The following is a 60,948-nucleotide window of genomic DNA, read 5'->3' as shown; positions in this document are numbered from 1 at the left end:
TGTCAATCATAAACTAGTTATCTACAGAAAATCAGCTCAATTGGTTGAAGGACAGCCGAGAAACAGTGGTGGGTGGACGGTAACACCCACCGCCTTCATTGAGAGATTACTGTACTCTTGGGAGAAAAGTTGGTTCAAAACAAAACAGTACTCACGAGGCGAGAGCGACGGTCGTACGGCTCCCCATCCCACTCGTCCGCAAGCAGTTTTCCTCAGCAACACGGCACGGCACGCGGTTTTCCTTTCGCACTGTTCGCGAGCAACCCCATCTTCCGCTCCATTCCAAGTTTGAATGCTCTCGCTCTCACGGCGAGCTCCACATTCCATCAAACAACGACGACGGATGGATGACGGAGAGTTCCCCAATCGAATCGAATCGAAACCGTTCTTAGTTGGAGTTGACTCAACGCGGATCGTGGACGTGTTCGTTTCTCGGGCAGTGCAAACTACAAAAGAGTAAGTTGTGTCCGGTTGGAGGCATTTTTTTTTCTTCTGTTGCTCCGTTCCCACAGTCAGCAAGAAGATTACTACAGCTGCTGGCGGGTGGGTTGCATGCGGTGGAAACGTCGTGGTTCACTCTGATTACGCGATTTTTTCTCTATCGACTAGCGAGTTTTGGATCTTGGCCCATATCTCGGCCAAGAAAGGTGATGCTTGCCAATCTGATTGTGCTGCCTGTGGCTCTGCTTTAGTGTGTGCGATAATAAAAAGAAGGTGAAATCCCTCAGCAAGTGCGGTCGGAGGTGCCAAGTGTACTGGCTACAACTGGAATTATTCTTGTTCTTATTGTTCCGACTGCGAAGAAAGGCATTTTGGTGTGTGTTGCGCGCTGGCTGTGCCTGTGCTGCAAAGTGAATGGTGCCCCACTGAAAGGTTGAAAGGTGTTAGGTAGTTCCAACATTGAATTGGCAAAAAGATTAGAAAATGTGGCGAAAATTGGATCCCTGCTTGGGGCATTAGTGCACAGTGAAGAACCCCCCCATTTGCCTCGTCGTTTTGGGGCCACGACCAGAAAGAAAACAAAAAGTTTCACCAATTAGCGGAATTTCGGAAGCGGCGAAACAGCACTGCTGAGAAAGAGCCAAAGAAGAGCACCGAAGCAAGGAACGGAACAGCACCGCAAAAACATGTCATCAACGGAGCTTTACGTGAAGGTAAGTAAATACGTGGAACCTTAGCATTATTTCGTCACTACCACTATGGGCGCGCGCTCTGTAGATACCTTATATCAAGACAGAAGCGAAGATAGGACGGAACGCGCTGCATCTAGCTTTGTAGATATGGCATGGGGCTGTACCACGTTGGAAAGAACAATAGCCCGACGGGCATTGGGGGAATCGGTAGCAGCTACGGCGCTGCATGGCTACTTCTCGCTGTGTGCAGTATTGCATTATTAACTATTAAAATCTATTTACATTCGGTTGTATGGATTCTCTTGCCGGGGGCTCCTTGGGTCACGACGACAATCTTGTCGATATTTCAGGTGTTGCCAGTTTGTCTTCAGTTGGGGACAGGGAAGTATATGACGATACGAACTATTGCATTTAAATTTGATCTGAGATTCTGAAGATTATGTGTGATTTTATTTTAATGGTATATTTCGTGCTGATCGATGATATAATTGTAATCTATTTAGTCAAACGTCCCAGACAACCAGAAGTCCTGTATAACAATGTACAGAAAGTACCGTAAATTGCTACAGTTTAAATCAACATCGCATTAACAAATTAAATACATCGTATTTTGTTTAAGTTAAATCGTTGTTTCTACGAATCTGCTAAAATGAACACTTTATCAATTTTCAATAGGTCACAATTGAATTTTTCACAAATGTCCAACTGTTGCAATAGTGATCAAAATAATCACCGATTGCCGGCAAAAAGCGTTTTCCCTAACACAGATTTCAAAATCGAATTCCATCCGGTCTCGATCGCTAATAAACGGGTACCATACACTAACGATATCATAGATTGTGTGACCATACCACATAAAGTTTGGATGATATCCCGAATTGGTGGTTAGGCGCTTCTTATGGTTATTGTTTATGCGGGCGGTCGGTCGTCATCAGCAGCTGCATCCCACATGAGTGTTCATTAGGATGGGTCATCATGATCATTTTCCAGAACAATGTTTTTTTGGTTCCATTTGGGGTCCCAAACAACTATGCAAAATTTGGGGACGATTGGTTATAATCCGGCTTTCCGCATTGCGTTTGAAACTTGTATGGAAATTAGTATGGGAAAACCTACTTTTTTGCATCTTTTTTTACTAGGGACCACAATTTTGCACAAACCACGCATCCAAAATGAAATAATTTCGAAGTTGATTATTTTATCGGTTTGGTATGTTCAGATGAAATATTCAAAAACAATAGATCTATCTCATACGCAAAATTGGAGGGGGAGGGGGGTGTCACTCATATCAATAGAAGTAAAGTTTCAAACTGAAATAACTTCGGAGTTTCTTATCTTATCTATTTGGTATGTTCAGATGAATTATTCAAAAACAATTTTTCAATCTCATACACGTATTAAGAGATGAGGGGGGCTAACTATACCCCGCCCCCCTCATTCGTATAAATGGAAGTAAAGCTTCAACTGCATTAACTTTGGTATTTCTGATCTTGTCAAGTTGGTATGTTTAGATTTATTCAAAAACATGTGCTACATTTAATAGGCGTAGTAAGATATGGGGGGCTTACTGTATCCTTTGCGCCCCTCACTTATATCAATGAAAGTAAACATAAAGACTAAAATAACTTCGGAGTTTCCCATCTCTCGAGTTGTTTCGATGGGTTATTCAAAAACATTTGCTCAATCTCATAAGAGCAGTTTGAAAGCGAGTACCCCCATTCCCTTCCCTAATCTTTTGATGCAATATACAATGTCAGATATAATCACACAAATTTAATTGTAATTTTTATGTTTCATTTTAATATATTCCACGATTTCTCAAGGTACTCTTTTCGATGCTGTTCTATCCCCTGAAGCAAATATTGCTGTTGAACTAGGTCTCGGGTGCATTTCTTGATAAGTCAGAAATTAGTTTCACACCTCATTCAGCCATATCGTTGACAATCATCAAGGAAGCAGCTCGTTGTATCGCATTGAAATAATCTGTATCATTACTCCACTCGTTTTCCGGTTTTTGCATGAAGCCGGTCGAAATTTCGAAAATGAATCAGCACTGTTAGAAATGAAGTTTGACTTGGGAGCCCAACTGAAACGTAGCCCACTTAAAGTTATCCCAATATGCGAAATCCGACTGTACCTGTGTCTGAGACGAAACTGGTGAAGACAGTTTCCGTTTTCTTCTATTTTTGGTTTTTGGAATACGACTACTTCTGTGTTTTCTATATGCGGGTGGCCCAAATGGCAGTTTAATATTTCAAATTAAAGCTTTATATAGAAATAATATAGCAGTAGATATTAAATATTTACACTACAACAATTTTCGTTTTAAAACTACTTATATACCCCCCTCGCTCTCTAACTACGCTTATGAGATTGAGCAAATGTTTTTGAAAAATTCATCCTGAATATACCAAATCGATAAGATAAGAAACTCCGAAGTTATTTCAGTTTGAGACTTTACTTCTATTGATATGATGGAGGGGGCGGGGTACATTATTACCCCCCCCCCCCCCCCTATTCAACAACACATGAGATAGAGCAAGAATAATTAATTTCAACATACCAAATCGGCAAGATAAGAAACTCCGAAAATATTTCAGTTTGGAATCTGACTCCCATTGGTACACCAGCAGTGTTGGCAGAAAAAGGGAATTTTGGTGTTTAATTCAAACCATAAATATTTGAATAGTTATAACTTTTTTTAGATACATTATAGCTTCGTACTTCCTTTGGCAAAGTTGCTATGCACTTCATGGACTATATTTGTACATACAATTGTGGTCACTAGGGATAAAAATGCAAAAAAGTTGGTTTTCCCTTACTAATTTCCATTCAAATTTTAAACGCAATGCGGAAAACCGAGTTACAACCAATCGTCCCCAAACTTTTTACTGTTGTTTGGGACTCCAAATGAAACCAAAAAGGGGTTGTTCTCGATTGGTGAGGTAAAGTTTGCGTTTTTCCATATAACGATGACCCACTCTAGTGTCCATTCACCGAAGAAGGAGGAAGAAGCCGCACCGCTACTGATCGGATTCAGTAGCTCTTCGTGAGTCGCTGTGAGCCATCTATGCCAAGTGCGTCACCCTTGTTCCAAACAACATGCAGCCGCATCTATGGTAAACACCCTAATAGATCAGCATTACTCAACGATCACGACAAAACGGATTTTTTTTGTCAAGACAGAACGTGACAGTGCTGTGATCATCGAGATTATAAGCTTATGCATTGCTATTAAAGTTACTTGTATCAAATAAATATTAAAAATATATTCACTCTACCGATTACATATGGTTACTTGCTTAAATTCATCTAAATCAGTTAGAAATGTTGATGTCAAAACTGCATAAGAATTATTCTCATGAGTGCTTGATCATTGGAAAATGACAAAAAAGCTAATGATCGCTCGTTTCGTCTCGTGATATTGAGGGGACCTGTTTTCTCATTGTCGCATGACGGCCGTGATATTTACCAGCTCTGGCTGTCGGTTGTTATTTTGATTCTCATCTATTCGCAAGGTCTGGAGAAGGCTACACGCTTATTCTGGTCAACTCAAGAATGTACTCATCTCAGCGGCAAGTAGTGCTACTCAAAATTGAGTAGCCTTATGTTGACCCACTTTTGAGTAAACGACGTTCTCACGTAGACTGATTCAAATCCACTCAGCGATATTTTCAGTTGGAGGGGGGGGGGGGGTTTGTTTTGATTTTATTTAAGGAAATGAAAATTGTCTGCTCCGGATTCATTCTACCTGAGCAGAAAATGGTTCAACACCATTGCCCTAAGCAATGTCTACTTACCTGAAGGAATTTCCGCCAGTTTTGAGTGAAACATTCACCCGTTTCCTAGGACGTTTCCACCAACATGGTTGACATTTTACAGAATTTTACTGACTGAGTGGCTTTTACTCAGTTTGACATTTCTCGTTTACTCAGTTTTTGACAACTCGATACATCGGACGAAAGTGAGTACGATCGACTCACCCGGTGAGTAAGCTGAAGTTAGCGTGTGCTATGTTTTTAAACTTTTGACAATGTTTTATGAATTCGAGGGCCACGCTTACTTTACTCTTCTCCGAGTTCTTCTCCGCCAGATGGTCAGTCGTTGATGGTGTGCTGGTAAATTTTTCTGAAATTAACTTGAGTGTTTCATCCTACTTCGTCTATCCGTCGAGATTTCCTTGTCATAAATTTGGCTTTTATTAACTATGAGGAATCATCTTTTAAGCTCAATTTGTAAACAGAGTAATTGTGGATTTTATGATGCATTTAAGAAAAAACCTAAAAAGCAACAATAACTGCTTTTTGCTCTAATGAAAAACCTAATGGTTTTATGGTTGCTTTTATAACGATAGAACACGTTTATAAAGTATTTTACCAAGACATTAATAAACAATTGCTAAAGACGTTTATGCTTGAATTACAGAACAATTTTAAGGAGGGATTGAGTACTGTTTTAAATTTATTTTTAAAACAAGACAGGTTTTTACTTTCTTGCCAGACTATACAAGGTTTTCAAAACAGTTAAAAGCTGAATTACTAAGCAGGAATGTTTTACACTTCGAATTGCTGTATTGTTCATTGCCGTTATAAAACCATTATAAATCAGAGTGGATGTCAAATTGTTACTTGGGTCGCTAATAAACGGGTACCATACACTAACGATATCATAGACTGTATGACCATACCACATAAAGTTCGGATGATATCCCGAATTGGTCGTTAGGCGCTTCTTATGGCTATTGTTTATGCGGGCGGTCGGTCGTCATCAGCAGCTGCAGCCCACATGAGTGTCCATTCACCGAAGAAGGAGGAAGAAGCCGCACCGCTACTGATCGGATTCAGTAGCTCTTCGTGAGTCGCTGTGAGCCATCTATGCCAAGCGCGTCACCCTTGTTCCAAACAACATGCAGCTCGCCAGCCTCACCTATGTTAAACACCCTAATAGATCAGCATTACTCAACGATCACGACAAAACGGTCCTTTTCAGAACCAGCATAAATTATTGTTCTTTAAGAGTGAATTTTCATTGAACGTTCGCTCGCCACATCACCCCCAAAGCTCTTTGATAATGTACCCAGCAACAAAATGTTTGTGGTCAAATGCGTAACAGTATTGAAGTGGTGCATACAATTAACCAGAAACACTTCGAATTAAGGTAAGGTTTTCTCCAGGACGCTAGGAAAAAGCAAAAAAATATCGATATTTATATGATTGATCGCAAATATCTCGCGATTGGAAAATTTTAGCAAGAAATTTCTCCAATATTTTTTTATTATCTATTGAATAAACCACAAATTCCGTGCGTTTTGTGTACGAAAATGCGTTTGTCATCAGTTAAACGAGGCGTTTCCGTGATGGGAAAAAGTGGTTTCCCTAACACAGTCGCTGAATATTGATACCGAGCACGTAATCCTCAATCCTCTGGCACGGCCATTGGTTCTTGAAGTTGCCGTTAGTAGTAGTGGTGGCGTTGATGTCATCGTGATTTTAAGCTTCGTTCATACGTTACCATCCACGCACGGTCATTGATTCTTGAAGCCACCGTGACGTCGCATTCATGCACTTTAATTTCATCGAGCGATAGAAAAAAAAAAACAATTGAAATACATACACCGAAGCAACCATCGAAAATTCCAAGCACTTTATAAATTTTCACCTACCGCAACGTTACCATGGCCGTTCAAACAAACGCATAAACGAAGCTGAAACTCCTAATGTTTCCATCAGCTGTCAAAAGCTGACGTATAATCGAACCAGAAGAACCAAAAAATCGGCTTCAAGCAAAGTGTTCTTGGATGACTTTTGTGCCACCGGAGTGGTAATCCTACGTCAAATCTACGGTCCTTTCTTGAATAGAACCTCTTACTGTTCGAGAACCTAGTTAAAGAGGGGTCCATCGATTCAACATACTCCAGAAAGATTTTTCTAGGTTCATAACTAGAGCTCGAATAAGCACGTAAGAAATGGTTTTTAGAGAACCTCGAACAAAAAGTTGCCGGTTTCAGCGAGAATTGACCACTTTGTCAAGCAGTTTTTGCGTGACTTTCTACCAGCGATTTCACAAAACTGGACCAAATAATTTATATTTTTTATGAAACACACAAATGTTGGCTACTTTTCTCGAGGTTCTAGAAGAAAAAATCTCAAAATAATGTTTTTTTTTTCAAAGTTCGAGTGGTACTAAACGTCATTTTAAGTGCTCGAATAAAGTGGTTAATTGCTCAATAATATTAAAATTGGCTCTGCTAAAGTCAGGGGAAACATGTCTGAAGGGTATAACTCGAAACGTAAACAATGACTTTGAACGTCGATTTCTCTTGAATGACCACACTCCCATGGAATATGACTACACCAGCTCATAGAACAAACATTTTTCTGTCAGATAATTTAGTTAGTTTGAGTGGGTGTGTTGTCATTCGTAAGAAATCGACGATCCAAGTCATTGTTTATTATCCCTAAGTTGTCGAAGTTTGCATGGTTCAAAGGGTTGGACTTGAGTCGAGACTTCATACGCGTGATGTCTCGTCTCATGTCCAATCACTATTGTCTAAACGCTCACTTGTTCCGTGTGGGGTTGGGAGACAGCAATCTCTGTGAATGTGGACAAGGTTATCAGGACGCTGATCACATCCTTTGGTCTTGTGCGGAGTATCGTGGAGTCAGATCACATTTTTATGATTCCCTTCGGGCTTGAGGTAGACAACCTAATGTTCCAGTTCGGGATATTTTGGCTAGACGCGATCTGGAGTTTATGAAACTCATATATGTTTACTTTAAGGATATTAACCTTAGATTGTAAGTTTGATTAACCTTGTGTTTAGTTAGTATTTTGTACGTGTGGGTTTTTTTTTCAATGTTTGTTTTCAAGATGAATAGAAATAATTTCATGCTTTAGGATTAATTAAATAGTTGTATCGTAAACCACATTTCAAACCTCCTTCTTCCTTTTTCCCATCCAAAAATTTGTAAATCTCCACTAACCTCGAGACGACCGCGAGTACTCGGTTCATTTCCTTTAACTTTAAATATAAGACAGTAATAATGTATAACGCAAAGGATAACTCGGCTCTGTAAAGTTTATTCAATTGAGCCTGTACAAATAAAGTAATTATAAAAAAAGTCATTGTTTACGTTTTGAGTTAGACCCTTCTGACATGTTTCCCCTGAAGTATTGTTCAGCCTTCTACGTTAATTTTCAATCTTTGAACCTAACCTTCAAACTCAAAAGTAATTTTGGTCGAGTTTATCATGTAGGATCCATTTCCTTCTAAATTACTTCTATCATAGTAGACAAACTATATTGTACAAACTAGCGAGGGTCTAGTATAAGAGAGGAGCGGATTCAAAACAAACAGCCTTGGCAACCTATGCCTAGGTGGTTTTTAGCAACACTGCCAATGCAATCAAGATAGGCGCTGCTCGATTGGCTCTGGCTTTGACAGTTCGTTTGGCTCAAAACCAGCCAGTTTGCTCCTCACTTATACTAGACCCTCTCTAGTACAAACTATAGGTATGGTTAGCATTGCTGTTGTCATAGGTATAGTTTGTACAATAATGATTTGATGCAATGTTTGTATTAGTGTCAATAGTCAACACTCCACAATGTCCAATACTAATTTCATACCTAGGTAGATTAATGCAGAAATCGTAAACCAGCAAAATGACTAACAACACTGTCTAGATTTTTCAACGAAAGCCACGAAAGCAGCGTCCACCAGAGTAACCAATTTTTCGCTATTCCTCTGCTCCTGCTGCTTCTCCATCTTACCTTCCCGGGTATTCATCGTAAAGGTGTAGAATGGAACCCGAACAAAGCGAAACGAAGCAAAATAGAAAACGGTGAAAAGGCAAAAGGCAAGAAACGATGAGCGTACCATAGGTATTCGATTACTAATACCTGCTCTCGTCCACCGTTCCGAGCTCGCTCCACCAACCGCCCCATGGGCCGCCCTGGGTTCAACTGAAAAGTTGAGGGGTCGTCGTCGATTTCGATCGGTTGTTGTGTTGTTTACTGACGACTGGTCGCTTATTTTGTTTCTGCAGTTCCTTGGCTCCGCTGTTGAACTGGCTTCTAGCTTTCGTTTGGGCCATCGTCATAGATAGATCAGCAAAGCAGCAATGTGATGCCGATGGCGATAGCATGGCTACGGTAAACGGTATGCCTTCAGTTTCAGTCAGTTTGGTAGCAGTCTTTCCCCATCGGGGTATCGTGACCATTGTTTGTTTACCGTTCTTATCAGGATGGTCCATGAGGGAAAAGTCAAACGATGGATTACTCGGCTTTGTTGAGGCTTCACATTTGAAGAGTTGGATTTTCGATTGAGGGTACATTAACCTAGTGCTATTTAGTTGACTCTGACGATAACCGCAAAATCGGTCACAAAGGACTGATAGTGGATGATTTGTGTCTTCTGTCTTGTAAACAATTAGAAATATGCTGAAAATCTTCCAACGTATGAGTCATATGGCTATCTGAAATTACCCTCGGTTCCAAATCACTCATTAGACCGAAAAGAGTACGGATCTGACACATACACGCCGCGCAGTCATCGCCTTATCACAAAACAGCTCTTCGTGCTCTCCGTTGCATGCTAGAGTCGCTCGTCCAATTGAGCGCGCTGATAAGGAGAGAGCCCACGGGAAAATTCTCAAGGCCAACTGTGTTGTATGTACATCGCTGTTGCTGATGACGTACGTACATACTTTACACTCTCACCGCCTACTTCACCACCATCCTTCGTCGGTCCTCGCGTATGGGTTCGGTAGTGAAAATCGACCGAAATGTGGAAAATCCGCACCAATCCAATTCATTGTATTGCAATTAAGTTTATTGAATCATAATGAAAACGGGTACGAAGCGGAATTCAGTTTTCAAGCGATTTTCGTTTCAGACAGAAAGCGAAAGCATTCACATGATGCCTGTCTTGTCAAACAGAATGACCCATATTTCTTTGAAAATAAGGTGAAAGAAGCTTACTCAGCTTTCTTTCGCTAATTTTCCTCAAAATACGTTGGTGTTGTTGTTCCAATCTTTCATGCTTTAGTGTACCCATATTGTAGCCTTTTCTCGTCTTACGTCTTATGCTGTACGACGCGACGACGTAACATGCTCGTACCATGCATTTCAAAGCTTCAGCGGCGACCTGATGCGAAAATCGTTGCTGCCCCTGTTATTACCATTGCTGTTATTGTGACCTGATGGTGTACGGGGTGCTTAGCTTCACGTCATGCCACCAACGCCAACGCAGACTAGGTCGCGTTCAGCGTTGAACGGGCTCCGCTCTGCACCCGCATAGAAGAAAGGTGAGATTAAGATGATCGAAACACCTAACAGTCATCCAAGCATTTTTTTGTGGATTGCATTGTTACTGCAAAGTGTATCACCTAATTTCAAACTCTTTAACAGATGATTACTGACCTACGTCACGTCTGAGGTGAGGTGGAGCCACCTTGTTGGAATTGTAAATTGGCCGCTAATGAGCGTACTCCGAACTAGGTAGTGATTGCTGGCCTATTGCTACAATCAAAACAAAAGGGGATTGGAGGAGGCACGTTGATTTATTTCGCCCATGCTTTTACCACCAAGACCGGTGAAGAAGGAATGGAATGAACGAAATGTAATAAAAAAAAAGCCGCGTCGCGTTGTTGGCATTATCAGTTGGTAAACATTGAGCAAGCAACCTGTGCAAGTCTACCCCTAATTGGCCACGTTTTATACCCAAATCGAATGATTCGGCGTGTGCATGTGTGGCAGCTTGGGAAAATGCGATAACCGATATCGCTACGTGATGGTATTTTTGAATTTTGCCAATTTCGGCAGTACAGTGATTCATTCATATCTAGAGTAAACTTAGTTCATATTTGGTTAACTTCTTTATTTGGTCCACATTCAAAATTCATGTTTCAAACAAGGTGCTCCAGCTATTATAGTATTGCGCAAACCACACCAAACAGGACAAATAAGCGTGTTTTCACTTATTAAAAAGTGTGATAAAAGTGCGAGTTTCAGTCTAATCACTTATCTCATGATGCAAGGAATAAGTGCTCCGAAGACACCAAAACGATTTGACGGAAATGTGTACTTTTATCACACTTTTTGGCATTTTTGGGACAGTCCAATTTCAGATGCAATCAGCAATAAGTTACCAACCTTATTTGTCTGCTTCTTTTTAACTGCTTATTGGTTAGATATATATACAGTCGGAGAGTTGACTAACTTGATACTAGAGTTATAGAATTATCGACTTATAGAATAAACAAAATATATTTTAATATATTTCTTTTCAAGAATAATACCGAAATACTCAATTTGTTTTTCCTCTGTTCGGGACCTAACACCACCGCGACCAGTAATTTTATCTATTGTAATATATCCCGTGTCCTTAGTTGAGTGCATGTCGTATTACTTCATCACTATTGAGAAATGATGAAGTATTCGATTTTTTACTGTTTTTTACTGTTTTACTCGTTCTTGCACTTATCGCAAGGATTCGACTCTAATTCATAGGTCCCGCTTTTTATACCCTTCGGAGTGTTGAAACACCCTCCAAAGGTGCGCCCCTTTGTCAGTCAAAATTGGATTCCTTAGCAACAAAATTAAACCATGAAACCGATAATGACCATGCATCAGAACCCTAGTCTTAACCACTTCAAACTAGGGAATAACGAATAGAAGATTAGGAATCACATGTCTCATGTTTTCCTTGTTTCAAGATCATCCTCGGTGGACAAAGACGAGTCTTGTCACTATAAACAAGGCACTAAGATGTGATCCTTTGATTACTGATAAATTCTGTTCCCCAAGTTTGAAGTAGTCAGGACTAGGAATCGCTGGTGATCTACCGACGTTACCTTCAAAAATTGCGCTACAATTGCGAGATGCATGGCATGTCTGTATTCGTGCGGCTCTATGGATATTAAAAAGGATATTAAATGGTCCACTCTACAAGCTGATCCTGGAGCTGTGCTAAGATAAAATACCGGAATAAATCGTGGAGATTGCCCAAAATAATAACATTATGGAACATGATTCCGAGAATGATTCTTCGCTGGGGACGGATTTAGGACCAACCGTCATCCGATATCGAAAACAAACTGTCTTGAATTGCCATGGTCATCTGGGAGGAGGTACGCGTCTAGTGCTTTCCCCAGGAACCTTTCGCGGCCACCAGCTACCACCCGTCCAGTCTTGGGCGTATCCAGCGAGGCATCTTTCATATTGCTTACAACCTCCGATACCGACAGCGGAAAACTTGCTGATTCACGTCACGGCAACGTCGGCCACCGAAACTCGCAACGGACACATTATCAGCACGTTCCCGGGCTAATTCACCAACCGGACCGGGTTCAAACTCGCCCACGGTGACGAATCTCTCAATAGAACAGAACTACACGTTAGATTCAAGGTCAACCGAGTCACTCAAGGCAAACACAAGCAAAACATAATGTATCACTAAATGATAACTTTATAAACACTTGAAACTAAACTTCAGCACAAAAATTAACAAATTTAAAGCAAAAAATATTTAATTCGCTGACGAAAAATACGCAGCGAAAGAAAAACAAGTCAGCTTTCAAGCGCGGCCTACTGCGATCTCCTAATGTATACGTTTGTTTGTTAATACTGATGCCAAAAATAATAAAATTTAAATTTAGTTTGTTGTTTGGTAGAGTGGTATCAGCGTCTTCAGTATCTCTGTTCTTGTTCGATTTTGATCTTTGATTGGTCGTGCTTTCCTACAGGAAGAGCAATTTTCTTCGAAACTTTGGATTCGTATTCGGCCACTCTTTTGGATGCTTTCAACTCGTTGAGATTCTTCTCTTCCATCTCGATCACGTTAGTTCCTTAAATCAGTAAACAGGCGTTTCATTCATAAAATTGATATGCGACAAGGACATTGTCGTTAAATACCTGACGAATCGCTCCAGTGTGGCGTCCTAATTGGCAGGCTTTAGTCGCTCAGGGCATAAGTTTGAAATTTCAACATAGTTCCGGGTAGACGGCCACCTAAATACTGGCAATTTTTCAACTTCAGCACAGGTACAGTTCCTCGGTTATGAACAGAACTCAGGCCATAGTTCAAGAAAGTGCAGAGGAGCTTCCTGGTGGAGGCCCTGGATAATGAAAATTGAAAGCTGATATATTATGTATTACCCGTTATATTGTCATGGTACTCAGCTTCCAATTGAAAAAAAAAACACGGTGTAACAGATCCCTGGTTCACGACTGGTAAAGCGACTAACGAGTTTACCCAGAATGTCCAAATGTTGTTTCTCCGGTTTAATTTAGATCAATGCTTTCACACAATTGACAGTTCTAGATTGGACTTTAGTTAGATGCAGTCCTGTTTTCTTAAAATCTTACGATTGCAGATCAAAGAGTGACCTTCTTGGTACGGTACCGATGTAGATATTGCACCAGTAGAACTTGAAGGATACATCGCTCAGATTTCGGCTCAGATAACGATAACCACTGATAGGCAACCGGATATGCAAATTTCGAAGAGTGTTTTTTCGCTATTAATATCTGAAATCACTGTAGAAATTCACACAAAATCTCTGACATCAGCTAAGCAAACATATGAAGTTTAAGTGGCAACCAAACAAACAAACTAATACTTGATATTTATTAAGTACTAGTTGAGTGTGCCCGGTCTTGCTCGGGATTCAATATTAGCTTGAGTTTATGCGCCGATTTAAAAAAAAAGCATGCTATATTGTACGTAGCCCCCCCCCCCCCCTATTATCTAAGGGGCTACCCCCTATGATTATCTCCTTATACCCCCACACTCGCCCCCACATGCCTAATTTGGTTCCATTTGCTTGATTAGTTCTCGAGTTATGCAGAAATTTCTGTTTCATTTGTATGGGAGCCCCCCCTTACAGAAGAGAGAGGGGTCTCGAACCATCATAAGAACCTTCCACGGCCCCAAAAACCCCTGTATACAAATTTTCACGCCAATCGGTTCAGTAGTTTCCGAGTCTATAAGGGTCAGACAGCCAGACATACAGACAAGCTATGTTTTTGCAAAGTTGGTTTATTCAACCTCCTCTCCTAGGCTAAATGCCCGCACCTTGGACTTAATGCTACCCATCAAATCCTGTGCAACACTGTCGCCAGCTTTCTAAAACACTTTCATCCACTCTTTCTTCAAATCCTTGTCGTTTTTGAAGACCTTCCCTGTTTCCCGGAGCTTGCCCTTCATAATCGCCCAGAATTTTTCTGTTGGGCGAAGTTCTGGCGAGTTTGGCGGATTTGCCTCCTTCGACGCAAAAACAACATCTTTGGATTCGTTCCACTCCATCACCGGTTTCGCGTTATGGCACGATGCCAGATCCGGCCAAAACAGAGTGTCACCTTCGTGGGACCGGAGGAAGGACAGCAGGCGCTTCTGGAGGCATTCTTCTTTATATATTTGGCCGTTGATGGGGCTTGCTGAACTTTCCGCACCCACAGATCGCGTGCCACACAAAGTACTTCTTGGAAAATTTGTCGACCTTCTTCTTCCGGAACTTCTCGTCGTCCATTACGTCTGGCGTCTCGTCGTCCATTACGATGCATTTCGGCTGCACCAAACACTCGCGGGATTTGGTCACCGTATTCTGTTTATCGGTTCGGTTTGGCGCCTTCCTTACCTTGAAGACATGAAGTCCGGCCCGCTTTATTGTCTGCTGGACGAACCAGACGGAAGAATTGACCTTCTTGGCCACGTCCCAAATCGAAAGGTTCGGATTGCGCTTGAAGTAATCGCTCACCTTTCTTGCGTTCACGGGGTCGGTCGTCTTCGCTTTTCTTCCGCTGCCAGCTCGTCGCTGGGTCGTCAGGGTCTCCTTGAATGATTTTACTACACGGGACACGGTTGATTCCAAACTGTTTCGCGATCCCCCTGTGGGACTGACTTGGATTTTCCACGACCACTCCCATAATTTTTTGTCGAAGCACTTTTGCTTGAAAGCCATCTCGATAACCACTTGACAGATTGTGTTCACACATGTAAACATTACACTCTAAACTAGTTTTACTCAAAATTTCATCAAATTTTACCCATGCAATAAAGTTATACTAGGTGGGGTGAAAAGTAACCTCCTTAAGAATTTAATTTTTTTAATGTTTTTTTTTTTTTCAATATAGCCCCGATTTAGCTCGATACACTTATTCCAGCGATTTTCCAACATCATGATCCCGTCCGAAAAGTAATTTTCCGGAAGGTCTGCAAAATACTCCTCCGTGGCGTCGATGATTTCCTCACGTGAGCTGTATTTTTTATTGATGAGCCATCTTTTGAGAAGAGATAATAGTCTGAGGGATCCAAATCGGGCGAATACGGTGGATGCGCAAGCAATTGGAGCCGTAAGGCATTGATTTTAGCCGTTGTTCCAAAGCTCTTAAGCGCCGGCGCATTGTCTTGCAAAAACAAAATTTTGTTTCACTTCATGTGAGACCGTTTTGCAGCGATTTCGGTCTTCAATCGCTCCAATCATGCACAGTAATACTCGCTGTTGATGGTTTTTCCTTTTTCGAGGTAGTCCCAGAAAACCGACGCCATAACCCATCGAGCTCGGCTGCTTCGGAGCACTCGTACCGGCTTCAGTCCATTGCCGGGCACTCATTCTGTTCTCTGGGGTTGAATAGTGTATTCAGGTTCATCAACAGTTACCAATCGACGCCAAAAGTCCGCCCGATTCCGCATCGGCAAGTCCAACCACTCTTTCAAAGTGCTCTCGCGTTCGTGTTTTTGGTCAGGAGTAAGCTTGCGCGGCACCCAGCGACAGGATAACTTTTTCATATGCAGAATCTCGCCCAAAATATGGCGTGTGCGCTCAGTACTAATCTTTGCGGTATCTGCTGGCTCGAGCACCTTCACTTTCCGGTCAGCCAACACCATTTCATGTATTTTTTGACATTGTCCTCTGTAACCGCATCGGAGGGCCTGCCGCTGCGGACTTGATCGGTAGTGGAGTTCGGCCACCACGAAACTCACGAAACCAATATTTGACGGTGTAATCTGACCGAGCATTATAACCTTTTTTGCAGTAGCAGTGCATTCTGGCGGTCAAGGAGGCTACTTTTCACCCCACCTAGTACACAAAAAAAAAAGCGTTGCATTTTTTCGAGTACAATCTTTAGTTATGTTAAGATTTAAACACTTCGATATTTGTTCTGAATATTAGGACGTTCCATAATCTTGGAAATTTCTTCATGTTTGAAATATTTTATATAGAGGAAATGGATGTAATGCCGGCCTAAATGCCCCTAATTTGGGCCCATACATAAATTCAGCAATCGACTAAATTTTCAATAGCGACCAAAAATATCCATTAGTACCGTCCCAATGATGCGTTCATCTAGATAAAATTCTGAAGAGCTTTGAGTGGGTTGATTTATTTGCTTTATATTCCGTTATAATTGCTTATCTTTTGACAGATACGCGTATTTTGTCAGCTACTTGCAGACTTCATCAGTGCCAAGTACTCAACACCACTTGGCACTGATGAAGTCTGCAAGTAGTAGACGAAATACGCGTATCTGTCAAAAGATAAGCAATTATAACGGAATTTAAAGGAAAAAAATCAAACCACTGAAAGCTTTTCAGAAAGGGATTCCGTTAAGAGGTTCGACAAATTTAAAGGATAGATAAAATTGATAAATAGCAGATTTTTAGCTAGATATTCTCGAAAACCATCTTCACAACACTCTTTGAATTCAATCTGTAATGCACTTCAAATTATTGATAATTTATGCAGTATAACCTAGCAATTCCCAGGAGATTTCTACGGAAAATTCACTTGGAGTTCTCCTCAGCATTTATCAAAATTATCACCGGACCATTTCAGAGTGGTGTCTCTTACCGTTTTTGAGATAGTGCCGAAAAACTTATATATCCACGCAGAAAAAAATCGTTAAGGTAAGATAAAAATCCTAATAGTTACTTTCACATTAATTTGACGGTCAACTGAATCATACCTACCTAATAGATTCAACTGTTCAACTTATACTCAACTCATCTATTAATTTGATAAATTTTAACAACCGTCAACTGTATTTTATTTATATCATTTGGTTTTAGGCCATCATCATAAATCATTATACTTTTAACTTGTTAGTTCAAGTAACAATTCAGCAGCTACTTGGCATCCACTCTGATTTATGATGGTTTTATAACGGAAATAAACAATTCATTTAGTTTAAATACAGCATTTCAAAGTGTAAAACATTCCTGGTTAGTAATTCAGCCTATTACTGTTTTAAGAACCTTTTATAGTCTGTCGAGAAGGTTGTTTAAAAAATAAATTTAAAGCAGCTATCAATACCTCAATAAAACTGTTCTGTAAATCAATCATAAACTTCAGTAGCTATTGTTTATTAATGCCTTGATAAAATACTCTATAAAGTTGTTCTGTCATTATAAAGCAACCATAAAACAATTCGGTTTTAAATGAGAGCAAAAAGCATATATTGTTGTGTCCAAATTGAACTCAAAAGTTGGATCCTCATAGTGAATAAAAGCAATATTTATGACAAGGAAATCTCGAAGAGTAGGCGAAGTAGGATGAAAAATTCAAGCGATGTTAACGACCGAAGGGAAGTCAATTTCAGCAACGACTGAGCATCTGGTGTCCGGTGTTGACCGTCTCCTTTATGAAACAGTCTTAAAACCAACGATGCCATATATACAGACTTCTGTACACGAAAAAAGTGGTCACCCTTTTTTAATTGTATCCTAAAAATATCAAATGAAGTATTTCGTGAAGCTACAATTATTGCAATAACTAGTTAATATTTGTAACTATTGTTATATCTAATGAGATTAGAAAAATCGTTATTATAATTAAAGTTACAAGTGTTCAAAAAAGATAGTGTCCACCTTTATCGTGTAAAGAAGTCTGTATATCTGGCATCGTTGCTTAAAACAGACCAGCCTTCTCCAGATCGGAAGAACGAAATAATTTGCATTTGTACCTACAACAAACCGTTGAAACTGTCAGTACGTGGAGATTGGCTGGTTTCCGATTCATAGCAGTAATTTTATTCAGCGATAGGTTCGAAATTTCATTCAAACGTACTTAATTTCAACTGCATCGTTTGATGGTGCACTTCGGGAATCATCCGGAAGAAGGGGATATTTTACGGGAACGATTGAGCTTCCAGTTGTTGTGATATATGCGAAATGTTGCAAAATAGTTCCGCACACTTCCTTAGTAACTGCTTCCAATTCAGCGGGAGAAAATCCCCTGGAAAAACGCTGGAGTAAAACCTCGTTGCAATGATCGAACAACGCAACTATCAAAAGATAAACAAACTTTGACGTTTAACTTTTTGCAGGCAAATTTGTCTCCATAAATTCTGCCATAAATCTGAACGGCGTAGGATCAAGCCAAATGGCTTTAGATAAATACAATTCAGTCAGGAAGTTTTCTTCAAAAAAGCTATTTTAAAACCTTATGAATTTGTAAGGGATTTCATTAAAGCAAAACAACTTTTTCACAAATGGCCCACCGCCATATTACAATTATTTAGTTTGATTTTTACAAACTTCGTGTTCAATAAACATATCTCGGCTGAGCTTAATGATCAATTTGAAGAATTATTAATTTTTCTTCTCGATTAAAAATAATAAGTGAGATCAACGTTTTCCGAGGGCGGACTTATTTTTCTCGATGTTTTCAAGTACATTTCACATAAGATTTAATATGGCACCTACAACTTGGCCACTTTATGAGAACAGTTTTAATAATTTTGGAAATTGAATAGGCATTTTATATGATCAGTTTATATGTCAATTATATTGTTAAGATCGGATGGTATTTTTTAATCCTTTTCTATCTTGATTAATGATTTTTCTAGTCGATTCAGCAAGTGGCTAGGGAAAATGGCTTGAAAAAGGTTTTTATTGTTGCCAAATAGCTTTTATTGTAGCTTAAATACGGATTTCAAATGGTTCTCAATACGTTCGTCATACAACCTTTTTGCAGTAATTCAATCTTGAAGAGCTTCGAAAATATACTCTTCAGAACCTTCTCCAGGATGGGCCAACTAGACAGATTCTAGTCTTAATGAGGTTTTGGTGGATGCATCAATGGCAAAGTAGCCTTGACCAGGGTTTTATGAATGTTGTTTTATAGTAGCTTTGTATTACTTCATAAAACCTAAAATGTTACTTGGGATGCGTAGAGTAGGCGATCAGTTAGCTGGCTCTCAAGCAGAGGAACACAGTTCAACTTCAAAGGTCTTGTTCACTTTTTCTAAGATTTTGCAGTGGTGTTTTTGAGGCCGGTAAAGCTGAAAAAAAATTTGGCCTACCCAATTCTGAGAAAATCAGTCATAATTCTTCAAACTAATTTCTGATTAATGCTGTAACTTTAGGCAAATTTTTAGTTTACAAAATTTAAAAATTATATTGATTTATTTACCTACGAAGAAAGTTCCATTCAATATAAATATTGAACGTAAAATAACAGAGTTATGAGCATAACACATTGAGGGAGTGTATCCATGTTTAAGTTGCTCAAGTATTTACCTGAAGCTTTCCGTTGGATTATGCTAATTCTCATCAAAATGCCTTTGTATTTTTTTCCCGTAAATTCATCCAAGTTCAAGATTTGAAGTTTTTCTTTCAAGCTCAAGGTTTCTAAAAGAATTTCTAACTGCAATCTTTCAGTTTCCAAAATTTAACCGTTTTACTCATGGTGTTCAGCATAGCATCCTTCGAATAATTATCATGATTCTGTTGCTCACAAAACTTCTTAAGTGTTAATGAGACCTTGGAAATTTTTTAGAGATCTCCAACTTCGAAACATTAACTTAAGGTTAGAGCTCAGACAATCTGGTACAGTTTTATAGAAAAAAAATAGTTTTAATGATTCGTGAAATTAAATTCTTTTTCACAAGATCTAAAAATTTATTTTGATATTGATGCAGTGCAAATCTTTGAAATCGCCCCTTTAACTTGTCACTCTTGTCGCCATCCCCTTATTACGGCGCTGAGTGTGGCCCGCACTTTACGTACACGGCGAATGAGAACGACCCAAATTTAAGTTTAGTTCACTCATAATCGCCAAAAGTGCAGGAACTCAGCGATGAGTAAAATTTGTCTTATGTTTTCCCAGGATTTTCCAGGGAAAAATTCCCGAATTTGAGAAAAGTAAAGATTGGATTCACTCAGTCTATTGGTACTACTCCGAGACTGAATAAAATTTTAGGTTTTCCACAGGAAACCATGAGACAAATTTACTCATTGTTGAGTTCCTGCACTTTTGGCGATTATGAGTGAACTAAACTTAAATTTGGGTCGTTCTCATTCGCCGTGTAGAAACTTACAATATGGCCCGCCATATGCCTTCAGCAGAGTACCACTGCTCTATGGTGATAAACTGGCACGCTTACCCTATACTTGAATTAACTCCAAATCACTCTGTTAGGTGCTAACATCACTCATTGCCCTCATCTGCAGGCATTTCCTGCTTATGGCACTACATGCTTTCCGCAAGCCTTCCCTTCCAATATATCTAAGGATCTCATCTGGACAGAAAGGCGTGAACCTGTGATTGCATAATATATTCAGCACTCTACGTGCACACTATAGAGCGATCGATCGATATTCATTCCTCTCGCTTGCTCTTACCCAAACTGCATAACGACCAAAACATTCTCATTGTACTGCACAGACAGGCAGACGGCACACTATCGTATTCCAGCAATTGAATAATTTTCCAGCAAATGTGCGATAATGTGACATCATAGCAATTAAATATCCACAGCTATAGCAAGCGCTGCACTGACTGACCTCTTCCACACTGGAATTGGCACATCAATATTCAATGAGCAACACTAAATATATCGTTGCCGACGAATGCAGTGAATTTCGTTTCTGATTTGGCATTATCGCTGGCTTATTGCTTCCCGGAAGCGGCATTACTTTCAACACTGACTGGCTCAGCAAAGTCAATGCTAATTCTATTGAAATCGACATGTTACAAGACATTTTGCAGCGCTCCTTCTCTGGTGGTAATTCAATCGCTGCTGCCTACTGCTGCTCCCCCACCCACCCAGCTATCCAGAACAACTTCAAGGAACAGAAACGGAAGCCTAGCAATAACGCACACGGAGCAAGCTAAGAACCGTGACCGACTAGAAGAGAACTCAAGCCCGGCTTACGGTGCGTAATACGCCGGGGACAACGACAACTGGCCAACCATGCCATTTTACCTAGCAGCAGCGCTGCAGGCAGGTACACAGTGGTCGAAGAAGTACCAAATCGTGACATAAATTAATACCTCCTCAGGGTTGCATTATGGAAGCCTTTTACTACCTAGGTCTTCATTTGATGACATAGTTTTAGTACAGAATTCTGCCACTAAGGCGGCGGTGTTGCTAACTTTCATTTTAAACGTTATAGAAGAATGGCGTCTTGGGCAAGTTTTTAGAGCATGTCATTTTAAACAATTTCACTCAACGTACTAATTTTTCAAGTCTCTTAGTTTGTGACATTTTGAGCATTTATCGAAAAAAGGTCGGTAGTTAAATTTTACCCAAAACTTGTCTATTTGTAGGTTTATCGTATACCTTTGTTCAATAAACTTTTTCATTACATCTTAGAGTTGTTGAGAATAAAATTTTCAAAAAACTTGTCGAAGACACCATCCATAGTCAATAGTTCATAATACTTTATTAAAAAGTTATCAACAGCGCGCCCCTAGTGGTATCTTTTCGAACTAAAATTATGTCATCTATGCTGACGACACAAGGCTTCCCTTAATGCAACCGAGGGGAACTATTATTTTAAGCCACTATTTGGTACTGCTTCGACCACTGTGAGGCATAGTGCTTAGGAAACTTGATTCCTTATATCTATTCAGCTCGTTACTTACAGTTTGATGTAATTTTCTCTCGGTCAACCACCACCATCACCTCCCCGGGTATGGGTTTGTGTTTGCTTCACTCAAATAAAACACCGCCATAGCACGTTCTGCTTCGTGCGAAACAGTTGTTAACGGGTGGTCACGTCCATATCAGTTCTCGACAGTCGGTCGTAGGCATGTTGTAGCAGGTATTTGACCGAGTTTTCCTTCAAGTTCTGCTGTTGGTTACGTTTTCGTTCTACTCTACACCATACATAGTAAAGGTGAGGTTTGATTTTTGTTTTCATAGGTATACAAATTACACCCAACGTTCGAACGAAGTGGAGCATAGAATGCCTTTGACGGGGAAGCAAGGCTTGTCAGATGGTAGAATTTCACGATACTGTTTGGATAGGGGTGCAGAAATTGTAGCCTAATTCGTCGAAAGCTGTCGGCAGTTTGTAAATAAGTCGTTGGACTAGACACTATAATTCTAAATAAATACAACACAAATGTGTCATTCCAATAACATGTACATACAAATCCATACCATAAAACTTTCAAACTTTCATGAAATAGGGCTGAGGCAAAAAAAATAGGTTTATAGATCTGTAAATTTCAGGCATTACTTGCTACTCCGCAGTAAACGATAAGTATTGGTTCAGCTACGTGAATTCACAATAACCTTAATATTTTGGCTTGTAATAATAATAAGTTTTGTGCGATAAATGACGCATTTTTTTTTTTGAATAGAAAAGGATATTATTCTCTAATCCGAGATTTTTTTGAATTATTAATCAGTAAAACCGGAAAAAAAACCTTGAATTTTATAATGGAAATCCACTTGCCATCCTGTATGGATACAAATTAGTAAGTTGAATCAAATAGAAAACAACCACCTTGAGTACTCGACTAACATCCTAATTCCAGTGTGGTCATCCATTCGGGATAAGCAGGAAATGCTGGAAAAAGTCGGGAATTCATTTGTTCAATCGGGAATCCAGGTTTTTTTTTCATTTGTATGAATGAAGTTACTACAGTCGAACGCCCCAATTGAATAGCAAATGGAAATCATGAAAGTTAAATATTATGCTCCCTTTTCTCGAATATGATTTGTCATGACCATAAAATGAATTTAAAATTAATTGACAAGGAGTAAGACAGCTCCTAGTCATGAGCAATTTTAGAGTTGCTTTTGAGGCACCTCGAGTAACTCACATTGCTCAGTGAGCAAGATCACTGTCATTTGCATTCTCACTTTTTACATCACAGCAACATATGAAGATGCGAAGCCGAAAAGCTGCTGTCAAGCAAAACAACAACAAACTACCGGCTTGATGTGGTAGAAGAACTCGATCCGGCCGGCGCCGGTGGTGTAGTGGTAAGCGTGACTGTTTTCTCACCCCAATGGGTCTGGGCCGAGGTCGGTGGGATTTTTCTGAGCCATAAAATCTCTGGTCACGTCTTCCTTCGGAAGGGAAGTAAAGCCGTTGGTCCTACGCAGGTGTGGAAGCTGCCTTCCTGCACATTCGATTGCCGTCAATGGATGGCAATCGATGTCCGTCGGTGATTGGCACTAGATTGCGGAACAGAGACCGATGTTAAATAAAGGAAATAAGAAGAAGCACTCGATCCGCCTGACCAAACACTCCAGATCCGGCAAATTATACGTACCCAGCCGTCCTCCGATACTTGTCGAAGTGATCCCGTTCCCATCGCTCAACAATTTGCCGTTTTCTGCGATACACCACCGAGATTCTGCTGCGGCCGTCGAAGGAAGTCTCCGTTGAAGTTGAACATAACTTCTTTATAAAAATATTTCATCCAGAAGGAAAAAAGTTTTTTTTTAAACTATTATTCATTATATTCGGAGCATGTTTCGTTCTTCGGTTTCTCGTCAGCAAAGTCTATAGCGATGATCTTGTACTTGGTTGGATCGGATTTACTCTTGAGAATCTTCAGATAGCCAAGAACCCTTTTCTTCCACTCTTTCTGAAACATCTGCAGTAGCTGGGAGCGAACGCAGGACATTTGTTCTTCGTCTTCCTCACCGGTTTTCACTTCTTTTTTTTTTTTTTTTTTTTTTTATTATTATAGTCACTTTAACGTTCTTGGGTCATTCGTGACTTGTCCGGAGGTGAGATTTGAACTCGTGACTTTGGCGTGAGAGGTATGGATGCTAACCACTACGCCGGGGTCGCCCCATTGGTTTTCACTTCGATTTCGTCGGGTAGATCGATGATGGGTCCGGATGAGGATGAGTGTACCCCATTAGGCATAAATACGTTAGGCATACGGACGTTAGACATACGGACATTAGGCATAATGTACGTTAGGCATAAAGTCATTAGGCATAATGGACGTTAGGCATAATATACGTTAGGCATAATGGACGTTAGGCATAAAATACCTTGCTGATGTGCAACTCTAGAAACCTGTTTCGAGCATGGGAAACTATGCTTAACTTAGGCTAAGCGTTGAATAAAAAATGATACAAGCTAAACAAACATAGTTCATTTAATAAGCACAGGTTGGAATCCATTATTTATCATATCATAAGTAACGTAGCTACATATTTACTTAGATCCATAATTAGTAGCGATAGCGGTTAAGTAATCTGGCAATGAAAACTCAGCATAGTTCAAATATCTTCTTGAAATCAATCGCATCTAGAAATAAAAAAATCACGCATTTGTTGTAATATATTCTTACACACACATTGCAATTGTCAAAGAAGAAAAGGTTTTCCTCAAAGAACAGCTCATGGAATAAAGAATGGTAAATTCTGTGATTTTTCATTCAATAACAAAAAACAGCTAAGGTTGATGCCAAAGAACAGCTCATGAAATGAAGAATGGTGAATTTTGTGGTTTTTTATTCAAAAACAAAAAAACATACCTGCTGCTTCTAGGATTTCCTGCCATACTCTTCGATACAACGATTCTGTTTTTGTTGTCATCAGAATGAAAACTAGCGGAACCGTCTGCTGATGTGAGGGAGCGATACTTTCATGAACAGTGACGAGTTGCCGAAACAAACAAGGAACTGTAGCAAACGTACCATCTGTAACCCAATACTTTGCCTGTCCAAGACGTCGCAAGTTTTCATGAGTTTCAAAAATTAAGGCTCTTTCATTATTGTCACCGAAGTCAGTAATCAATAGACGGTCCCCATTATCATTCTTCTGGAATTCATCGGGTAGATTATGCCTAGCGTCCATTATGCCTAACGTTCTTTATGTCCAACGTCCATTAAGCCTATCGCACATTATGCCTAACGTCCGTATGCCTAACGTCCGTATGCCTAACGACCGTATGCCTAACGTCGTGTACCCGATGAGGATCGTACTCACCGGAAATATCGGGAGCTGTGTCTTCATCGTCCTCCTCCTCTTCGACTTCAGCAGTGTCGACTGTGTTGATGCTCTGGTTGAACATTCTGGGATAGTGGTTGGCAGCGTTTCCTCCGGAGCTGGAATTGGGAATCGGATGTTAATCGGTTTTTATCCAACAGGGAAGACATTTTCTATGTATGCCAGTGATTTTCCACAACGATTTCATGTTCTCCTCCGTGGACATCTGAAAACAATTTCTGTTGTTATTTCACGAGAACAAATCGCGTATGTCCACCTACCTACAGTTAATTCACATTCAACGTGTTGAAACGGAGGAATACGAACAAAAAGCACTTTCAAAACAATAACAGCAGCAACCAAGGATGTCAGATGATTTTTTCAAAAGTCTGTATGAGTGTCAAAAAATATGTCTGTATTTGTCTGTACACTAGAAAAAATCGCCTTATTGCTGATTACATATTCCATCGTGTATTTTGGCTATAAAATTGAATAAAAGGAGGGAAATAAATTATAATGATGGACAAATCTTTCTCCACCGTCGTCGTGTGCTAGAAAAGAGAAGACGATTAAACGTCAAAAAGGTCAAGTCCGTAATCAGTAAAACAAAATCTGCCAAGTACTTGCAACCTTTAGAAACGTAGCATAATCTTAACACACTCGAAAGTAATTTGGTTTATTTTATGTTAAGTTTCAGGATCCAATTAATCATTTTGTCAAGCTTCTGCATTCATGTTCCATCAGATGTCACCGCTGTTGTTGGCGGTGACATCTCTCGGTAACTACACCTAATCGGTTTTCCATTAATTTTTCACAGAGGACAGTGCAGTGCAAAACATGTCTGGTATCTCTATATATGCATTTAGAGTAACATCCGAAGCATAGAGGTAACTCTAAGACCAGTAGGTCCCAAAGAAACGTGCTCAACTTTTTGGCTAAGCTCTGGTACTCTCTTAGGTCCCAAGCTAATCTATGCACCCCTCGAAACATAGAAAAATCCACGAACCCCTCATTTTATCTGTCAAACTTTCATAGCGAATCAAAACAAACATAGTGTAGTACTGGAATTTATACAAGAATGCACGGATAGAAATCTCCTTATACCTTTTGGCAAATTTCTATTGCTGATTATTCATAAAATGTATAAGTCAACTAATAAGCAGACGCCTTGCAAAAAGTTAATGAAGATCATGTGTTGAATGAAATGTATAAGCGGTCACACATATCTTTTCTGCATTCTTATAGGACCTATGTGGTTTGTCTTATGGAATGTATAAGGCTGATGTAATGGCAAAAATGTATAAGTGAAACACATGAATAAAATAATTGATTTTCGTTTCGTGTGGGGTACGGTAATCGATTTGCTTAGGACCAATAGGCTAGTCAAGTAGTGAGCCAATTTAAAATCGTTAGTTTCGTATTCATTGTTGTCCGAAGTCCCTCCTTTTTAACACATTCTACACACAAAATAGCTCACCCCTCACAGGATTTCTCGCCGATTTCTATGAATGGGGTGGGGCACAAAGTATCTTTTGTACAAAATATGTAAAACAGGAGGGACTTCGAATGTTAATCAAAATGCATATATAGAGGTACCAGACATGTTTTGCAGTGTCAGGTACTCTATTTTGTAGTCTGTGAAAGGGAAATCACAAATAGAGTGTCGTCAAAATACATGGCATGTTGAGAAATTGAACTAGTGAGAGCAAATTTTCTCTCGCAAATTTGATTTATTTGGCTCTCTGGTGACTGGTAATTGTAGCTTGTTTAACAATAATTTCCGGGAAAAAACCAAACGACAAAGTCCCTGATTAATTTCTTTAGTCGTCCACTTGTTTTGACCTGAATATGCACCGAAAGCGAATTATTCCCACTTCTCTCAATTTCTATATGGGGATTTTCGTCATTTCCTACCAGTAGAACAGCGCCATCTCTGTGGAAAGTGGCCGGACGATATGATTCATTGGTAAAAATCTGTACTAAATCTGTATTAAGTTTCAAATATCTGTATAATGTCTGTACTCTGTACTGGATCTGTACGAGACTTCAAAAATCTGTATAGATACAGACATATCTATATATCTGGCACCGCTGGCAGCAACAGCAGCCAATTGCCACAGAGAAGCAGATGAAAATCCACGCCAATGCGCCCCCTTTCGACGCTTTTTCAGCATCGTTCAAGCCATTTTATGAACAAAATCTGGAATTCACATCGTGTCAATAGCCGAACAATTTTATTTTGTTTACAAACAGGACGTAAGTCTAATATGTGAAAGAGATAAGCTAGTTCGGGAGTGTTTGAATCGGCGTCTGCGGCCGTTAACATGATGACCCAGTACTATTTTGGCCCAATTCCGGCGTCAATGCACTACTCGAAAGACACGGTAGCTTGGTACAACAAAGCAAATAATGTGCAATGCGTGCCAAAAGAGATGAATCCTCCGAATTGTCCCGAAGCCCGGCCAATCGAATCTTTTTGGGCCCTTTCCAAGGGATATCTACAAACACTTTTAAGGCAGCGAATTCAATCAAAGGATTTGAAAAAGACTGGACAAAAGTGGTCAATATTATCGCCAAGGAATCTGTGCGAAAAAAAAGGGCATATCATCTTGTGTAAACAAAACTTGTATGGCCGTTTTCGGGCAAACTGAAGGACGCCCACGCAAAGCAAGAATACCATCAAGAAGGGGAAAATTGCAAAACTCAGCTTAAATTTATTCTCGTTATCACAAGGCTAACTCTTTCGACTGAAGTATAGTAATGAATATCCGTCAAACACTTCCTCCCTCCCCTTGGCTAGTTTTTGCACCTTGCTGTTGGTGGGCGGGCCTAATTTCATGCTTTATAGTGGAGTGTTGGAGACGGTAGATTTATGGCCGGCATTGCTGGCTCTTAGCCGCGGTAGAATGGCGTCATGGGCAGGCAATGGGGATTTACGTTCGGGAGTGTTTGAATCAGTGTTTGATGTATCTACGCGCACACGTCACAGCATTTTTTCTATAACTATCTTGAAACAATACACACGGAATCCAGTGTTCAAGCGGCCAACATAGGCTAGTCCTTCTGCTGTATTGTCAAAGATATAAGCAAAATTTATTCAAATGGGTCAAGTCTTGACAACTAAGCTGTCACGCAGCTCCAGCTTGATAACCAAAAAAAAACTGTGCTTATATTTTCTGGGACACCCTATACTATATTAATCACTACCTCGCGTAACAGGGCATATAAGCTTGTGTAAACAAAACTTGTATTGCCCTTTTCGCCCGAACCGAAGGACGCCCACCCAAAACAAGAATACTATCAGGAAGGGGAGATTTGCAAAACTCAGCTTAAATTTCAGGCATAACATTTGATAACGGCACAAAAGCATTTGTAAACAAACTTTCTAAAGCCCTTTACACGCGAACCAAAGTACGCCCACGCAAACCAACAACATCATCGGATGGGGGCAACTATCACCTTTCCGAAAGTGGTATTGGTTTGCGTGGCGTACTTTGGTTCGCGTGTAAAGGACCTTAGAAAGTTTGTTTACAAATGCTTTTGTGCCGTTATCAAATGTTATGCCTGATTTATTCCGATTCTTATCACAAGGCTAACTCTTTCGACTGAAGTATAATAAAGAATATCCGTCAAACATTTCCGAATACATTTTTTGATGCAAGCCAGTGTCAAAATCTAGAGAAAATTCATGGTGTCCCCAGGCTAATAAGATCAACCCAAATTTGTGTGCAGTTTACTCATGAATCGCAAAAAGTGCAGGAACTCAGCGATGAGTAAATTTACCTCATGTTTATCTAGATTTTTCAAGTTTTTTTTTTCAGGAAAAAATCCCTAATATGAGAAAAGTAAGGACGGGATTCTCTCAGTCTTTTGTGGTTTTGAATCATCGCTGAGTTCCTGCACTTTTTGCGATTCATGAGTAAACTGAAGTCAAATTTTGGTTGATCTCATTTGCGTATTTTCATTGGATTCTTAGATACACGAAAAAAAGTTACATTACCTACCTTACTCACCAATCAGGCTAAGGCCTTGTTGTCCTCTGCTGTCCGAAGAAGTCGTCTCCACTCTACCCGATCCATGGGCACAAGTCGCCAGCCTCGTAGTCTGCGAAGAGTCTGCAGGTCGCCTTCTACTTGGTCGATCCACCTCTTGTTCCTGTTGAATCGCTTTCGAGAACCATTTTCACTGGGTCGTCGTCCGGCATTCTAGCGACGTGCCCAACCCACCGTAGTCGCCCATTTTTTTGCAATGTGGACGATGGATGCTTCTCCCAGAAGCTGGTGCAATTCGTGGTTCATTCGCCTCCTCCACGTTCCGTCATCCATCTGTACTCCACCGTAGATGGTACGCAACACATTCCGTTCGAAAACACCAAGGTTACGTGGTCGTCTTGTAGATAGTCAACTTCGTGCGGTGGCGAATTTTATTCGACCGAAGCGCCCTCCAGAGTCCAAAGTAGGCACGATTGATGGCGTGAATTTCTCTGCTGGTATCTTTTTCGGCGGTCACCAGTGACCCCTACCTCAATTTCGTCACCGTCAATCTGAACTCGGGGTGGGAGGCTAATTTTGTCTTCCCTAGAACCTCTTCCTTTCATGTATTTTGTCTTCGATGCGTTGATGGCAAGACCAATCCACCAATGATGTACGTTTCCGCCATCGTCTCAAAGTTTCGTGCCATGATGTCGATGTCAAGCGCGAAGCCAAGAAGCTGGATGGACTTCCTGAAGATCGTGCCACTCGTGTCTATCCCAGCTCTTCTTATCACACCTTCTAACGCGATGTTGAATAGTGGACACGAAAGTCCATCACCTTGCCGTCACCCCCTTCGAGATTCAAAGGGACTCGAGAGTGTCCCCGATACCCGAACAACGCACATCACTCGATCCATCGTTCATCCATAATCTGCCATAGCTTGTGCGGATTTGAAATCGATGAACAAATGATGTGTGGTCACGTTATATTCGCGCTATTTCTGCAGAACCTGCCGAATCGCGAAAATTTGGTCCGTGGTAGCGCGGGCACCCATGAATCCCGCCTGGTATTGCCCCGCGAACTCTCTTGCAAATGGTAACAGGCGGCGGCATAGAATTTTGGAGAGTATTTTGTAGGCGGCGCTCAGCAGTGTGATCTCGAGGTAGTTGCAGCAATCCAACTTGTCACCCTTTTTGTAGATTGGGCATACGACACCTTCCATCCACTCCTACGGTAATATCTCCTCCTTCAAAATCTTGGAAATTACCCAGTGCTTCACCGCCGTATTTTAATAGCTCACTTGGTAGTTGATCTACACCGGTTGCTTTGTTGTTCTTCAGTCGATCGATCTCCTCCTCAACTTCTTAAAGATCAGTGCTCCAAGGTCTGTTGCCGTGCCACCTTCATTTTCTGCTGCATCACCGTTGAAGTGTTCGTCATAGTACTGCTTCCAATTCTCAATCACCTCACACTCGTTCGTGAGAAGGTTACCGTTCAAATCCTTACTCGTAGAATTTCCGTGCGCAATGCACATTCTCGCCCGTGCTGCATTCTTCTTCTCTACTAATAGTGTGCATACGCCGTCAAACCAGTCATTTCTTCGGTCCGGGATCGCAGAACCTAGTGCCGCTTCAGCAGTACTACCTATAACGGAACGGATGTCCCTCCAGCCATCTTCAAGAGAAGCTGCGCCAAGCTGCTCTTCCGTAGGTAGTGCAGCTTCCATCTGCCATCGTAATTGCTCAATGTTGGGTGTTATCGAAGACAACAAATCAAGAAGACTGGCAACTTTGCCAGAATCCAAACGACAGATACAATGGCGCTGTGCTTGAGTGAAAATGGAAGCAACGTTTAGAAAAATGAGCAAATACACAAACCCTTCTTCTGAAGATGCAATCTTTGCTATCAAATTCGCGATTGTACCTGTCTCATAGCGTTCTTATGAGAAAATGGAAGAGTTGCCAGTCTTCTTGATGTGTTGTCTTCGGTGTTATGCTATCTATCACCGTACTTTGGTTACCGCACCAGTTTTCACGTCGCACCTCTTCACTTTGCTATTGCCGAGGCTACGCCGCCCAGCTGTGTCCATGTTTCAGCTGGTAGTCTTTTGTTATCATATGACTCGGGAGGCGTGAGGTTTGAACTTGTGAGGACCAGAGCTAGGTATTCCACTCCTTCCAGGTTAATATGTATAGGAGAAATGGCTCTAATGTTGGCCTATGGATCTAAGATTGGGCCCATCGCTAAAAATCAGCTAATTATCAATTTTATCTAGATGAACGCGTCATTAGGACAGTACTAATGGATATTTTTGGTCGCTATTGAAAATTTAGTCGATTGCTGAATTTATGTATGGGCCCAAATTAGGGGCATTTAGGCCGACATTACATCCATTTCCCCTATACATATAAAATTTACACACAAAACAGAGACATCTATCGGGGGTCCACGATCAAAGGGGCCACAAGATCAGTTATGTCACGCTACATCAATTCAAATACAAAAGATTCAACTGCTTTGCAAAGTTTATCAAGTTAAAAGTTATCCCTTTTTTCCCCCTTCCCAGGATGCCCGCGTCTGGATTCCCCATGCGGATAAGGTCTGGCAGGGTGCGGTAGTGCTCCGTGACTACAAGGAAGGCGACACCAGCCTGGAGCTGATAACGGATCGCAAGGAACCGCACACCGTACAGCTCAAGTCACCGAGCGATCTGCCTCACCTGCGCAACCCTGCCATCCTGATCGGACAGAATGATCTCACGGCGCTGTCCTACCTGCACGAACCGGATGTCCTGTACAATCTGGAGGTTCGTTTCTGCGATCGCCACAACATCTACACCTACTGCGGTATCGTCCTGGTGGCGATCAACCCGTACGCTGAACTGCCGCTCTACGGAGCGGACCTGATCCGTGCCTATCGGGGTCACTCGATGGGTGAACTGGAACCACATATCTTTGCCGTGGCGGAGGAAGCGTACGCCAAGCTGGAGCGGGAAAAGTGTGATATTAGTATTATTGTTAGTGGAGAGTCCGGTGCCGGGAAGACCGTGTCGGCCAAGTATGCTATGCGATACTTTGCCGCGGTTGGGGGCAGTGAATCGGAAACGCAAATCGAGAAGAAAGTGTTGGCCAGCAGTCCGATTATGGAAGCGATCGGAAATGCAAAAACGACACGAAACGATAACAGTTCCCGGTTCGGAAAGTTTACCAAGTTGCTGTTTACCAATAATCTGTCGATGATGAACCTGACGGGTGGCACCATGCAGACGTATCTTTTGGAAAAATCTCGGGTGGTGTTTCAGGCTCCTGGCGAGCGAAACTATCACATTTTCTATCAGCTGTGTGCGGCCAAGAAACAGTGGCCGGAGCTGATGCTGGACCATCAGGATAAGTTTCACTTTCTGAATCAGGGTCAGTCACCGGATATTGCGCGTGTATCGGATGAAGATCAGTTTCGGGAAACAACGAATGCGTTCAAGATTTTGGGATTCGACGGTGGGGAGATTAGTGACATCATGAAGGTACTGGCAGCGGTACTGCATCTGGGAAATGTCGAATTCTCTCACAAGTACAAGAAGCAATCGCAGGAAGTGGATCAGGAAGCGTGCAGTGTTGCGGTGAGTAGGTATAGTTTATTGGAGGCAATCATTTGGTACCCATCTCTTTCTCGCCCACAGTCCGACGATCTACATGTGAACATCTTCAGCGATATCCTGAGGCTAAACCGCGACGAGCTACGCAAATGGCTCATAACTCGACAGATCGAATCGTTCAACGATACGGTGCTGATTCCGCAGAGCAAATCCCAATCGGAAGCGGCTCGTGACGCTCTGGCAAAGCACATTTACGCCGAAATGTTCCAGTACATCGTTAACAAAATCAATCGCAACCTGGCCGGTGGCAAGAAGCAAAACTGTTTCATTGGTGAGTAAGATGACCGATTGTTGTTTTATCTATTCCATATTTTTTGCCCTTCCCCCTAAAAGGCGTGCTGGACATCTACGGCTTCGAAACGTTCGATATAAACTCGTTCGAGCAGTTCTGCATCAACTATGCAAACGAAAAGCTACAGCAGCAGTTCAATCAGCATGTCTTCAAGCTGGAACAGGAGCAGTACCTGAAGGAGGGAATCGAGTGGAAGATGATCGACTTCTACGACAATCAACCGTGCATCGATCTGATCGAAGCCAAGTTGGGCATTTTGGACCTGCTTGACGAGGAATGCCGAATGCCTCGCGGGTCGGACGAGTCCTGGGTGGGGAAACTGCAGGAAAAGTGCAGCAAATACAAACACTTCGATAAACCCCGGTTCGGGACGAGTGCATTTTTGATTAAGCACTTTTCCGACACGGTCCAGTACGAGTCGCATGGGTTTCTGGAGAAAAACCGGGACACGGTTTCAAAGGAGCTGGTGAACGTTCTGCGGATGTCGGAGATGAAGTTGTGCCATAAGCTGATGACTGTGCAGGATGAGGCACAGTCGGAGGCAACCGAAATGGGGAAGACCGGGGTGAAGTTGGTCATTAGTGCCGCCAAGAGTCAGGTGAGGATATGAACCCTTTTTGGGATAGCGTGTGTGACGTTCTGTCTAATGTGATTGTCCGTACAATTTGCTTTTCGTTTTATTTTCTTGTGTGTCGATTGCTGCAGCCGGCTGATAGGAAAAGAAAGGTTAGTATCGTATTTGAATGTTTATAAATATCAACCTATATTGTTTCTGCAGAACAGAATAATAACGAACAACTGAGCAGTCGTTTGCCAATTTTACGTGTTTCAGAGTGCAATTTATGTCTCTTGTCCGTTATTTTATGTGTTTTATCCTATCTGCGCGTTCAAGTTGTTGGTTATGGTGGTACTATTTGATAGCATTGCAGCAGCAGTTGTACTAATCGGATTTTCGTCCCTTTGTTTCCATTACCTTTTCTTCTGTTCTTCTGAAGCCAATGACCCAAAAGCAACAGAGGAAAACAGTCGGCTCGCAGTTCCGGGAAAGCTTGACCCTGCTGATTACTACGCTTCACAATACGACGCCACATTACGTGAGGTGTATTAAGGTAGGTCTTGAATCATTTGCCATAAATATCCTTATCTGGTTTCTGAAAACATCAAAGAAATTCTTCTGAAAACATCAAAGAAATGATCTTGTGATGCTGTTCCAAAGATCAAATAATAGGTAGTTTTTTTGAGTCGTTTGTGGGCGTTTCCAATCCATATTTTTTTGTTTATCTGAATTTTAACTGATTCGATTGCACTGGGTCATATATAACTCCTACACGAAACCAGCCGTCAAAAATCACCGATCAGAGAAAATCATGTGATTTCCTTTGGAAAAATTGTTCTTAACAGTGAAGACAACAAATCAAGAAGACTGACAACTCTTCCATTTTCTCATACGAACGCATTCGATAGCAAAGATTACATCTCATATTTCTGTGCGTTGCTTCCACCTTCACTCAAGCGCAGTGCTATTGTGTCTGTCGCTTGGATTCTGGCAAAGTTGCCAGTCTTCTTGATAAGATATAATAGGGTAAATACCTTTACCTATTAGCCAGTCCCTTAGCTCAGCCGGTAAAGGCGCAGCTGCAAAGCAAGCCCTCGCTGGAGGTGGCTGGGTTCGATTCCCGGTCCGTTCTAAGAATTTTTCGGGTTGGAGAATTTCTCGACATCCTTGGGCAAAAGAGTATGATTGTGTACATGTGCATAATTGCTTTGTTAACAATGGCTTTAGCCGTCGATTTCACGCCAATAAAAGCTCGCGCACGAAAATTATTGACACCAACAGATAGAGGAATGTTTCCTCTACCAGAGCATTTTTAATTTGGAGGATGAGCTTTTATTTGCCAGAAATCAGCGGCCAAAGCCTTTGTTTACAATAGCAATTACGCCCCTTTGAAATGTTAGCAATTCATTGCATTTGTTCTCGAGATTTTCTGGATAAGCCTTTCCTCCAACATCCACAGGAAATTCATATACTTAACTTATAACTTATATAACTTATATAAGTTATAACCTATGTATGAAACTACACAAACTACCTTCATGCATGTTAAACATTTTAAACCTTCCATACGGGGTAATGCAACCATTTATATCCATCAACATTCCAGCCCAACGAAGACAAGGCCGCCTTCCGATGGGAGGCACCGAAAATCGTCCAACAGCTGCGGGCCTGCGGTGTGCTGGAGACGGTCCGCATCTCGGCCGCCGGTTTCCCGTCCCGCTGGAGGTACGAGGACTTTTACGATCGCTATCGGTTGCTCTGCAAGCGCGTCCAGATCATCGACTGGAACGAGAAGGCCACCTGTGCGAACATCGTGCGCAACTGGCTACCCGACACGGACAAATACCGGCTGGGCAACACGCAAATCTTCTTCCGCGCCGGGCAGGTAGCTTATCTGGAACAGCTGAGAAGCGACCTGCGCAAGAAGCACATCGTCAAAGTGCAGTCACTGATAAGAAGATTTATCTGTCGAAACAAATATCTCCGACTGAAGCGCACTGCTCTCGGGCTGCAGCGACACGCCAGAGGGATGTTGGCTAGGAAGTGAGTTTCAATTTCCAATTTTGTGTTGTAAGTTTGATTCGAGTCATTTTTTTTTTTTCAGGCGAGCGGATAACCTTCGGAAGAATCGTGCAGCGATTACGATTCAACGCTACATGCGAGGTTGGCTGCAACGGACCAGGTATCAACGAATCCGGCGGACTGTACTTGGATTACAAACCTACGCCCGTGCAATGCTTGCCCGTCGGAAGTTCAAGCAAGCACTGGACAACTACAAAGCAACGGAAATTCAGCGCATCTGTCGAGGCTACCTGGCTCGAGAACGGACCAGGCAGCGTCTGGCGAATATCGTCAAGTGTCAAGCAACAATACGCCGATTCTTGGCACGTCGAATGTACAAGCGCTTGAAGGCGGAGGCCCGAACCATTTCCCACATTCAAAAGATGTACAAAGGTTTGGAGAACAAGATCATCGAACTGCAGCAGCGCTACGATCAACTGTCGAAGGAAAATACTGGTCTGAAGAAGCAGAATGCCGATATTCCGGAGATGCGCCAGAAGATGGCAACCATGAAGCGACAGGAGAACGAGCTGAAGGCTTTGAAGCTGCAGTTGGAGCAAAAGGACGAAAAGTTGCTGATAGTGATCAAACAGTTGGAAAACGAACGGGACGAGAAGATGATTCTGCTGGAAGAGAAGCAAAAGGAAGAGGAAGATCGGCTGAAAGAACGGGCCGTTATGGAGCAGGATCTCGCAAAAATGCGAGAGCAGGTCAATGAAATCAGCGACGTAACCAAACTGGAACGGGATCGACTCCTATCGCAAGCGGACTCCAAAGAAATCCACTCAGCTTACCAACGAATGGTTGAGGATAAAAATCAGCTAGAGAATGAGAACAACAATTTGCGACACGAACTGCGTCGGTTGCAGCATATCATCAGCAACTCTCACGAGCTGAAGACGCACTCGCGGTCGGTTAGTAACGCGTCCAGCACCAACGAGGAGGACTTCGGTTACAATTCGGGCAAGAATACGCTGGAGATTCGACGATCGCCGCTCTCGTGCGAAGGTGAAGTTAACAATAATTTGAAGCGAAATAGCAACGGCGGTAATGTTAGTACAAGTGTTCCTAATACTGTGCCGGTGGTTTCACCAGCGGCCGTAAGGGTGGCGATAGCGTCTGCCATTACTACGACCGTTCCTAGTAGCGGGACGACCGCAGTCAGTAGTCCTCCGCCATCTATGGGTAATGTTTCTAGTCAAAGTAGTATTACAGAACTGCCACGAGTGCCGGCGAAGGACTCTTCGTTTGATTCGCTCGAACGGCTGCTGAACAGGACCCCCTCGATGTCGTTCAACCACCTGCAAGGTAGGGAGAATGTTACTAATTCGATTATTTCGTGCGTGGTGGCCTAACTAGGAGATCAGTACTAATCAGTGTGTGTTTCTAACTCTTATTGCGTAAGTTGAGAAGCGGTTGGGAGGATCTGAAGCGGCACGGGGTCTGCCTAGTATAGATGTTTATATTGTTTTACTTTTCAAGTTTCATCCATGTTGTTTAACCAAACTTTTTTGTATATGGTAGCTTGGAGATTCCTGTACAGGAAGGCTTTCAATATCCTCAGCGGTTTAGGAACATATGACTGATTTTTGTTGCATAGGAGTCAACTCAAAATTTTCAGATGAAAGCGTGTCACATAGGTCCGACTTCTTCACTTGCGCTTAAATCTTAAACCAGGTTTACCCATATGATTAAACCTGGTTTAAGGCGCAGGTGAAGAAATCGGCCCTTAGGATATTAAGCATAGCTCTGGAATATCTTAAGCAATCGCACATAAGCTAAATGATGGCAGAATTACTCAATAGCGATATTTACAAACATCTCAAAAGTCTAAAAAACAAATAATCCTTCTAGAGTTTTAGGTGAAAAACTCCCTGGCGTAACTTAACCAGCACCGGACTCAGTAGGTCGCCACCAAAAAATTCCAGATGGGCGAAAAAATTGCTCCAATGTTCGATGGACATCTACGAAGTTCCGTCAACTTTTTCAAGTAGGACATCCATGATCTTCTCCAAGCTTCAAGAAAGACCTCGAACCTTTTCTACGAATTTTCCTAAACATCTTTACGAAACAAAGTTTCCAAAATTTCCAGTAAATTCCCAAATCAATCCCTGAAGTTCTAAGAAGAATGCTGAATTTTTACAATACTCCATAAGCTTCTATTAAATTCCCTAACTTCTACGAAGTTCTCTGAGCTTCTACAGTTTTCGTTGAACTTCTAACGAAGTTCCTCGAATTGCTAAGTTCGCTTGACTTCTACAAAGGTTTTTGAAGTCCTATGAAGTTCCCTGTTTTTTAATTCTCTTGATCCTGCGCAGGTCCCCTTAAGTTCTACAAAGTTTCCTGAATGTGTACGTAATTTCCTGATCTATTTTAAGTTCATTGAACATTGACGAAGTGTCCTGAAACTAAAACAAGAACTTATATGAAATTTATTAAAATTAACCCTCCGTTACTCGCGCTGTTGTACTTTGTACAACACACATGAGATTTCCATTGCCATTTTGTTGCTGAGTTACCAAGCGATCTGAAACCAACGAGTATTCCTCAAAAAAACTTATTTCGATCTAAAAAAACTAAACTTTGATTACAGTAAACACCTAAAAATGCGGATAATAGGGAAAATGTAAATCGAAACCGCGTAAACTGTGACCATACTACGTGGGATTTGACTTAATTGATTACAACATGGAATATATAGAGATCCTGACCAGATAGAAAGTTACTGTATTTAACAAAGTTTTTCAGAAGGTCAAAACCTATTGCTTGATGCTCAATAGTTCAGATTTTGCTCACTACGCGACGCTAGTATACACGTGAAATTCTCATATAAAATATCTCGAGTTCCCAACCAGATAGAAAGGTACTGTCTTCGGCATAGTTGTTCAGCAGGTCAGGGCTTTTTCGCAGGTGGACAGTAGTTCAGAGTTTTCTCACTTTGCGGCGCTACTATACATGTGAAACTCTTGCATATAAAATATCTCTAGATCCTGATCAGATAGAAAGTAAATGTCTTCGGCAAAGTTTTTCAGGAAATCAAGATCTTTTTGTTGGATGACAATAGTTCAGAATTTTCTCGCTATGCGGTGCTAGTATACACGTGCCTTTCTCGCATATTCAATAGTTCGAGATCTTGATCGGCTAGAAAGTTGCTGTCTTCGGCAAAGTTGTTTTAGGGGGTCAAGACTTTTTGGCTGGTGGACAGTAGTTCAGAATTTCAGAACATGTGAAATTCTCGCATATAAAATATCCCAAGTTCTTGACCAGATAGAAAATTACTGTCGTCGGCAAAGTTGTTCAGGATATCACAAAATTTTTGCTCGTTGACAGTTGTTCAAAATTTTCTCACTACGTAGCGCTAGTGAAATGTAAAATTCTCGCCTGTGATATATCTCGAGATCCTGACCAGATAGAAAGTTACTGTCTTGAACAAAGTTGTTCAGGAGGTTAAAGCCTAGAATTTGTGTGAAAATTCTGAACTACTGTTCACCAGCCAAAATACCTTGACCTCCTGAACAACTTTGTCGTAGACAGTAACTTTATATCTGATCAGGATCTCGAGATATAGTATATGCGAGAAGTGTACATGTATACTAATGCCACGTGGTGAGAAAATTCTTAACTACTATTTACCAGCCGAAAAGGCTTTGACCTCCTGAACAACTTTGTCGAAGACAGTAACTTTCTATCTGGTCAGGATCTCGAAACAACCCACATGCGAGAATTTCACGTGTATTCTGGGTAGTGAGAAAATTTTGAACTACTGTCCACTAGCGAAATCTATCTGATCAGAATCTCGAGATATTTTACATGCGAGAATTTTGCGTGTATACTAACGCTACGTAGTGTGAAAATTCTGAACTATTGTGCACTAAGCAATAGGCATTTACCTCATGAACAAGTTTTTCTAAGACAGTAACTTTCTACCTGTTCAGAATCTCAAGCTTAGCATACGCGGGAATTGTACACGTTTACTAGCGCCACGTGGTGAAAAAATTCTAGGCTACTGTCCACCAGCCAAAAACTCTTGACCCCCTGAACAAGTTTGCCGAAAACAGGAACTTTCTATCTGCTCAGGATCTCGAGCTATTGTATATGCGAGAATTGCATGTGTATACTAGCACCAAGTAGTGAGAAAATTCTGAACAACTGTCCACCAACGAAAAGATCTTGACTTCCTGAACAACTTTGCCAAAGACATTTACTCTCTATCTGGTCAGGATCTAGTGATGTATCACATGCGAAAACTTAACGTGTATACGAGCACTACCTAGTGAGAAGATTTTGAACAACTGTTAACCAGCAAAAAGGCTATGATCTCCTAAACAGCTTTGCCTAAGACAGTAACTTTCTATCTGGTTAGGATCTAGAGATATTTTATATTGGAATTTCACGTGTATACTAGCGCCGCATAGTGAGACAATACCGAACTACTCTCTTCTGCAGCCAAAAATACTTAACCCCCTGAAAAAGTTTGCCGAAGACAATAACTTTCTATCTGCTCAGGATCTCGAGCTATTGTATATGCGAAAATTGCACTTATACACTAGCGCCACGTAGTGATAATTTTCTGAACTACTTCACCAATGAAAAGGCCTTGACCTTCTGAACAACTTTGCCGAAGACAGTAACTTTCTATCTGGTCAGGATCTCGAGATATTTTATATGAGAATTTCACGTGTATACTAGCGCCACGTATTAAGATAATTTTGAACTATTGTGCACCAAGAAATAGGCTTTGATCTCATCAAAAACTTTGTCGATGACAGTAAACATCTATCTGGTCATGATCTCGAGATATATCACATGCGATAATTTCACATGTAAAGGGTGATACGGTCAAAATTTGGTCAGTATCAACTTGACGTATTTCTTTCAATTTTGCATTTAAAAAACCTGAACACCCCTCATTTTGAAGGTGTGTGTGTGTAGAATGTTGCTCCTATTTTGATTTTGGAATTCACTCTTCAGTTGTCAAAATGCCGTCCAAGCAAGAAGAGCAGCGTATCAAAATTTTGCTCGCGCATCGCGAAAATCCGAGCTACTCGCACGCAAAGTTGGCAAAATCGCTAAAAGTTGCCAAATCAACCGTTACAAATGTAATTAAAGTGTTTGGGGAACGTTTGTCGACAGCCAGGAAGTCTAGATCGGGGGGAAATCGAAAACCGGAAGCCGCTGAGACGACAAAGAGAGTTGCCGGTAGTTTCAAGCGAAACCCTAACCTCTCTCTCCGAGATGCCGCAAATAAGCTGGGTGTATCGTCTACAACCGTGCATCGAGCCAAAAAACGAGCCGGACTATCGACTTACAAGAAGGTAGTGACTCCAAATCGCGATGATAAACAAAATACGACGGCCAAAGCGCGATCCCGGAGGCTGTACACGACGATGCTGACGAAGTTTGACTGCGTGGTAATGGACGACGAAACCTACGTCAAAGCCGACTACAAGCAGCTTCCGGGACAGGAGTTTTAAACGGCAAAAGGAAGGGGAAAGGTAGCAGATGTTTTCAAGCACATGAAACTGTCAAAGTTCACAAAGAAATATCTGGTTTGGCAAGCCATCTGTACCTGTGGCTTGAAAAGCAGCATTTTCATAGCTTCCGGGACTGTCAACCAAGAAATTTACGTGAAAGAGTGTTTGAATAAACGTCTGCTGCCTTTCCTGAAGAAACACGGTTGTTCCGTACTGTTTTGGCCGGATTTGGCATCTTGCCATTACGGTAAAAACGCCATGGAGTGGTACGCCGCCAACAACGTGCAGGTGGTTCCCAAGGACAAGCCAGAGCTCCGCCCAATTGAGAAATACTGGGTTATTGTCAAGCGGAACCTAAAGAAGACCAAAAAAACTGCTAAGGGCGAGCAGCAGTTCAAGGCAAACTGGCTTTCTGCGGCGAAGAAGGTGGACTAGGTGGCTGTACAAAATCTGATGGCAGGGGTCAAGCGTAAGGCCCGGCAATTCGGATTTGGAAAAGCGGAAGCCTAACTGAATATTTTTCCTGAATTTTATACTAATTGAACTTGAAAAAGAAATTTAATTTGATTTTTTAAATAAACGATTTCACCGATTTACACGCGTTTTCCCTTGACCAAATTTTGACCGTATCACCCTTTATTCTAGCGCTACGTAGTGAGAAAATTCTGAACTACTCTCCACCAGTGAAAAGGTTATGATCTCTAGAACAACTTTGCCGAAGACAATAATATTCTAGCTGGTCAGGATCTCGAGATTTTCAATGTTGTAACCAATTAAGTCAAAACCCACGTAGTACGGACACCGTTTACGCGGTTTCCATTCACATTTTCTCTATTATCTGCATTTTTTTGGGGGTTAACTGTGATAAAAGTTTAACTTGTTTAGTTAAAAACATGTTTTTTAAGGAATACCCGTTGTTTTCATATCGATTGGTAGCTCGGCTGCAAAATGGCAATGGAAAACTCATGTGTGTTGTACAAAGTACAACGCGCGAGTACTCGTGTTACAAAAGTTGGCACGAGTAACGGGCGGTTAAGGGAACTTTTAACTTCAACGAAGTTTCCCAAACTTGTATAAGCATTTTTACAAAGCAACCTGATTTTTTTTAAATGCTCTGAAGCTCTACGAAGTTCCCCGAATTATATTAAATTTCGATGTCTCCTGAACATCTACAAAGTCCCTGAAATATTAGAAAGTCCAATGAAGTTATAAAAAAATCCCTGAACTTCAACAAAGTTCCCCGAATTTCGGCAGCATTCGCCAAATTTCTCTTAAGTTTGCTAATTTTCAACAATGTTCCATGAAGTTCTACAAAGTTCTCTACACTTCTACAAAATTTGCTAAAGTTGTACAACATTCTCTGACGTTTTGTTAAATTCAATTAGCTTTTACAAAGTCAACTAAACTTCTGTAAAATTTGCTGCACTTCTAGAAAGTTTCCAGAACTTCAACTCAGTTCAATGAATGTTAACGAAGTTTTCGGAACTTCTACGATGTTTCTCGAAAATATATGAAGTTCCTTGACATTCTAGACCGTTTCCGTTACTCTCTGAGCTTTTGGCTTCTACAAAGTTCTCTGAAGTCAAGCAGGTTGTCTGCTACCTGGAAAATCCTGGAAAGCATGGAGTCTTCAGGTAATTTTATTTTCCCTGAAAAAAACTGGGAATTCTCAGAGAATTTTCAAATTCCTTGGGCAAGCAAATTTTTATAAATATTGAAGCACGTCAGAATTTTAAGAGAGGTTCCACTCAGTCTATTAGTATACTCCTAGACTGGATAAAAATTTCTTCGATTTTCCTCATATTCGAGCAGATTTTCGAGGGAAAGCGAACAACTGCCATTGTCTCTATTTCTACTTTTTCCATATGGGACTGATATGCGAATATAGGCAGAGCAGCTCAACTCCAGACGAAACTAGAACCGCACTACCATTCATACTGGCGACAACGCTCTGACGAGACAACGAAACCTTACCCCCAAGCTCCTCCCCTGATCCTATCCTTCGACAATGTACCTCTCTAACCTCGAGTAAGCCGCGAGTATTCGGCCCAACTCCTACTAGACATAGAATTAAGTGAATTTTGTTACAAACAAAGAACAATGAACTATCGGCTCCGTAAAGCTAACGCGATTGAGCCTTCCAAATAAACATACTAGTTAAATTAAGGCAGAGCAGCTCTTTCGTGTTTTAGTCAATGTGTATATTAATATGTTAATCTATTATGCCAAACGACTTTAGGTCAAACGGCCTTAGGGGAGATGCATAAATGACGTAGCATTTTAAAGTGACCGCGTCATTTAGAAAAATACACAAGATACTGTTCCATCAAAAGTAAAGAAACGTTTGACGTTTGTTTACGTTTCATGAAGCACTAACTTTGGTCCTCCTCCCCCTTATAGTGTATTTTTCTACATGGCTGGTCACCCTAAAATGCTACGTCATTTATGCATCTTCTCTTATGCCAAACGGCTTTAGGCCAAACTCATTCCCCCCATAAAGATTAAAAGGAAATTCGTAGGAATTCCATTTGTATTGGGAGGGGGAGGATTCTGGAGAAATTATTTTGTCAGTACAGATTCAATTACAAGAAAGATCAGAGATCTTCTAGAAGGTAAAGTCTTCCACCAGATATTATGTTAACTTCTCTAGACTTCCCCTAAAAGTCCCTATAAATATTCCGAAGATCTCCGGACCCCTTAAAGAGGTCTTCAGGACCTTTATTTAGTTCATGAAAACTTCACTGAAAGTCCTCTTAGACGAGTCCAACTACAGAATATCCTGAAGGAAACAATAGACAGAAATTGTGTAGTTTAACCTTATTAACCCATCGTCGTCCATTAACCTGAATGCCGGAAACCTTGGCTGACTAACATTACGCTGTCCTAATATCAAATTCCATCCCCCGATACACTCCATACTAATGTTTCTCAACTCGCTAGACCATTCCACACCCAACAATTCGGAATTGCCGGAGAAGGACCAGACGACCATCATCCTGAAAATGCGCAAACTCTTCGAAGAGGAGAAATCCAAGAGCGATCAGCTCCGCAAGGAGATCGCTCGGTTCCGCAAGAGTTCCTCCTTCAGTACGGAGGATTCGATCCGTGCCTCGGAGCTGGAGGTGGAAATCGAAAAACTACGACAGGATTACAACCTGCTGAGGAATAGCATCAAGCGCGGAGTGGAAGATCGCGAACTGGAGGCACAACACAATGCACTGCAGGAGGAGCTGAAACGGCGCCGCGATGAGTGCATCTCGTTGAAGGCCGTCCTCGCGCAGCAGAGTCATTCGCTGCGAACGCTGGGTCAGTCACAGATCAATCCGAACGGCGATGCCAGCAGTATGAGGATTCACGACGAAGGCGAACTGATGGAAGCGTTCCAGGCGCAGAAGTTGGTCAATAGGCAGCTGGAGTCGGAACTGCGGGCGATGATGGATGCCAACAACGAGACCCTGGTGGAGAACAACAAGATCACGGAAGCGCTGAGGAAGGAGCTCCAGGAGCTTCAGTTGATTCTGCAAGGAAGACTCGAAGGTTCCAACGAGGACAACTTGGACACGCTGAAGCAAAGTGATCTGTACTTGAGGCATGAGTTGAAGAAATCGACCTCGGCTTACGTAGATCTGCAGGAGCAGGTGAACGACTTGCTGGCCAAGATCCATGAGCTGACGAAGAAGAACAACATTCTGTCGAACCGGTTACGGGACCATGGTCTGAACGATTCTATTCTGATGAACGAAGAGTTCCAGTCGATGGTGATGGTGAAGAAGAAGGCTCAATCGTACCAGGGTATACTGAAATACCGGCACGAAGACGAGAACAAGATCATCCAGCGACTGGTGACGGACCTGAAACCGAGAGTGGCAGTCACGCTAACTACGAGTTTACCAGCTTATGTGGTGTTTATGTGCATCAGATATACCGATTTGGTCAATACGGATCAGCATGTGCGATCGCTGCTGACGCGGTTTGTGCAGATGATCAAGCGGCTGTACAAGCTGCCCAACGTTGCCGAAGTGCGAGTTATGTGGCTAGTCAATACCCTTACGTAAGTTCCGTATGTCGAGTTTGAAATTTTCCAAATAATATTTGTTCTGCTTACCCTCCCCACACAGCCTACACAATTTGTTGAAGCAGTTTGGCGGCTATCCGGAGTACATCCAGTACAACACCGACGTGCAGAACCAACAGCAGCTGAAGAACTTCGACCTGTCGGAGTACCGGCAGGTGATCTACGAGATGATCATCCTGATGCACGGTGTTCTGCTGCGGCAGATCCAGGAATCGATCAAGCAATTCATAGTGCCGGCCATCCTCGATCACGACGAAACGGCCCGCGGCAAGAGCCGGGGCCGAACGATGTCGCTCGACATGTCGCCGGATCAGAGCCGGGAACCGAAGTCGCTGGTTCAGCAGTTGGACATCTTCTACAAACATCTGACCAGCTTCGGCATGGAGAACTACTACATCGAGCAGATCTTCAAACAGGTAGGGGGAAAACGGGGCACATTTAGAACGGGGAGCAATTTTCAAGACCGTTACAATGTTTTTAAGATTCTGGGTTGAGGGGATTTTTTTACACTATTGGACAGGTTTGGTTTGGGCCGAAGGGTCTCAGATTTTTAAAATTGTCTCTATAAAATCCTAGTGCTGAAATTATCTTGACACTCCGAAGACGATGCCTCAGGTAAAATGTGTAACGGCAAAATGTTTTTTTAAACATTGCAAGTTTGCCGTTAAACAACAAACCGGAGGCATCGTGTTCGGAGTGTTAAAAAGCCACCGGATTTCTCCTAGAATATTCCCAAACCTCTCCTGGATGTTCCCTGAACTATCCCTGGAAAGCTGTCTAACCGTTTACATAATTCCTCCAAACTTCCCTTGAAGATCTTGGGCTCATAAAAATGAGATCTCGATAGAAAATATTTGATCTGAGATTATGATTTTTCTTAGTTAATTTGTCATTGTTTTGCCTTCTTTGTAACAGTAGTTTCGAGTTCTCGGCAGCTATTCTGCGAGTCGTGTCTAATTCTCTGTCATTGGTTAGTTGACAAAAGTAACGTTATGTGAAAAAAATACAAGAAATAAGAAAGACACTGTAGTTAAAACAATTGCCAGATCTTCTGAAACTTAGATTAACGGAGAATGAATGATGCAACCGTTCAGAAAAGTGATGCATGTATTTTGTTTTATTCTCTTCGCAGCTCATGTATTACATCTGCGCCGTGGCGGTCAACAGTCTGATGCTGAGAGGTGATCTGTGCATGTGGAAAACGGGCATGAAGATTCGCTACAACGTCAGCTGTTTGGAGGGATGGATCCGAACGATGGCCATGGATCCGGATGTGGTCAAGCCGCTGGAGCCGCTGATCCAAATTTCCCGCATCCTGCAAGCCCGCAAGACGGAGGAGGACGTTCAAACGTTGCTGGAACTCAGCACCTGCCTAACGACGGCGCAAATTTTGAAGGTATGTTTGGTGCTCTGCTTTTCGGTTGCTTCTTCCGGAATGATCTTAAAACTTTACCGACTAAATTCCAGATCATCAAATCCTACACCACGGACGATTGCGAGAACGAAATCAAACCGATCTTCATCGAGAAGCTGACGAAGCAGCTGAATGAGCGTTCCAACCAGAGCGAATCGGACACGTACATGATGGACGAAGAGATCGTCAGCCCGCTGGTCGTGGTGTACAAGTACAGCGAGGTCAATCTGGAGGAAATTGACGTCCCCGAGGAGCTGAACCTGGACGGTTTAGTCACGAAGATTTAAACGTGGGCAAGTTCGATGCGAGTGACGCATTCCACATATTTTAAATAGGTAAATTGACATATATACCGTAGATGCAAAGGCAGAACTTAGACCAAGAACGTGCAAATCGTTAGAGAAATTGTTATTCAAATTCAAGAGAGTTTATCGACTTCCGAAGGAATATCAGAGAGACACATATTTACACGATTCGTTTGTTTCTATTTTTCGTGTACTTGAATGCATCCTGAGTTACTTTTAGGAAAGTACTATAATTGGCCTTCATCATGCTTCGGCTAAATCGATTCAAAATACATACAAAACCAACGGTTTTTGCCTGCTAAGGACAACGTTGTTTGGAACTGCAAGTGCATTTATATTACCTGTCGGGCTGGTGACCCTGAACTCAACGCATTTCCCAACTGTATTATAGATTTTTGTTTATGTTTTCCTTCCACTGAATCGATTGTGTAAGTACCTAAAACTTATATATACACATATATATGCTATTGTTATTTATTACTGGAATGCAAGTCTGAATAGGAGTGTACGAAAAATACGGTTGAAAAATTTATTAAATACTGACTTCATTGCAAGCACCAAAAATATAGCCACATTTCACAAGTAGCAAAGCAAAGTAAAGCGAAAAGGAAACAATAATCAATGCTGTAACGTAACGAAAGTACATCAAATTTGCGCTAAGCAACCATGTTGAAAGAGAACAATAGTATACCCCCTGTTATAGAGCATTTATCGTGATAGAAGAAATTTACTCTGTACTTACCAGCTGTGAGTAGTGAGAGAACGCTAAACTAATAATAAAAAGGATACATAGGTACCTACCAGAATGTTAGTGAAATCAAAAATGAGCTTTACCTGCTGTGAATGCAGTTTGTGAGAAATGTCCCTAAATCACTTAACCAGAAGGCAGACTACAGTGGGCTGCAGACGATGATCCTCCGAAAAGTAAAGAGTTTTTCTGGGAACTGCGACCAGTAATTTGATCGATAGTAGTACAACCCGTGCCCTTAGTTTAGTGCATGTTGTATTACTCCATCACTATTGAGAAATGATGAAGTATTCGATTTTGATACAGTTGTCATTCTTGCATTTATCGCAAGGATCCGACTCTAATTGAAAGTTCCCGCTCTTTATACCCTTCGGAGTGTTGAAAACACCCTCCAAAGGCGCGTTCCTTTGTCAGTCAAAATTGGATTCCTTAGCAACAAAATTAAGGACACCGATAATGACCATGCATCAGAACCCTAGTCTTAATTACTTCAAACGAGGGACCAACTAATAGAAGATTAGGAATCACATAGATGAAGACTAACTAACTCATTTTTCCTTGTTTCAAGATCATCCTCGGTGGACAAAGTCGAGTCTTGTCACCATCAACAAGGCATAACAAGTAACAAGGATTTTCAATCTGGTTCTTGTAGATATTTTGATTGAAAAAAAAAACCAAATAATATACCTAATACTTAAAAAGCACAACAATTTATCTATCTCTCTATTTATATAGGGGTAAGAGGGGCATAGTGAACAGGTGGGGCATAGTGAGCATCCCGTGCACCAGCCGGCCGTTCGGAACAAATTGATTGGTTGTAGGATCAATATCATAATGATATTGAACCTACTACCAGTTGATTTGTTTCATGCAGCCAGAGATCCAGGGATGCTCATTATGCCCCACCTGTTCACTATGCCCCTCATACCCCTATATAAAAATGAATTTCTGTCTGTCTGTCCGTCTGCTTTTCTGTCTGACCCTTATAGACTCGGAAACTATTGAACCGATCGGCGTGAAAATTTGTATGCAGGGGTTTTTGGGGCAGGGAAAGCTTCTTATGATGGTTCGATACCCCTCCCTCTTTGTAAGAGGGGGGGGGGCTCCCATACAAATGAAACAGAAATTTCTGAATAACTCGAGAACTAGTCAAGCAAATGGAACCAAATTTGGCATGTGGAGGTCATATGAGGTAGCCCCTTAGATAATTGGCGCATAAACTCAAGCTAATATTGAATCCCGAGAAAGGCCGGGCACACTCAGCTAGTATCACATAGGGGAATTTACGTATTCTCGGCAACCTAAGAAGCGACCTTCTTTCTATAGCCTTTTTCTCTAAGGAACGCACACATATGCAGTATTGGTTTGTTTAGAATCTTTTGCTGCCATCTGCTCTAACAATTTCAGTCGAAAGAATTGTCAAAAACTGTTTTGAAACGCTTTTACAAAGCTCCAATCTTCTCTAGTGAGAGCGAGTATTGTCGGCAACCAGTTTTTCTTCGGCAACCGTTCCATTTGAACTGCATGTAAATCTGCTGTTCTATTATCGGCAACTTGAAATCAGCTACAATTTGCAGTGCGTGTGTTGCATTTCAAGAAAACCTTGCTAGATTGCTTTTTCTCAGTGGTAAAAATATAGTCAAATTGAAGCTGAAAGCATAAAGAATCGTTTGCATGCATTCAGCGAAGTGTTTTCGTAAGAAAATCCAGTGAAAATAGTGTTTCAATTTGGGTTGCCGAAAATAGTCTGTCATGCCGAAGCCGTCATTTCCCCTAAATAAGAAATGCTTGAGAAAATTCAAATTTTTTTATTTAAAAAAAAACATTGAAGTATATTTTACCTGCGTTTAAAGTACATTAAATCGAAAAAAAAATTATTTTTCAATGAATATTACTAAAAATGTCAAATATCTCGCTTGAAAGTAGGCTGCGGATTTTTGACGTCTTCAGAAGAGTTGTGCAAGAAGTCAAAACAAACAACTTTACCTGAAAAACTTTTTCGCTATGGTGCTTATATACAAAGTTAGAGGTGGCCCCACCTAAGCGGCGTGATCTAGAACTAAAATATTGACGTCCTTAGATAGTCCTTAACCACCTGAACAACTTTGTCAAAGGCACCAAGCCTCTAAGATGCAAGGGTGGCGCGCTACGATTTTTGTCCAACAAAAGTACCATTCTGCCCTATGTGCGTCGTGGTGACGTTACTCTTCATTTGATTTGCCCAGATAGTCACGTCACCCCGACTTGAGTTTTATCACTTTACTAGTTACAAAAGCTACTAATTTAAATTTTTACATATTAAAATTATGTCATCCTTAGTAGGGTGGCCATCTTGCCTTGTCTATCCCTATCGCATATTTGTACATGGTAATTCATCGTACGTGCGCTGCCGTACTTGCTACGTGTTGACGCTTGGTCAAACTAATATATGCGTCCGGATAATTTGCATGTTACAATATTGCAACAATTTATCTAGCTTCCTAACCAATAGTGCCGCATAAATACTGGCGGAAACCGTTTGGTGGTTTTGTTTGTCTAGTTGTCGTCTTCTATTTACTTATATGTAAGAATGACTTAAGCCTACGCGCCTCAACTCAGATGATCGGTTTACGGAAACTCCCCGACCTGGCCAACGCTGAAAAACGATCTTCGTACCACACTTCCGTTTGTCTTTCAGCACCTCATATCTCATAATACATCATCCAGAATGGGCATCGTCATCTTCTGTGGAGTTCAGTAGCTACCTACCTTGATTTGCTTTCCGTACTGATTACCAATGCTACTAGCCGTACCTATCGACCCATCAACTCATGGACCGGGGACCAACGGCTTTATTTCCCGTTATTGATGCCTCAGAAAATCCCAACGGCGCAGACTGGGATGGAACCCAAGCCCTTTGGAGTGAGATGCAGTTACGTTTACCACAACACCACCGGCGCCGCTGCGCACAGGTGGTTTGCATACGATTAATGATTTAATTAATTCAACTACTGCCATAGTTGCATTATTTGAGGCATTCGATTCAACCGCACCATCATTTGTACTAATTAAGCCGCTCATTTGAATATGAATTGTGGCTTCGCGTCTTCAAGTGCACGACCTACCCGACTTCTCTCATTAAAATTTCATATGCAACAATCAATAGTCATGTAGTTACTGTTTGCAAAGTATGTGTTAAACTATGTATTTTCAGCTAGATCTCGTTTTTGGCAACACAACTGCTTCATTTATGTTGCCAAAATCGAGAACTTTTTCGACATGTCACAATTGATTGCTAAAATGCCTTAACAATATGAACATCAACAAGTGAATCTTATTGAAAATCTATTGAAAAATGTATTTTTTACCAAAATCGAGATTTGCTCGACTTGTGCTAAAAAACGTTATTAGGACTGTATCGAAAATAAGCTGTAAACAATTTTTTCTTTCTAAATCCATAAAAAAATATTTTAAAACTAAGAAAAGGGGTTCTTCAATTATGGATGTCATGTCCTTTTCTCTAACTGCATTAATTTTCATAAATTATATTAAATCGATATTTAATCGATGGCATAATAAGACATCTACCGGCTCTACAAATTGGTATTGAGCCCAGGGATTTTTCTTTAACATAACCAGGGACTTCAGAGAACATCGTACAAATTTAGGAAACTTATTATAAATTTTGGGAACTTCATAAATCTACAGACAAATTCGTAGAAACAAGGAACTTGGAAAAGTTCTGAAAACTGCGTAGAAGTGGAAAATTTATTTCAGTTTGATAAGCTTCGTAGAAGTTAAGGGAATATTATTTTATTTCAGGGAAACTCACTATTGATCGGGAGTCTCTATATAATTTCAGGGCACTTTTTTGAAGCCTCGTGGTCTTGGAATAGTTGTGGAAATTACCAAATATTATAAATTAACAATATGGTTCACTCTTCTATTATCCCCAAGACACGATTTTTCCAGACACTAGCGGCTCTTGTGACGCGAAAGGTGACTAGTACACTGTAAATTGAGCGTAACAAGGCTATCAAAAACAACTCACTGTTGAGCAAAATTTAACCACACGGTAAGAAAAAAATAGTCAAAATTAAGTTCATATCTCAAGCGCCGCCGGGATTTTCTAAGGTACAAAATCTCTGATCACGAAGGGTGGGTGTGGAAGCTGCTTCTCGGGCGTCGGTAGCATTGGTATTCAGTACGGAAAACAAATCAAGGAAAAAAAGTTTATTTCACCCAACTAGGTACTATGTGGGAAGCCAAAAGTAAGTAAAGTCCCATGTACTCAATTAATCATGTTTTGTTGTTTTTGACATCATCCACATCCAGAGGGCCAGTCACTTTCAAATATATGAGAGTGGTAGGAAACCATTTAGAAATGCATGAACATTTTCAGTTTTTATTCATTATCGTCTTTATGAGCAGTTTGGCAGTTGTCACAAATGACATCAAGATGCCTAGCCGGAGTCAATTTTGTTCTGAATAGTTTTCAATCTGACAAGTAGGCTTACTCAGATTGGGCTTTTCCGCTTTTCGCGCTGCCGTTCCGCTTCCGCTGTAATTGCGTGATAAATAATAAAGCGGAATGAAACGATGTAAAATGGAAAGCAGAATCAAAACAAAACCGAAGCCAACTTTTCCCCTAGTTAGTTTGAGTGGGCATGTTGCAATTCGGGAACAACTGACGTTTAAATGCATTGCATACATTTGGCTTGTATGCTTTTGCGGCTTTTGCACATGTTGCTATACACGCTATTTTAAAACTACCCAAATTTGTGTAGAATCAACCCAGATCCGTCAAAACTGAACCTACCCAAAAATGGGTAAGCTGTGTTGGGAGTGACAAGTTGACAAATGAAAAACGTCGATCGGATTGATGTCAATGTTGTTCATTTGTCAACTTGTCACTCCCAACATAGTTTACCCATTTTGGGTAGGTTCAGTTTTGACGGATCTGGGTGGATTCTACTCAAACTTGGGTAGTTTTGAAATAGCGTGTACGGAGAACGAGGTACCCGTCACGCTAACTTGAAAGTACCCATTTATAAGTAAAAAAGGTTAATTTTGAAGAAAAGTGACTAAACTAGTATTAGTAGTTTTTTACCCATTAATGAGTAACTGTTATCCACTAATGGGTAACAGATACTCATTAATGGTTAAACATTGCTAATTTAATGGTAATGCACTTATCTTTAAAATTTATATTTTTTACCCAATAATGGGTACTTAGTAGTTAGTTAAAAATTGAGTTCACTTTCACTCATCATGTGGCTTCCATGAGGCTAGGTAAAATTAAATAAATTATGAAAACTAGATTTTGAGAAATCCTCATCATTAATCCATTGAGTGAAAATTAGCTAACCATCAATTAAATGCAATTGGCGTTGACAGCGACTCTGTAGCTCTTTACTCCTATGTTAAAATCCAAAAGAAAACTTCAGACTGTTCGTGAAACATGGCGGACTTCGTACTATCAACCGGTGGAAACTAACGATTTTAAATTGATTCACTACTTGTATAGCCTATTGGTCCCGAGATTGGTCCCGAGATTGGTCCCAAGCAAATCGATTAAAGTACCCTATTCTAGTCGAAATTCTAGTACTACACTATGTTTGTTTTGAATATGTATGGAAGTTTGACAGATAAAATGAGGGGTTCGTGGATTTTCCTATGTTTCGAGGAGTGCATCGATTAGCTTGGGACCAAAGATAGCACCAGAACTGAGTCAAAAAGTTGAGCACATTTTTTCGGGACCTTCTGGTCTTAGTTTTACCTCTATGGTACGATTCTTTCACTTCACTGAAAAACCCCATAAGAAACTGCCAATCAATTCTAGCAGAGACCATTTTTCGACGGTGCCGTCAACCCAAAAAATGGAGCACGAACGAAGGCGATGAAGCACGTAGGTTGCTATGATTTTCATCCCAAAATAAGTTAAAATTTTCCAATGGTGAAAACATGACGGTTGAGTACTCTTAATTTAAAATCGAATTCATTTTTATTTTTTTGGTTTTTGAGCTTTTCTTAAACTCAAGTGTTTTTTAGTGTTTTTTTCATACCGTGTTTGTTAATCTTTTACCAAAAATTGGGTAAACGATTATTAACGTGTTGAAAGTTTTCCTCCTGTCAGTTGCCAATGTGGTGTGTAAAGAGGGATGGCAGATATAATCTGCATTTTCTTTTATGTGTTTGGATTACCTCTAAGCTTATTGTACATTCAAACTATAGCATATATCACGTTATTTAGGCACTTTTGATAACGCTATTACGTTATTAATATCAACTATAGTCTGAACGTAGTACAATGTCATGACGTCAGGGTAGGCGTGTAACATGCATGAGAAAGCTAATACTGTTTGCCACACCTTTTATCTGACTAAACGTATGAATTGATTACACGCTTAAATAATAAGGCCACGAATGTTTTTAGTCACCTTTCTCACCGGGAGAGGGTATTACCAACAATCAATACGAAACTATCGATTTTAAATTGGCTCACTACTTGACTAGCCTATTGGTCCCAAGCAAACGATTAACGTACCCTATTCTTGTCGAAATTCTAGTACTACACAATGTTTGTTTTGATTAGCTATGAAAGTTTGACTGATAAAATGAGAGGTTAGTAGATTTTCCTATGTTTCGAGGGGTGAATCGATTAGCTTGGGACCGAAGAGAGTACCAGAGCTGAGCCAAAAAGTTGAGTACGTTTCTTCGGGACCTTCTAGTCTTAGAGTTACCTCTATGGTATTACTTATGCGTCTTTTCAGAAATATATGGGAATTCTGGAAGTGAACCATATTGTTATTTTATAATATTTGAAATTACGTACAAATGCAATAAATTTCGTTCATGGAACTTCGCGGAAAATCATCGAGAAACGAAGAAGTACAGTAAACTTTGAAGAAGTTTTGCGAATTTCGTGGCGTAAGACTTCATATAAGTGTAAGGAATTTTAAAAAAGTTCAGGGAATTTTGTAGAAGATCTAAAGATAGTTCAGTAAACGTCTAGGAACTTCAGGGATTCTCGTTTCAGTATAGGGAACTTTGTTGCAGTTTGCCAGAGATCTTAATACGAAAAAAGTGTGCCTTTCCAGAAGTGCAAATATGTTCAGAGATCTTCGTAGAATCAAGAGAGATTGTCAAAATATGGAATTTGGAATAAATTCTGGGAACTTCGTAGAAGTTGAGGAAATTTAGTAAAACTTACGGGAGTTTTGTAGATGTCCAGGAAACGTTGCATAAGTTACAGGATACTCTTTCAGACATCCTTCCTAGACAACAGGAAATATTCAAAAGATCTCCATATAGACAAACATAATAGTATAGTTCTCTGGATATTTTTCCAAGACTTCAGGTTGATCAAGTTCTGAGGATCTCCAACTGTTTAAAAATTCAATGTTCTTTCAAGGCTGTAGGTTGTTCAGGAAGTACCGTAATCCGGGGGAAATTGATCACCGGAGTGGAATTGATCATAATGCGTTGCACTTTTAATTGTCACGTATAACATGGTCGGTGATACATATCAAGATGAATATTAAAGTATATCATCATGAGACTCAAATGATTGCCTTGATGAAACATATTGCATAAATTTTAATTTTGTAGAGCTAACGTTAAGTAGCATACAATATCAACATCCAAACAAACGATCATAGGACTGCAACGATTGATGTCATTACCATTCAAGTATCATGTTTTACTAAACTATGTGCCAATGAATCCGAATTATTTAATAAATTCCTGTAGAATGTTTCAAATATCAAGAAATCCAGTTTTTTTTTTCGCAAAATTACTAGTGATTTTGAATGAAATTGCCTACATTTAGGTGCAACTGTGCGTTTAAGACATCTTTTTTTGGCGTTTCTGCTGAAAACACTTTTCACACAAGGCTTTTAGGATCTGATACGGATTCAGGGAACCCACATTTAACCCTCCCCATGGACATGGAGGTTGACGGTACTGAAACAAAGGGTTATGTTTAATCTCTTTATATTTGCAACGATGATGATTTCCCATAGTGACACATATCACCTTCATAATGCTTCAGTATGCCTCAAACGAATAATTCTTGGTTGTTAATAGAACTTTCTTGATGAAATCGGCTGCTTCATGCAGACTGAGCAATTCTGATTATAGTATCAGATTTGTTCTGTATACAGAGGAACTGGGAGGGCTTATTAGAAACTTCACATCAATAAAGTAATGATCTTCTAGTAAATTTTGCATATAATTTTATTAATATTTTATTTTATTTAAACATATTATTTTTGTTACAGTCAATTAGCATTAGCATACGATACAAGAGATTTAATATTACTTGCTCGTTTTTGCGTAAAATAATCAATATTTATTGTTTTTTTTGTGATTTGAAAATTTTCCCTGTTTGGTTAGAAGTTTCGAAGCTAACGCATGTCCAGTCCACAGGCCTAATAGAAAGATAGACAGAAAAGTGTATCATGAAGAATGGCTGCATGCAGGGTTGCTTCCACTCACTTGCTATAAATTAGTGATTTTCGGAGTTTTGAATTCGTTAGATGTTGTATTGGAGATTTGTGAAGTTGGATGCGGGAGGAGATTGTAGGGCGGGTGTTTGACGCATAGAGCCTGTCAATTTCGCTTTCAGAGTGTCGCAGTCAGCGGTTTTATGATTCGTGAGCGCTCGCGATTCGTAGAATCATTCACGGCGAATGAGAACGACCCAAATTTGAGTTTAGTTCACTCATAATCGCCAAAAGTGCAGGAACTCAGCGATGAGTAAAATTTGTCTCATGTTTTCCCAGGTTTTTCCAGGATTTTCCAGGGAAAAATTCCCGAATTTGAGAAAAGTAAAGATTGGATTCACGCAGTCTATTGGTACTACTCCGAGACTGAATAAAATTTTCGTCAATTTCCTCATTTTTCGGCATATTTTTTAGGGTTTCCACAGGAAACCATGAGACAAATTTACTCATCGCTGAGTTCCTGCACTTTTGGCGATTATGAGTGAACTAAACTCAAATTTGAGTCGTTCTCATTCGCCGTTTTGATTGTGACCGCAAGTGGATTTGGCGGGTTTTGTGTGTCGAACGCTTGCTTTTTGGCCTCTTCTTGTGTCTAACATGTGCAGAGTATCATTATAGCGTCTAATGGTTTTGAGATTCCTGGTTGCGTGAAATATATTTGTGAGAATATCTTTTTGAGATTTTAGTAGTCACGTTTTGTTTGTAGTTTATATTTAATTTCTTTCATGTAATTATCGTAAATAATAGTTATTCAATAATAGATAGTTCATCCATACATTCGTACTTTGACGCGAAGCGCTGTGGATTATGAGATGCTCGATGACCTTGGAGGGATCGATTTTGCTTACTGAGCAGAAAATCATGGATTTAACCCAAAGCTCTTCCATAGAACAATAAATCGCCACCATCATTTATATTTGATATTGAACATTAACCTTGGAAACTATTTGCATATCAAGCGAAAACGTAGTTCTGTATTGTCTCGAAGCGTTATGGTTCTGAGATGCTCGATGACCCTGGAGGCATCGATTTTGCTTACTGAGCAGAAAATTATGGGTTTAATTCCAAGCTCTCCGTCATGACTCTTAAAATTCATGATCACTAAACAAAATTAATATGTTCTTTCGGTAGCCGGCTATCGAGAGATTAAATAAACAACAAATAAACAATACATACTTTTGGTTGCATCGCCAAGTTGAGGTGAATCCTAACCGAATACCCTACCCAACGGACACTCGTTTCAAGGGTTTTGATGCTACGGTGAGGGTTGTTAATGATCTGCTTTGTAGAATTTTCGCTTTTTTCGATTTTTGCCTGGATTGTGGTCTAATTGTATCCGTTGAGTCTCGCTGTTTCGAAGATGCACTGCAATTCTTTAACCTTTCCTCTTTCGCTGAATGGAAGAGTCTGCATCCGATGAATCATGTGATGGAAGACGGTCATTTTTTGTTGGAACGAATGGTTGGAAGTATAGAGGATAACTCTTTTGGTGCTTGTTGGTTTCTTGTAAACTTCGTATTCAAACAAAGAAGATGATGACGATTCCCTGATGACTAGAAGATCGAGAAATGCGAGTTTTCCATCTTTTTCTACCTCGTGAGTGAATTTTATATTCTTCTGAATTCTGTTGATCACATCTAAAATTTGTGGAAAGGCTTCCCGTTTAACTACGCTGAAGATATCGTCGACAAACCTTCACTAACGGTTTTATAATAGTCCATTCTCCTTCAGGATCGTCTCCAAGTTAGCCATGAAAAGTTCACACAGGAAGGAGGATAAAGGATTTCCCATTGGGGTTCTTCCATACAAAGGCGGGTCAGCTTAAGGTACGTCCGAACCTTGTTTCTCCATGCTGCATCCTCTCGTTGTGTTAATAGCCAGTTTTCCTTGACTGGTACGCTGGGAAAACTCTGGAACTGATTCGGCTTACTCTGGAACTCTGTGACTAGCCACTTCGCTAGTTTGTGGGTAGGGGAACCAACTGCAGACACGATCTCTCGCATTTCATTCCCCTGTTTGTGGACTTTGGGGAGACCTTTGATCCTGAGTAGAATGGGATTGGATTCCCGTAAACGAAATGTTCCATCTCCTAATATTGATTTACACTCCTTCAGTGTTTTTTCCACGCGTTTCACCAAACGGTTTTCTACAAAAATTGCAGTAGGGTCTCACATTCTGCTCCACTTATGATTGCTAAGAGTAAATAAATTTATTGTTGTTTCGTCTTCGATTGAATCTTACAGACTACTCTACATATTCTTAATTCTATTTTTAAAAACATTCTTAGAAAAAGTAAAATCGTAATGAACACCAACGTCGTTGAAGGGTTTCAAGCAGGAATTTAGTGGATTGTTCTTACCATAGACGGTTCTATGTGCCGGTACAGCAATGAGAGGAGATCTGCTTAGTTGCCGCGGTGGTACATAGAGAGGAATTTCCTGGAGCAATTGAGGACAATCGATGTTTCCGCCAAGTAGGTCAAAAATGAATAGTTGCTGAATCATTTTACACCTTTCATTTAACGTTTCTAAGTTTATCAATGCACAACGAGCGGTGTAGTCAGGTAGGTGCATGGTATCACGCCATGGCAGATTTCGTAGTGTCAATCTGATGAACAGTCTCTGTATTCGTTCAACTTTTAAAACGAGTGAGGTATGGAACGGAGCCCAGATGGGAGCTGCATATTCTAGGAGGCTCCTTACTAGAGTACAGTACAGCGTCTTCTGGGCGTAGATATCCGTGAACTGCCATGTGTACCGCCGAATGAAACCAAGAACAGCATATGCCTTCGAATTAACCATCGCTACGTGATTGTTAAACCTCAACTTTGAGTCAATCGTAACCCCTAGATCAAGAATTGATGACACTCGTTTCAATGGTACATATTCCAGCGTGTACTGGTGAGTGATAGGGGCGCAGCGACGAGAAAAAGGAAAATATTTTGCATTTTTTATATTGACTTTCATTCCGTTTTCATTGCACCATAGCAACAAATTGTGAATATCACGCTGAAGTACAATACAGTCGAGGATGGAAACGATGATTCTGTAGATTTTCAGGTCATCGGCAAACATCTGCTTGAATAATGAGATACGTGGACACAAATCATTTACAAACAATACGAAAATACACCGGAAGTGATTGAAAACGATACCGAACGAGTAGAGTTTAACGACACGAAAGCATTACGATTCGTCAGGTAAGACCGAATCCAGTAAACCATCCAATCGGAGAGTCCTATAGCTTTCAGTTTTTCACAAGCACGCGCGTGTGGTACCGTGTCAAACGCTTTTGAATAATCAATGTAGACCGAGTCAACCTGATTGCGAAGTTCGACCTCGCGGAACAGTGTGTTGGTATAGCACATCAGATTCGTGGATGTAGAACGATGTTGAACAAACCCATGTTGATACTCCGATATTAAAGGCTGAACAACACTGTAAAGTGCTCCGTGCACTAGGGTTTCAAAAGCCTTGCTAATGCAGCATTGAAGCGAAATACCACGATAATTGTCAACGTGGTTACGGCTACCGGATTTGTATATTGGTACGATAGCAGCAGTTTTCCATAAGCTGGGGAACGTCCTCTCGGACAGCGAACGGTTGAATATACAGCAAATCGGTAAAGCCAGCGAGCGAGCGCAGTATTTCAGGAAATTAGGAGGAATTCCGTCAAATCCGGGGCTTTTTGATGCATTAAGATTGGTCAAAACTGTATGGACATCATCTGGCGTGAAGCGTAGTAAGGGGAAATTTAAGTCATATTCATGTCGATCGTTGACGCTGTAAGCGGGGAGGCGAGCTAGCTTTGCACCATAAACACCTTGAAAAAATGTAGCAAACAAATGTGCGATCTCTTCCGGCGATGTTGCGGTTACGCCGTCTAGAACAACTGTGTTGGGTAGGCGATTGCACATCCTTTGCGACTTCACGAATTTCCAGAAATTCGATGGGTTTTGTCTCAGTTTTGACTGTGTTCGTTGAACATGTTCTTCGTAGCTAGCGGCGAGTAGTTTGTTGTATTGAGTTTCAATTGAACGAAGAGTATTTCGGTTGTCATCGGATTTAGAGATGAAAAACCGTTTGCGGGCCTTGCGGAGTTTGTTGCGGAGGTTACGCAGCTCTGTATTTCACGAGGGTTTCCACGCATAGTAGCCGGAGAAAGGTCTACGAAGAGGAACACACTCGTGGAAAATTGCGTGCAGTTTTTCGTAGAACTGGTTTGTAATGACGTCAACTGAATCACCGTTCAGGACCAGGGACCAATTAACTGCTGTAAGTATCTGATCTAGGGCGGTTAGATCACAGTTTTTAAGATCAAATACTGCTGGGACATCATGATGATCAGGTAGATTGAAGTGCGCATCAAGGTTCAGAATGAATGGCCTGTGATCGATGTCAACATTAAGCAGTGGAACCGCTGTTTCAAGGAGATCAAAATCGTCTGGATTGGTAGTGAATGCCAAATTTGTTTTAGACATTAGGACACGACTCGAACTTATTCTCCACTATAGGCAGAGCCAGCTTCCTGATGACATATCTAAAGCCTGATATTTCTAAAATCATGTTCCAATGTTCCATGCCCTG

The 60,948-nt window shown here is 40.9% G+C and overlaps 1 protein-coding gene across 3 annotated transcripts; it reads left to right on the top strand.

Moving 5' to 3' along the window:
- Positions 1 to 396: 396 nt before the first annotated feature.
- On the top strand, positions 397 to 47,941 carry didum (dilute class unconventional myosin). 3 transcript variants are annotated; one of them, XM_065230098.1, is made up of 13 exons: positions 397 to 456; positions 610 to 1,154; positions 31,866 to 32,915; positions 32,976 to 33,222; positions 33,285 to 33,841; positions 33,949 to 33,969; positions 34,239 to 34,352; positions 35,406 to 35,842; positions 35,904 to 37,168; positions 44,275 to 45,385; positions 45,453 to 45,825; positions 46,542 to 46,805; positions 46,877 to 47,941. In XM_065230098.1, the coding sequence occupies exons 2-13, from the start codon at positions 1,128 to 1,130 to the stop codon at positions 47,108 to 47,110; spliced, it is 5,700 nt and encodes a 1,899-aa protein (XP_065086170.1). In that variant the 5' UTR covers positions 397 to 456; positions 610 to 1,127; the 3' UTR covers positions 47,111 to 47,941. The 3 variants fall into 3 exon arrangements, with proteins under 3 accessions (XP_065086170.1, XP_065086171.1, XP_065086172.1); XM_065230100.1 differs by having other exon boundaries at positions 409 to 1,154; positions 35,904 to 36,868; positions 46,877 to 47,940; XM_065230099.1 differs by lacking the exon at positions 33,949 to 33,969 and having other exon boundaries at positions 408 to 1,154.
- Positions 47,942 to 60,948: the final 13,007 nt, after the last annotated feature.

This window comes from Ochlerotatus camptorhynchus, unplaced genomic scaffold (assembly GCF_037179485.1).
Source record: "Ochlerotatus camptorhynchus isolate MF236.1 unplaced genomic scaffold, CSIRO-AGI_Acam_v1.1 ptg000328l, whole genome shotgun sequence".
NCBI classification, from domain to species: domain Eukaryota; kingdom Metazoa; phylum Arthropoda; class Insecta; order Diptera; family Culicidae; genus Ochlerotatus; species Ochlerotatus camptorhynchus.
This window is presented reverse-complemented; position numbering and strand designations above follow the sequence as displayed.

Coding starts and splice junctions, on each gene's coding strand:
- didum (XM_065230098.1), top strand. CDS start 1,128: ATGTCATCAACGGAGCTTTACGTGAAG. Junction 1,155..31,865: donor CAACGGAGCTTTACGTGAAG/GTAAGTAAATAC, acceptor CCCCCTTCCCAG/GATGCCCGCGTCTGGATTCC. Junction 46,806..46,876: donor CGACGGCGCAAATTTTGAAG/GTATGTTTGGTG, acceptor ACTAAATTCCAG/ATCATCAAATCCTACACCAC.